This window comes from Triticum aestivum, chromosome 5B (assembly GCF_018294505.1).
Source record: "Triticum aestivum cultivar Chinese Spring chromosome 5B, IWGSC CS RefSeq v2.1, whole genome shotgun sequence".
Classification (NCBI taxonomy): domain Eukaryota; kingdom Viridiplantae; phylum Streptophyta; class Magnoliopsida; order Poales; family Poaceae; genus Triticum; species Triticum aestivum.
In genome coordinates, this window is record NC_057807.1 from 213,602,364 (window position 1) to 213,674,452 (window position 72,089).

Here is a 72,089-nt window from a genome sequence, read left to right on the forward strand (position 1 = left end):
TTCTCGGACCCCCTCCTGTTTCGCCATAAATGAGTCGCTAAAGCCGTGTTCGTGCCATGCCCAGCCACTGTCCTCCATTAGAGCTTGGCGTGACCTCGCCCGTGATGCTCTAGAGCTCTCCCCCGCGGCTATTTAAGCTCCCATGAGGTCCTCTGCACGTCACTCATCCCTCCCCCACCTCTCTAGTCCACTGGAGTCGCCTCATCTCGCCGTTGTTCGCCGTCATCCTCCATGGCTGCCTCTTCCTCGGCTGGGGTCCGGCCACCATAGTGCTCCTCTCCTCCTCCTACCACGTCCACCGACTTCCCCTCGTTCCACTCAGCCGGCCCAACCACTCGCACCTCGCCGAAGATCCCTTTTTCGCCGAGCTCCACCACTTCCCGCGCCTCCCTGTACTCCTCCTGATGCTGCCCGTCGCCTCCACCCTGCTCCTCTGCAGCGTCGCCTTCTCCTCTGGATGGATCCGCCGTGCCGCCTCGGTCCGACTGATGGCCTCGGCTCGGCCAGAGCTCGTCGGAGCCGGCCGGCCCCTTCCCTGCAGCGTGCCACTGGCCTACCTCGCTTCTCCTTCGTTCCCCTCATGGGGGAACAGGAGGAAGAAGACGAGCGTTGGCTCGCCCCCCTGCATGTCGCGTGGGTCCCCCGTGTAAGTGAGTCAAAACCCGGGTCCAAGTACGTTAAGTGGAGACGTAATCGCTAGATTACGTTTTCCTGTTCTGAAAGCGTATTTGAAAGTGCAACTATCCCTAGGTGGTTTTGGTAATTCATAACAACATATAGCTCATTGAGCTAATGCTATTCCAAGACTATTATTTTAGGAAAGCTCAATGAATGGCATGGCATGGATGATGAAAGTGGATCCCTCAAAATACTAAGGACAAGGGATTGGCTCAAGCTCAAAAGCACAAGACTCTTCATTTTATATTTTAGTGATCCAAGATCACATTGAGTCTATAGGAAAAGCCAATACTATCAAGGAGGGATGAGGTGTTGCTTAATGAGCCTCTTGCTTCATGTGCTTAGTGATATGCTCCATATACCATCAACTACTTTCTCACATCCACATATGACCTAAACCCAAAGTCAAAATCGGTCCCACCAATTCTTTCTATCCGGCGCCACCGAGTTCAAATGTCATAGCCACTGCCACAAACCCTAAGCAAATCGGTCTTACTGATAGGGATCTCGGTCCCACCGAGATGGGATTGTAATCTCTCTATTTCCCTTCGTAACGTTTCGGTCTAACCGAAGTGAGCGATCGGTCCCACCTAGATTGCAATGTAAACTCCCTGTTTCCTTTTTGTAACATTTCGGTCTCACCGAAATGAGCGAATAGGTCCCACCGAGTTTACCTGACCAACTCTCTGGAAAGCTTATTACCAAAATCTGTCTCACCGAGTTTGTGTAATCGGTCTTACCGAGATTACGTTATGTCCTAACCCTAATCATATCGGTCCTACCGAGTTGCATGTCGGTCCCACCGAAAATCCTAACGGTCACTAGGTTTACTAAATCGGTCTGACCGGGTCTGTTGAATCGGTCCCACCGAGTTTGGCAAATTGTGTGTAACGGTTAGATTTTGTGTGGAGGCTATATATACCCATCCACCTCCTCTACATTCGTGGAGAGAGCCATCAGAACAAACCTACACTTCCAACTTACCATTTCAGAGAGAGAACCACCTACTCATGTGTTGAGACCAAGATATTCCATTCCTACCATATGAATCTTGATCTCTAGCCTTCCCCAAGTTGCTTTCCACTCAAATCTTCTTTCCACCAGATCCAAAACCTATGAGAGAGAGTTGAGTGTTGGGGAGACTATCATTTGAAGCACAAGAGCAAGAAGTACATCATCAACGCACCATTTGTTACTTCCTGGAGAGTGGTGTCTCCTAGATTGGCTAGGTGTCACTTGGGAGCCTCCGACAAGATTGTGGAGTTGAACCAAGGAGTTTGTAAGGGCAGGGAGATCGCCTACTTCGTGAAGATCTACCGCTAGTGAGGCAAGTCCTTCGTGGGCGACGGCCATGGTGGGATAGACAAGGTTGCTTCTTCGTGGACCCTTCGTGGGTGGAGCCCTCCGTGGACTCGCGCAACCGTTACCCTTCGTGGGTTGAAGTCTCCATCAATGTGGATGCACGATAGCACCACCTATCGGAACCACGCCAAAAACATCTGTGTCTCCAATTGCATTTGAATCCTCCAAACCCTTCTCTTTACTTTCTTGCAAGTGGCATGCTTTAATTTCCGCTGCTCATATACTCTTTGCATGCTTGCTTGAATTGTGTGATGATTGCTTGACTTGTCCTAAGATAGCTAAAATCTGCCAAACTCTAAAATTGGGAAAAGGTTAAGTGTTTAATTGGTCAAGTAGTCTATTCACCCCCCCCTCTAGACATACTTTAAGGTCCTACAAGTGGTATCAGAGCCTTGGTCTCCATTTGCTTTGATTTCCATAGCTTTTGGTGGTCATAGCCTTGGTTTCACAACCTAGGAGAGTATGGCGTCTAGCGAGGGAAATTATCACCGTAGAGGTCCTTACTTTGATGGTACTAATTTTGCTAGTTCGAAGCATAAGATGAAAATGCATATTCTTGGACATAACCCCGCCGTTTGGGCTATTGTGTGTATTGGCTTGCAAGGTGAATTCTTTGATGGGAGAGAACCAAACCGTGAAGCTAGCACGGATGAGTTGAAGATGTTGCAATACAACGCTCAAGCTTGTGATATCCTCTTCAACGGATTGTGCCCCGAAGAATTCAACAAAATCAGCCGTCTTGAGAAATGCAAAGGAAATTTGGGATACTTTGATTGATATGAATTAAGGTACCGACTCCGTCAAGGAATCCAAGTTGGATGTGCTCCAAAGTCAGCTTGACAAGTTCAAAATGAAGGATGGTGAAGGTGTCACTGAAATGTACTCTAGGCTTGCACTTATCACAAATGAGATTGCCGGCTTAGGGAGTGAAGAGATGACCGACAGATTCATCATCAAGAAGATCCTAAGAGCATCGGATGGAAAGTATGATACCGTGTGCACATTGATCCAAATGATGCCAAACTACAAAGATCTCAAGCCAATGAAAGTCATTGGAAGAATTGTTGCTCATGAGATGTCACTCAAGGATAAGGAGGAACTTCACAACAAGTTAGGTGGTGCTTACAAAGCCTCATGTGAAGCCCCCACATCATCAAGTGAGAAACAAACCTTCAATGAAGAATTGAGCTTAATGGTGAAGAACTTCAACAAATTCTACAAGAGTAGAAGCAAACAAAGAAGCTCTAAGTCAAGGTCCTACAATGACAAAAGATCTTCTAGTCGAGAGCGAAATTGCTACAATTGTGGGAGACCCAAACACTATTCCAATGAGTGTATGGCACCCTACAAAAGAAGAGAAGATTCTCCAAAAAGAAGAAGCAAAAGAGAAGAATCACCACCAAGAGAGAGGAGGAGTAGAGATGATCGTTATGAACGAAGACCCTCACGGAGAAGCAAGGATTCGGAAAGGAAGGACAAGTCATCAAGGAGCTACACAAAACGAAGACATCAAGCTCATGTTGGTGAATGGGTATCCGGCTCCGACTTCGACAATCACTCCGAAAGAAGCTATCACTCCGACTCCGAATATACTCAAGATGAAGGTGTTGCCGGTCTAGCACTTGTGTCAACCAACTCCTACGACATATTTGACTCACCAAATGAAGGAATTGGAAGATGCTTCATGGCCAAAGGTCCAAAGGTAACACATCCCGAGTATGTTGATTTCAATAGTGATGAAGATGACTTGCTCGTTGATGATGATTTACTTGTTGACAACTCTAGTGATGAATACTATGATGAAACGTCAATTAATCATGCTAATCAAGATAAAACGAATGACAATGATAAGGAGAAGATTGAGCTTCTAACTAAAGAACTAAACACTCTTAAGTTAGCTCATGAAACTATCTTCGAAGATCATCGAGAACTTTTAAGGGCTCATGAGAAGTTACGCTTTGAAAAGCTCAATCTTGAGCAAGAGCATGAGTTCTTAAAAGCAATCAATGATGATCTCCGTAAGAAAAGTTCTTCTTACATTGCCAAGCGTTTACTCTTATCTACTTACATGCCTCAAGTCAAGTCTAGTAACAAGTACAAGAAAGATCCTTCCTCTAGTAGTAACAATAATAATGTCAAATCCAATATTGTTGCTTCTAGTAGTTCTCTTGATTCCACTAATGATTCTCTTAGCCAAGTTACACTTGAGCAAGAAAATAGCTTATTGAAGGGAATTATAGAGAAAGGTGTTTACAAGAGCCTTGCCGGGAGTAAGCAATTCGAGGAAATTGTACGCAAGCAAGGAAGGCACCGGAAGAATCAAGGTGTTGGTTTTGAATGAAAGTTCAATGCCAATGGAGTTGAGTGGGAAGAAGATCAATACCCCAAGACGAAGTTTGTTCCTCAACAAGAGAAGTATGATCCTACTTCCTTCAAGGAACACAAGCACAAGATGATCTTCCACCACAAGACCACAAGAACAAAGGCAAGGACAAGCTTCAAGAGGAGATTGATGCATTTGAAGAAGCACCTAAGGCCTCGGTCAAGTGGGTTCCCAAGACTACATCAAGTTCTACTTCATCAAGTACAACTACAACTCCAAGGATTCCCATCAAGATGATGTGGATCCCGAAGAATAAGAACTAGAGAGTTCTTGAGGGTGACTCCGCCAACATTCTTCACTCATATCATTATGGCAAGGACAAGTGCAATCAACTTCCACATCTTGCACTAGTTCAAGGAGTCACAAACCCTCATGTTGGTAAGGCAAGGGACAAGGTAACCTAATGATTTCATGGACATCATCTTGTGTGTGCATCACTCTATGTCTATGGATATTCTTGTTTGTTCCTTGTGGGACTAACCCATGTAGGTATGTTGAAAGTGCAACTCACTCCAAAGGATTGCTCCAAATGATCTACATCAACATTGAGCATCCACATCTTCAACACCTACATGAAGTCATCATCGACAAAACCCAAGGTTAGTTCATCCCTCTAAAAGGGGATCTCACATCTAGGGGGAGCTTAACTCTAAGAATTGAGTCAAAGCAACTCTAATGGTGTGAACACATCAATGCATTATGTAAAAGTGGTAACCCCACTTGAGCTTAAACGATGAGTATGACCTATGATCAAATGTTCTCATTTGACTCCTAAGTCAATATACTCATATATAGATGACCTAGTCATCGCCAATTGTTTGATAGATGCTAGAATTGGTTGTGCATGCTTTGCCACATATTTCATTTGCCATCTTATTGTGTGAGCATGTTGGTTGCATATTTTACTCATTCGAGGACATCCACTTGTTGCTTTGATTGTTTGGGTTCTTTTTCTTTTTGCCAAGTGGATGGACAAGAATGCCTAAGAACCTTCTCTAGATCTCTATGCTTTTCTCGTCTCAAACTCTATTCATGCTACATCACAAAATTTGATCAAGTCAGATTCGAACCACTCTGTGTGAGGAGCACTCGGAGTCCCCGATTCGTCATAGACTTAAACTTCCAAAACTTCTTTGTGATTCTCGGTCTGACCGATTCCTCCATTTCGGTCCTACTGAGATCACTAAGTCGATCTAGGTTTTCAATCTCGGTGCAACCGATTTGAACTTTTCGGTCACACCGTGTTGCTGTAACTGTATACAGTTATGCATCTCGGTGCTACCGAGTTGTTCCACTTGGTCACACCGACAGGGTCGGGCTATATATACTCACGGGCAAAAATTTGGAAATTTCTCCGAACCTCTTCGCCCGCGCAATAGCTCGCTCTGCCACCAGGGTCTCCGGATCGTCTCCTCGTCGCCAGCCGCCTCCTGTCGCTGGTCTCCGCCGCCGTCAACGGTATTCACCCCCGCCGTTGCCGCCGTAGCGAGTTCATCGCCAAGCTAGGGTATGGACTCGATCATAGTGCCATCCTCGTCCGATTCCTAGCACATTATGTTCATTATGATTCTTGCCACAATTGAAACACTCCTATCCAGTCAATACAATCCTTAGATTAGATGCGATTTGAAAATTTAGGGTAGGGTTCCGCCGAAACCATCTCGGACCCACCGAGTTGAAAAACTCGGTCCCACCATTTTGGCTAACGCCATTGCACTAGTAACTCTCGAGAGACCGAGAATTGCTAATCGGTGTGACCTATTTGAGGACTTTGTGAAACCCTAGCAGTCTCGGTGCCACCGAACTGTGTCTCGGTCCAACCGAGTTCACCAGTTTAAGTTCCAAAAACTGCTTCGGTATCACCGAGTTTGAAAATAGGTTGATCCGAAATGCTTTCTGTGGAAAACTAAAACTGAATTTTGAATCATTCTTTTGCAAAAATCTCTGCATTTTGTGATGCTCATCCATTCTATCTCATCTATAACTATTTACAGGGTCAGCAGTCAGTGATTTGCAGCATGTAAGACCAAAGTGATAGTCAGAACAAGTCAAAAGAGCACAATCACATGAGTGAGGGCACTAGTCCCTCTAGCACTTCAGATGATGGCAGCAGGAGCACCCCAAGCAATCTGCCTAAAGCTGCCACCAGGACAAGGAAGAAGAGAACCTCAGAGTTTGAAGATGAGGATTATATGGCAGAAGAAGATGAGGCTACCTCCAAGAAGGTAGTGCTCAAAAAGGAGTATGCCTCAGCAAAGAACACAAAGCCTGGACTCAATAGGAAGGTTCCTGCCAAGAGGACACCTATGCTGAAGGTCAGAGGATCAACTCAAGTGCCTGAAAAGACAGAACCCAAAGAGGCACCTGCAAGAAGAGTCACAAATTCCAAACCCAAGAAAGTTCCCACTGGAGAAACTATGAAGTTTACCATTGAATCAGAAGATGAAGCTGCTGGTCAAGATAAGAAGAAGAAGAGAACCAGAACCAGTACTGCCCAGGTTCTCTGAAATCCCTCTATGAGGAGAGACTCTGAAGAGGAAGAAGAGGTTGCTGCACCAGCACCCAAGGCACAAAAGCTAATGGGTGATGCTATAAAGTCAGGGGCTGCAACATCAAAGCCCAAGGAAGCACCCAAAGCTGCCCCCAAGCCCAAGACTGCAGCTAAGAGGAATACCAGGAGTATTCCAGCTGCTGAGAAGAACAAGGCCCCAGTGCCTGAAGTTGCTGATGAGGAAGATGATGAAGGGCAGGTCCTGAGAAAGCTAAAGCCCAAGATTCCAGACCACAATGATGCTCATCCTGTGGCTGAGAACATGAAGTTGAGAAAGGATGCATGACTCAGATTGTGGAGGCTGTCAGATCCATATGCTACCAGGGGAAGGACTGCTGTTGACTACAGGTTCCACACTAAGGAACAGCAGGACTTCTATCAGACAGTGATGTTGGACAAGAAACCAATAGTTTGTGATATGAGTTGGGTCGACTGGACCTACATGAAGGAAAATGAGGAACACTATCCTGGAGTGCAAGACAGTTTTGTTGCTTGTGGAGTTGCAGACTTTGCTGGGCAGAAGCTCACAAAGTGGAATGATGAGCTCATTATGCAATTCTACTCCACAGCACACTTCTATCCAGATGGCAGGATAGTTTGGATGTCTGAAGGTACAAGGTACCAGTCAACAATTGAGGAATGGGCCAGTCTGATCAATGCCCCAAGGGAGAGTGAAGATGACTTGGATGTCTATGCCAAGAAGAAGATGGACCACAATACCATGACTCATATGTACTAGGAGATCCCAAACAAAGCTCTTGAGACTTTCAAGTTTGGGTTAGTCCACTTTCTGCTGTCAGGGCTGCCAACCATCAACTGGATACTAAGGCACACTCTGTTGCCCAAGTCAGGTGACCACAACATGATTAGAGGGCATGCTATCAACTTGCTGCATTTGTTTGATGTGCCACAAAAATTCAAGGTCATGAGCCTCATTGTTGAGACCATTTAGAGGACAGCAGCAGACCGGAAGAGGAGTTGTGGGTATGCCTCACAGATTCAGGAGTTGATTAACTCAAAGATGGGCACATGAACTTACTTGCTGGATAAGGAACATGTTGCTATCTATCCATACTTTGAGGATAATCAGGTTGTCATGAATGAGAATGAACCATCATCAATGCAAGTTCAAGAGCAGAAGGAGAAGGCAAAGAGAGAGAAGGCTGCCAAGATGCCAACTCAAGAGGAGGCATCTGAGTACTTTTTGAAGAACAAGCAGGAGCAGCTTGGTTACTTGATAGCATCAACTCTGAGGATTGAGAAGGGGTTGGCCACCCTAACTCAAAACCAGGAGAGCCTGGAAAGAATCACGGAACAAAAATTCTATGATCTAGATGTCAAAGTAACTGAGATTCAGTCAGTTGTGGAGCAGCTCCAGGATGACATGCAGGAGAGGAAGGGCAAGAGAACCACTGATGCATTTGCCAGAGTGCCTAGAGCTCATAGGTCAGCTGCAGTGCCTGTGACAGACTCTAGAGGCACATCATCTGCACCAGCTACAACTCCTACAGCTCCAGTGCAACCAGCTCCAGCACCAACTCCTCTAGCTCCATCCACTTCAACTGAAGCCTTCGTCCAAGGAGCCATCTCTACACCACCACCTGAAGATCAAGCCTGAGAGTCGATCTAGCACTATGCATTTTCTATGAACTTTTTGGTAACTTGTTGCCAAAGGGGGAGAAAAATGTATAGATCATAGGCTTCGAGAGAGAGTGTGTTGCTTTTGTTCTCTCTTGCTTTGGTGGTTAAACTTTTTTTGCTTTTGATTGCTTGAGATACTATGCTGTTGTCTGTGAGACATTGACGATCATGTGTTTGATCATAAGCTACACTTATGCTTGCTAAATGATATTATCTTACCCATCCTTAAATGATCATTCACTTTGCTTGGTGATGAGTGCATGTATTCAATCTTTATTGTTTTGAGCGCTCCACCAAGATGTATGTGGCATGGAAGAGAACCCATGAGCCTAATTCCTTGTGCATTTGCAGTCCAAAGCAAATTTTAAACTATGCACAAATTTAGGGGGAGCGCTTGCTTATAACATACTTCTCAAAGCGACGATGTTTTTCAATCTTATTATCATTTGTCAAAGCTTTGATCTATATGTTGTCATCAATTACCAAAAAGGGGGAGATTGAAAGTGCAACTATCCCTAGGTGGTTTTGGTAATTCATAACAACATATAGCTCATTGAGCTAATGCTATTCCAAGACTATTATTTCAAGAAAGCTCAATGAATGGCATGTCATGGATGATGAAAGTGGATCCCTCAAAATACTAAGGACAAAGGATTGGCTCAAGCTCAAAAGCTCAAGACTCTTCATTTTATATTTTAGTGATCCAAGATCACATTGAGTCTATAGGAAAAGCCAATACTATCAAGGAGGGATGAGGTGTTGCTTAATGAGCCTCTTGCTTCATGTGCTTAGTGATATGCTCCATATACCCTCAACTACTTTCTCACATCCACATATGACCTAAACCCAAAGTCAAAATCGGTCCCACCGATTCTTTCTATCCGGCACCACCGAGTTCAAATGTCATAGCGACTGCCACAAACCCTAAGCAAATCGGTCTTACCGATAGGGATCTCGGTCTCACCGAGATGGGATTGTAATCTCTCTGTTTCCCTTCGTAACGTTTCGGTCTAACCAAAGTGAGCAATCAGTCCCACCGAGATTGCAATCTAAACTCCCTGTTTCCTTTTTGTAACATTTCGGTCTCACCGAAATGAGCGAATCGGTCCCACCGAGTTTACCTGACCAACTCTCTGGAAAGCTTATTACGAAAATCGGCCTCACCGAGTTTGTGTAATCGGTCTTACCGAGATTACGTTATGCCCTAACCCTAATCATATCGGTCCTACCGAGTTGCATGTCGGTCCCACCGAAAATCCTAACGGTCACTAGGTTTACTAAATCGGTCCGACCGAGTCTGTTGAATCGGTCCCACCGAGTTTGGTAAATTGTGTGTAACGGTTAGTTTTGGTGTGGAGGCTATATATACCCCTCCACCTCCTCTTCATTCATGGAGAGAGCCATCAGAATAAACCTACACTTCCAACTTACCATTTCTGAGAGAGAACCACCTACTCATGTGTTGAGACCAAGATATTCCATTCCTACCTTATGAATCTTGATCTCTAGCCTTCCCCAAGTTGCTTTCCACTCAAATCTTCTTTCCACCAGATCCAAAACCTATGAGAGAGAGTTGAGTGTTGGAGAGACTATCATTTGAAGCACAAGAGCAAGGAGTTCATCATCAACGCACCATTTGTTACTTCTTGGAGAGTGGTGTATCCTAGATTGGCTAGGTGTCACTTGGGAGCCTCCGACAAGATTGTGGAGTTGAACCAAGGAGTTTGTAAGGGCAGGGAGATCGCCTACTGCGTGAAGATCTACCGCTAGTGAGGCAAGTCCTTCGTGGGCGACGACCATGGTGGGATAGACAAGGTTGCTTCTTCGTGGACCCTTCGTGGGTGGAGCCCTCCGTGGACTCGCGCAACCGTTACCCTTCGTGGGTTGAAGTCTCCATCAACGTGGATGTACGATAGCACCACCTATCGGAACCATGCCAAAAACATTCGTGTCTCCAATTGCGTTTGAATCCTCCAAACCCTTCCCTTTACTTTCTTGCAAGTTGCATGCTTTAATTTCCGCTGCTCATATACTCTTTGCATGCTTGCTTGAATTGTGTGATGATTGCTTGACTTGTCCTAAGATAGCTAAAATCTACCAAACTCTAAAATTTGGAAAAGGTTAAGTTTTTAATTGGTCAAGTAGTCTAACCACCCCCCCCCCTCTAGACATACTTCAAGGTCCTACAATATTTTAAGTCTACTTTGGTTCAGAATATGCTTTCTCTTTCAGAAAACATATTTCTCCTTATGCGCCTTCAATTTTTCCTCCCAGGGACTTGTTGGTGATGATAATTTTCATAGATTGGTCCCTGGTGTTCAACACCTCACAACTTTTCAACCGTTGCTCCGATTGAGGTGAAACCAATGCTCACATCTTTGAATCATCGAGCTCTTTCTGTTGTTTCCATTTTCACTCGGTGCTCCCAAATTGAAAATGACCATTTTGCCCTTTCCCGTAAACAGCCCCCTTCGAAAGAGAACCATCCTGCGTTTCTTTCCGCAGCTTCACCGCACTTCTCCCTGGTGCCTTCTTCACCCCCAGGCAAGCCACAATACCCTCTTGCATGATAGTCATCCAGTAGCCATGGTTTTCAACTTGAATATTTTATATATGTTTGCTTGCATAAAACATGTTTATTGTTGTTCCGATGATGCTTATTGGTTTGTGTTTACTTTCTTGATATGTTGTTATGCACCTGGTTATCATGTACTAGTTGCTAGTATTCCTTTCATATGCTTATGCTTGCTAATAGTACATGTTGATGTCGGTGATGGTCTTCGGTGCATGACTGACGTCTGTTCTGAGTGCCGTTGTTATGCATGTTCCATTGCATCCAGATGGTTAAATGCTTGCTTGGTAGCATTGTTGATATGTTCTTGCCTGATATTTATTGTTGATGCTAGTGGTAATGCTATGTTTCTGAGTAATGTACTTGTGATGTTCATGCTAGTCAGTATGCCATGCTCAGTCGAATATATGCTTTGTTGTTGTTGATATGTTAAGAAATAATGTTGCACCGCCATGCTTATGTTGATATCCTGCTCATGCATTGTAGTTGCATCTTTTTATTTTCATATGACTCAGCTTATTGCATTCAAGTTTAACCAAACTTAATTGAACTTGAACAACTGTAGGCTGAGTCATGGTGCCACCATATCGAGCTGACAAGTGCAACCACATTTGCCGGAATGGGACGGTCCTAACTGGGTTTATTGTCATGCCTCTCGCTGGTGCCTCCAACTAGGGAAGGTTATGGGCGCGCGCTACCCTGATCAGGTAGGCGAACATAAGCCTTGTGGGCTTGTTGTTTTTGCATGGATCCATGTCCCTCTTTGGGACCGTTTATTTGCCAGGACGGTGGCCGTTTTGCCTTTGGTAGGCTCGGCCACCCAGGACTAAACCCAATAAGGGGTGTTGGTCGGAGTGGTTGGGAGAGTGTCATGGCAGTAGATCAGTTTTGTTGGAACACCGTTGGTACACCCGAATGGGAGTGCGAGGCCATGGGTTCTGTGGCATGGGTAAAGTGCGCTACCTCTGCAGAGTGATTCTCTGTGTTAAATCTATCGATAGCCGTGCCCGCGAATAAGGGCCCAGTTCGTAGTTGGTCACACTATGGGTCAACAGTAATAATAATAATGATGTGCTTAATAACAACCTCGGTTCAATGATGAGATAAGTTGGATATGTGATCCATGATTGATCACCGTTTGGGTACGAGGTAACCCGTTGAACCAAGCGTGGTTCTGTTTGTGATCCGTGAATGATCACCGTGGTATCGAGGATACCGAGCTGTTGGATATTCGTGATGTTGTGCGAGAATTGTGGGTAAAGATCAAGCTCCTTGTGGTCATGTAATGATTACTACGGTATTGTTTATACTAAGCTTGATTTGATCCTGAGATGATCGTGTGATATCCGATGTTGGTAAGTGATGCATGTGATGGTTACGAGGTAACCTGAGAAGAGTAAGTTGGTGCATGATAGTGTCATCATGTTGCAAGCTAGTGTCGTCAGATTAATAAGTTCATGCCATGCTCATATTGTTCTAGCTGTACCGTGTTCATGTTGTTCATGCCATGTTGTTATGATGATCTCATGTTAGTTCCTGCTTAACCTATAACTGCCATGTTGGTGTTTGTCTTGAATGCTTCTGGTTATTGTGAGCTTGCAAGTACATTCAATGTACTGACCTGGCGTGTCATGCCAGTTTGCAGGTCATGCCGGATTTGATTGCTTGTTTGTCGTGGATGCCATGTTTGCGAGCTAGGATAAGCGTTCCAGCTAGAGTCCCTGCGGAGTGGAGTTCACCACTGTCCTCGTTGTTCCGCTTCTAGAAGTCATCCCGCTGCTTCGAGTTGTTCTGCTGCTTGCATAGAACAACTGTGGCAGACATAGTATCGCCGTGCCGATGTAACCCTTGTACCCAAATAGATTGTAATAAAGAGCAGATTTGTTCTATGCTAAGAAGTTATGTATTCCAGAAGACTTCATCTCGATCTCTGGGTTGGAATATAGGGCATTCTGGTTTCTCTGAGCCGGGGTGCCACACCCACGCTACGCGTCGCTATATTGAGGAACTACCATCCCCCTTAATGACGTGCCCACTCTTATTCTACCATGACTGAAGCACCTCGAGCTCATCGCCATCTCCCTCCCAAACGGCGACATGGAGCGCCTGCTCCGTGGGTGTACTGCACTCGAGTACCTTCATCTTCAGGCGATCAATGAGTTGAGTAGCTTCCACATCACCTCCATGACTCTCCAGATTATTTATGTGTGTTGCTGGTGCGGCAAGAAGACATCACAAGATGTGTACCACCATATGGTCATTGAGAACACACCTTCACTTAAGAGATTACTTGTAGTTGATCAAGAAGGTCCAACAAGAATCAATGTCATTTCTATGCCGAAATTGACAGTGGTGGGCTACTCGTCTGATAAATACTTCGAACTTGTTATTCGATCCACACCCGTTCAGGTACAACAGCCGCCTTCTGCCTCTCCTTCTAGAAATTAACATTATTTCCAATTTTGAAGATGTATGTTCGTCTGTCATCCAGAAAATGATTCTGACGAGCTTGACCCCAAAATTGCGCACATTGAAGGTCTTGGCACTAGAATCTATCGGCCCCAACCTGGAGCAGGTTGTCCATTTCCTGAGATGCTTTCCGTGCCTAGAGAAGTTATATATCGAGGTGATGTTCCTTTCCTGTCAAATGTTAACCATAAGTGAGTTCAATTTGTGACACCTTTTTCCAAGTTTACAATGACAATGTACTACGATTTCTGAAGGATTTTTTGGAGGATTTCAGTACATACATCCCCCCATATTGGTTGCTTGACCCATATGGTTACAATCCATAAGCAGTTCTCCTTTGGATTCATCTGTACTAGTTCTCTTAGGGAACTTTTCATCCACTCCAACCTCTTGTGAAGAAGGCTATATTTCTAGATTGTAATCAAATGCCCATATTAATCATGCCAGGTCGAAGATGGATGTTAGTGCATTTTACAAATCCTGCAAACCAAATAGGCCTGTAGTAGTGTTCAAAACTGCATGTAGGCACTAACACGTTTTCTTCTTGTGCAAATAAGATTAGGCCCGGTGGTGGATAATGTGATATATATAACAATCACATCGAATGCCTAGATCTGCATCTCTCAGAAATTACTTTGAACTCCTACTGAGGGACCTTACCAGAGATTATATTCACGAGGTTCTTTGTTGTCAGAGCAAGGGTGCTGAAGGTAATGAGGTTTTCCCTACATTTATTTCACAAAAATGAATGGTTTGTTGATCAGCGCTGGCGGCTGCGACAGAATGGAATAGGCTCCAAAAATGCTGAATTTCGTTTTGGAACTTCAGATGATAGAGTAATCGGATGTCATCGTGTCAACCCGATACATGACTTCTCAGTGGCTGATCCCTTTGCAAAAATTATGCGGTTTCGAAACCAGACTTACAAGTGGTAATATTAGTTTGAAACTCTGTGATATCCATGTTCAGTAGATCAGCATGAGCGTTTGCAGCTGATGAGCTGAATTTCATTTCTAATATCAGTTTGAACCTTGTAATCATCGAATTTGAGCCATATAACTCCGGAATTTGAACCTTGTAATATTTCGAGCTTTTGTGGTACAATCGTTGAAATGGCATCATATGAGACTCATATATTGGTAGCACTATTTTGACCTTAACATGCAATGGACTTAGATTTTATTAACCATTCACGTATTAGTTTACCTTGTCGATCTCATAGCACACGATCTGTATGGCTAACTCGACTATGATCTTCGACATTATTGCACACAGTTGGTTTCTTCAACCGTGTGCCCTGTAGCGTTCAGAATTAATTATCGCACTCGAGTGTCCATCATCACCCTTTTGTGTTACTTTGACCTCATCACCCAAGGGTAAACTTATGACCGAAGTCATTCCACACACTTTGTTTTTACAAAGCTTTTTGCCAATAAACGCCCATGATTTGTCCCTCTTCTAGCCAACGCGTGGCCAAACTAACCAGGCGGGAAGCTTGCACGGTAAACTATGCGGTAGCAAGGAAACATGCTGACGGACGATATATTTGGCGCCTCTTCGAGCCCAGGCATGGAACAAAACGCGTGTGGTGCGGTGTTGTCAAGCATGCACTAGAATCCTCCCCCATGAACGCGATGACAAGACATGACGATTACAGGCCGGCCGGACCCCATTTATTATAGCGACCATTTAACCATTGTGTCTCTTCAACCTCTCAATCGCGCCCCACCATTGCAAGAAGCACACCCACCATGCCAAATTCTTGTTTCTCCTAGTGTCTCTTCAACATTTCCATCTAGCCGGAAGCAGAGCAATGGCAAGTGTCGTCGCAACAAGAAGTAGATGATTAGATCCTTGTTTCTCCTAGTTTAGTATGCATGTAATTCCTTACTTTGGTGTATGGAAATGTTATGTGTGTAGTCACTTGTGTAATTGTATTCTTAATTTGGTTTTGCAATGCTGTCTTTTTAAGTATATATGTTGATGCTCTATAGACAGAGCAAATCACATCGCACATGGACTAAACAATGGAACCCGTCGGTGATGATTTCATCAATCACTAACAATTGTATACCAGCAATCATTTTCTCACAACACACACGTCTTGTTAACATGAGTCATCTGTGTTGTTATTGGTCTTCCCACACATTTCCGATTACAGACATGTTTGTCGCGTATCACACACATCTTGTTAAGTTGAACTGTTTCTGTTCTCTTGGCTCAACGCAAACAGTTCATCTAAGTGAACTGTATGTCGTATGTCGCACACACCTTCATCTGGCTGCCCGTTTTTGTTGTTCTACCTCATCACAAATAGTTTATCCGAGTGAACAATATGTCGTATATCGCATACTGCTTCATCTGGCTACCCGTTTCTTTTGTTCTGCCTCTTCGCAAACAGTTCATTGAACTGAACCGTATGCCCCTGATTGCACACGCAACTAAAATCTGAACCGTGTTTGATGTATCCTTCATTGCAAATGTTTTGCGTCTTTTTTATGGTTATTTTACATCACCGTTTGTGATTAATGCATCGCACATAGTTTCGTCAAAGGGTCTCTGATCATAGTGTCGCGTTAGCAGCATCCTTCAGTAGTGGTACGTGACATAGTATCTAATACTAATCAATTGATGTTATTCGTGATCCGATATAGGGACTACATAAAGCTCACAAGTTGATAAGAACTAAAGACGTGATCAAGGATGTTGATGTGATCGCTACTCAAGATTGATGGAGTCTGTCTTCAAGATTTATCTTAGGATCACATAATAGTTATTATGTTCCGGAGTTGTATAAGACATTATGTTTTGGATTATGCAATGGATATTCTTATTAAAGTTTTTAACAATAGTTGTCGAAGTGGTTATAAGAATATATGTTGGATTTACCACAAAGTTATGATGGTTCATTCATAAAATCTTGATTTAAATGTATTACAACATTTATGCTAAATGTCTTAAGAAGACTGGTAAGTTCCACATGAATATATCTCTGCTTGGATACATCAAGAATAATCTTCATATAGATGAAGTAATCAATTATTTTGATCGATAAAATATACATAATGATGTATAAAAGTGATAAATAAAATAGTATGGTGGATAATTATGCTTCGTTAAAATAAGTATTTTTTTTTACTCGGACTGAATTATTTGAATAAGTTTGAAGGAATTTCAGAATAAATATTATTTGAAGAGTTCAAATAATTTAGTGGAGATTAAGGATCATTATGAAAGTTGATAATATGATTCTTCATTTGAAGAATAGATCTAAAGTCATAAGTTTAGCAAAACATTTGAATTATTCTATCTGCTTCTTATATTCAGGGTATAACTAAATCAACAAGATTTACACTAAACAGAAAAACCACATATAGATCTGGTTAAAAGGAAAATCATCTGAGATTTTAAATTCTTTAACTAGATAATAGTTGGATTGTAGAACATTATATAACATGATTCCTCTCATTGAAATGATCAAAAGACAAAAATATTTGTCACAAATGAAAGAAAAGGTTTTCTTGTGAAAAATAAGTGGGAGGATGTTATAGCTTTAAGAGATTAATGAATCCTTAACGGTGGTAAATTGAATCAATAAATCGGAATTTGTTTTAATAGATTGTATGTAAGACATCTCGTTAATTACTACATTGGTTGTAGGAAATTCTAAAAGCTAATAACATGATCAAGAAAATCGTTGAATTTATGAAATGCCACGGCAAAATATTCATCCTGTAAGAAGATGAAGTTACACACTAGAAGGAAATGATAGCGACGCCTAGTTAAAAAGGGGAATGTCCCTTGGCCATGCACACGGGAATGAGAATTTATATACAATCAAGTTTAGAACTTAATTGTTAATTTTCATACATAACTAAAAAGTTTAGAACTTGATAGTCACTTCAAGTAGTATATATGAAGATAAAGGAGGATTTTAAACAAGTTTCCTAATTTGGGAAAGATGTATGACTGCTACAAACAGAAAGGTTTTAAATCCTCAAGATAACCAGATAAATGTGCAAAACTTCAAAACAATTTTTTTAAATTTAAACTAGCAATGAAATTTTGGAATTGTCCAAAAGTATTTTGTGTAAAATTCAGTGGGAGCTATATAATATTTCCAAATATTTTATGAAAGTCATATCATGAAATGGAAATAATGTAAAAGCTTCTGGGTACTAACAAAATAGCTTTGTAAAATTCAGTGGGAGCTGTATAATGTTTCTGATCATATATGTATATGATGTATTATGAGATGAAAACAATATAAAGTTCTTTAGCACTTAATAAAATAGTTTTGAAACAAATTTCCATCCGTGTATTAGGCAAAATTTTGGGCGTGGAAGAATCTATGGAGATAGATCAAAATGTCTGATTAAGCTAATATAAAGTTTATATATATCTTGACAATTTTTTTAAAAGGGTTTAAAATATATATAGAGAAAAATGGTTTTCTCAAAATGTCATATAACTTGATGCTTATGAATGATAAGATTGGAAGATGATATCATCTCGATAAGTTATGATATATATAATAGCCAAAAGAATATTTACTAAAAGTTAGTAAATAAAACATCAAGGAACTCAAAAGGATAAAATGTTTATTTTGAGTAATTGTGGTTAAAATTCATTATGGGAATATATGAATATCAAACTTTACAATTGATAAGATTGTGTCGGATTCAGGGCTCTCTAGACCCAAGAAGGTTCGAACTTTGGGGCGTGTGCGAAGATCTCCACCTCTCAAGCCTCAAGCTCGTCGCCCTACAGCCTAGCCCTGTCGGATTCACGTGAGGGGGGAAGAAGAGATGGGCACAGCATTTTACCCAGGTTCGGCCACCTGGCGATGTAAAACCTTACTTCTGCTTTGTGGTGGATTGGCCTCATGAGGAGGTTTGAGGATGAACTAGTGCAGTGGGTGAGCTGCGTCGTGACGGCTCGGGGGGTGAGAATGAGTCGACCCCTTCTACGGTGGTGGCTAACCTATATTTCTAGTGGCCTCGGTCCTCTTCCCCAAAACATAGGCGGGAAGGGATTCCACAATGGATAATTTGAAAGGGGACAAGAGGTACACCCTATCCTGACAAAAGGTGGACTTCGCCTACAAAGCTTCTAGTCGTGACACTGCGGTAGGCTCGGCGATGACATCCGTCCTGCCGAGCTCATGGTCTTGGTCTCGTTGCACCGAAATGGAAACCTTTGGGGGATTCCATGGGGACCCGCATATGTCCTTGCTCCCTTAGCACTGAAAGGGAAACTGTCTCCTCTGCGCTTACTAGCACCCACCTGGCCTTGTCGTCATGGCTCACATCATCGTAGCCTCGTGAGGCTGGGTACCTGCATAGAAATCTCCGCTCCTTGGGAGGCCGGTCCCTCTGAAGGTCTTGGTGTCATCCGCCTCGCGATGCAAGGACCCTCACGCACTGTCGTCCTTTTTTTACTTCTTCAATGCCATGCTTACGCACTACCAAATCAACGCGTTGCACGTAGATCTTGGGTCCATTGTCCTTCTCTCCACCTTCGCGTTCTTGCGTGAGGCCTTTATGGGCATCACCCCATACATGGTCCTGCTCCGCCAGCTCTTGTCCCTCCAGATGGTCGCCGGTGGGCAGCACTTGGGGTGCGTGTCGCTTCAAGTGCTGGCGGTGACTACGGGTGCCTGCATCAACCCCACACTCCACCCTGACGCGGCAGGATTTAGGAAGCAGTGGGTGTACGTTAACGCCACCACGTACAACCCCTTGCTCCTAATTCCGGTGGCCCCCACAGAGCCGAGCTCCGGTTGGGAGCACGCGTAGCTTATCGACCCGCAGCTCGCAGGGTCATGGCCAGGTTGGCTGTCTTGAGGGAGGCAGGCGTGACAATGGCGATGGTGGTGAGGGAGTTCGTCCGGTGGTTGATAAATCACAAGTGTAGGGGATCGCAACAGCTTCCGAGGGTAAAGTATTCAACCCAAATTTATTGATTCGACACAAGGGGAGCCAAATAATATTCTTGAGTATTAGCAATTGAGTTGTCAATTCAACCACACCTGGATAACTTAGTATCTGCAGCAAAGTGTTTAGTAGCAAAAGTGGTATGATAATAGAGGTAACGGTAGCAAAAGTAAAGATAATTGTTTTTGGGTTTTTGTAGTAGTTGTAACAGTAGCAACGGAAAAGTAAATAAGCGAAGAACAATAGGTGAAAAGCTTGTAGGCAATGGATCAGTGATGGATAATTATGCCGGATGCGATTCCTCATGTAATAGCTATAACATAGGGTGACACAGAACTAGCTCCAGTTCATCAATGTAATGTAGGCATGTATTCCGTAAATAGTCACACGTCCTTATGGAAAAGAACTTGCATGACATCTTTTGTCCTACCCTCCCGTGGAAGCGGGGTCCTAGCGAAACTAAGGGATATTAATGCCTCCTTTTAACAGAGAACCAGAACAAAGCGTTAGCACATAGTGAATACATGAACTCCTCAAAGTACGGTCATCACCGAGAAGTATCCCGATTATTGTCACTTCGGGGTTGTCGGATCATAACACATAATAGGTGACTATAGACTTGCAAGATAGGATCAAGAACACACATATATTCATGAAAACATAATAGGTTCAGATCTGAAATCATGGCACTCGGGCCCTAATGACAAGCATTAAGCATAGCAAAGTCATAGCAACATCAATCTCAGAACATAGTGGATACTAGGGATCAAACCCTAACAAAACAAACTTGATTACATGGTAGATCTCATCCAACCCATCACCGTCCAGCAAGCCCACGATGGAATTACTCACGCACGGCGGTGAGCATCATGAAATTGGTGATGGAGGATGGTTGATGATGACGGCAGCGACGAATCCCCCTCTCCGGAGCCCCGAACGGACTCCAGATCAGCCCTCCCGAGAGAGATTAGGGCTTGGCGGCGGCTCCGTGTCGTAAAACAGGATGAAACTTTCTCTCTGATTTTTTCTCCCCGAACGTGAATATACGGAGTTGGAGTTGAGGTCGGTGGAGATCCAGGGGGCCCACGAGATAGGGGGCGCGCCCTACAGGGGGGGGGGTGCGCCCCCTGTCTCGTGGACAGGCCCTGGGCTCCCTGGTGTATTTCTTTCGCCCAGAAATTCTTATTAATTCCAAAAAGTGCCTCAGTGGATTTTCAAGACATTCCAAGAACTTTTCTTTTCTACACATAAAACAACATCATGGCAGTTCTGCTGAAAACAGCGTCAGTCCGGGTTAGTTTTATTCAAATCATGCAAGTTAGAGTCCAAAACAAGGGCAAAAGTGTTTGGAAAAGTAGATAAGTTGGAGATGTATGAACTCCCTGTAACATCCCAAATTTTCAATTTGGAATGTTATACGTAGATCATCCTTGCATATCATATTTTTGTTTGCATTGTTGGCTCGCTCCTAGAAATTCTACGCAACTCAAGGACCCACGGAGAGAGTTGGGGATTTCGTTATTTTCATATTTGAGTTTTCTCAAATTTTGAAAATAGGATCGTTTGGTTTTATTTATTTTATCTTCAATTATTTCTACTACCCAAGTTTAAGAGAGGGAATAAAATGACTTTCCCAAAATAAAGAAATAATGAAGATTTAATAAAAAATCAAATAAGATTTATTTTGGAGTTTTTCGCTTTTATTTGAATTTTGGAAAAATGCGCGTTTTTCAAAATTGCATTTAGGCCCCAAATAAATGTTCATCTTGTCCGCCTTGATTTTAGAAGCCGGGGAAAATTTATTTCGGGATTTTTGGAGTCTGTTTAGTATTTCTTTTTATTTTTCTTCTGTGTGGAATTATTTAAAAAAACGCGCAACCGACTTACGGGCCGTGCCCGAGCTGGACTCCGCTCGGGGGGGGGGGCACTATAAATAGCGCCGCCTCGGCGCCCCGGCCCAGCCGCCCAACCCCGCCAGCCCACGCCGCCGCCGCCCACCCACACCGCAAACCATAACCCTAGCCGATCCGCCGCAGCCGCCGCCGCCAGCGCCCGCCGCCGCCGCCAGTGCCGCCGCCCGCCGTCGCCGGACCCCGCCGGACTTTGCCGCCGCCTCGATCCGCGTGCCGCCGATTTTTTAAAAAACCGGGCGGTTTTATTACGGTGTTTTTTTTTGGTTTTTTTTAGTTTCGTTTTTATTTAGTTTTCGGTTTTTTTCCGGTTTCGGTTAATTAGCGGACGTTCGTCCGTTAGTTTGTTTTAACGAACGCATTCGTCAGATTCGTTTAGTTAATGAACGTTCGTTCGTTAACCTGTTCGTCGTTTCTCTTTTTCTCGGATTTAATCCGCGATTTTTCTGATCGCGATTCCTGATCCGATTTTCCTTTTAGTATAACTTTTCGCTCGTTTATCGAAATCAGGCGATTCAAGCGCCTGGAGTTTCTTCTCGAAACCCTCTTTCCGAATAATCTACTTAAACAAGTTTTTGCTTCTGTGAAATTTGACTTAGATCCAGATTAGTAAAATGAAGCTATTTCTTTCGCAGTTTGACTTTCGTTGCTTTGTTTGATTTGTTTCTTTTTGCAAACCGGAGTTCTTAAGTTGAACATTCTGGTTAGATCTTTTATTCGAGTTTTACCTGTGCATTAGATGAGTACTTATTGTATGCGTGTTTGTTTGTTTGCGATAGAATACCCGGAGTGCGCCGCCTGTTACTTCGAGTCTCTAGGTTTCGCGGATCATCAACAAGGCAAGTAACACTTGATCATACCTTTCTACTACCCAGTTTTTATGCATTGGATCTATCCTCCAAACAATTGCATGATTAGGATCTAATTAAATTGTGGGATGGGAATGTAGTTGAGGTAGTACCTATTACCTGTTTTGTTATCAAACCCTTGGGAGTTACTTCTACGTTTGCTTATTATGCCATGCTATGCTAGTAGACGTGGATTGGGTGAGTGAATTTCCATGACAGATGTGAGATTGTTAATAAATGGTTTATTTAAGGTGGCAACTTAAACACACATCCGGGTGGATTGAGGCACCTGTTTTTTAGCAGCACTTGCCTGTATTTCTTCGGACCGCCACCCAGGCTCAAAGGGATCATGAGATTATTCAAACTAGAAACTTACGTGTGCAGCCACAAGCCATTATGGGCTCTGGCATGGTTGACTAAGTTGTGCGAACTCTTATGGGTAGACTAGCAGATGTAGGGGAAAGTAGGTGTACCGGTCTACCCACATGTAAGGTGCTAGTGCTTCCGAAAGACTATGTCTCGGTCATCCGTTTCTCAAACATCATGTAGTGCGAGGAATCAAACGGAGGCGATCGAGTCTTGTGGGAAAAATGCGCAAACCTCTGCAGAGCGTATAAACTAATCATGGTTAGCCGTGTCCCCGGTTATGGACGTTTTGAGTATCTAGTACTTGATTATCATGTGAATCTCATCATGTTACTTCTAATTTAATATTGTTGGGTTTAATGAGTACTTTTTAATTGGGATTGAGAATGCTGTCAACCATTCTCAATGTTTAACAACCACCATGATAGTTAAATGATTTATTCCTTTGCAGTAGGGAAAAATTGGCTTTATGCAAAAACTGTAACCATAGAGCTTTACCACCAGCCAAAATATGCATGTAGATTAGCCTATCTCCATTGTTATTCTCTATGTGTTACATTGCCAGCATATTCCATGTGCTGACCCGTTTTCGGGCTGCAACGTTTCATGTTGCAGACTTTTCAGACAACGAGTAAGGTGCTTTTAGGTCGTGGTTCTATACTCAGTGATGCCGTTGGAGTTGATGGACTCGCTTATCTTCCAAGACTTCCGCTGTTACCGTTTTTAGATTGCCTTAAGCCATATTTATTTCAATAAGTTATCTTTTGAGACATTCGATGTAATAAGTGTGTGATTGTTACTCTGTTATAAATCCTCTAAGTACTGTGTGGTGTCATCATTACTGATCCAGGTATGACACTGAGCATAGAGATCAGACTGTTTGAGGTCTGGTCGCTACAAGGTGGTATCAGAGCACACGCTGACAGTAGGACACGGCCACTAAGCTTAAGCCCTAGATCACTACTCCTTCTTCTCATTTCCGACTCCTCATCTTTTCTATTCCTTAGGATGGCAGATGCAAGGATCAAGTTCGCGCAACTAGATGAGAATTCACCTTTTGGATGTCACTTGAAGGAAGCCACTAGATATTTAAACATAGGAGTACCAAGCTTCACTGGGACTTTCAACGCCACTTTACCTGAAGAGGAGCGCTGGAGGATTCAAGTCTAAATTCCAGGAAGGACATTTGCACCAGTCACGGAACCAATAGAATTTACCTTTGATGCACCAACATGGAGCCTAGGAAAGAGCATGGCAGCTCACATCGCCATGGAACAAATTGGAGAAGTTTACTACAACGATCTCAAGAATACCATCTACCAGATTTGTGGTCGCCGAGATGAGCATTGGGAGATGATCACCACCAGGAGGGACAGATCAATCGCAGCTTATATTCAGGAGTTAAACCAACATATCCGACGCCAGGAGAACCAGATGTGCGCAGATATGAAGGAACTACAAAAGGCTATGACCAGGATCAAGGATCTAGAAGCAGAACTCAAGGCTATGCGTAAAGACTATATGGAAGAAATCGTCGCTCTAGTAAGACAGAACGGTGACCTTAAGGAGAAGATTGGAGTATTCATGGGAGGATCAGCACCCAGAGGAGAAGAGGATGAACCTACTTGTCCAGATAATTATATCATCATCGACGACACCGACTCGGATCCCGACGACAGCGATGATGACTATGTTGATGAAGCTGGAGCAAATATCATGGAATCTGCATCGGAGCAGTTTTTCTAGTTGACCACCACAACAGTAGTAGAATTTTCCACCATTTAATTAGTTTTAGTCCAAGCACTTTTGTAACGATAGTTAGACCGTTGTATGCCCTTGTTTGAATTGATAGGAATGATATTGTGTGATTTTGTCTCATGTGCATATGGGTAATGTTATCTCACTAGACCTCATTCTATTCTTAACTCTTCCTTTAAAACCTCAGATGCCTCCGAGACGCGACCCCGAGTTTGTTTTCCCGCCAGAAATCACCCAGTTGATTCAACAGCAGAATACCTTGATTCAAACATTGGTACAGAACCAAGGCAACAACAACAACAACCCACCACCTGTTGGGGAACGTAGTAATTTCAAAATTTTCCTACGCACACGCAAGACCATGGTGATGGCATAGCAACGAGAGGGGAGAGTGTTGTCCACGTACCCTCGTAGACCGTAAGCGGAAGCGTTAGCACAACGCGGTTGATGTAGTCGTACGTCTTCACGATCCGACCGATGCAAGCACCGAACGTACGGGGCCTCCAAGTTCAGCACACGTTCAGCTCGATGACGATCTCCGGCCTCTGATCCAGCAAAGCTCCGGAGATGAGTTCCGTCAGCACGACGGCGTGGTGACGATGATGATGTTCTACCGGCGCAGGGCTTCGCCTAAACTCCGCGACGATATTACCGAGGTGGAATATGGTGGAGGGGGGCACCGCACACGGCTAAGGAACGATCCGTAGATCAACTTGTGTGTTCTGGGGTGCCCCCCTGCCCCCGTATATAAAGGAGCAAGGGGGAGGGGGCGGCCGGCCTAGGAGGGGGCGCGCCATGGGGAGTCCTACTCCCACCGGGAGTAGGACTCCCTCCTTCCTTGTTGGAGTAGGAGAAGGGGAAAGAGGGGGAGAGGAGGAAGGAAAAGGGGGCCGCACCCCTTGTCCAATTCGGACCAGAGGGGGGCTGCGCGCTTCCTTCCTTTCGGCCTCTCTCCTCTAATCCCGTATGGCCCAATAAGGCCCATATACTCCCCGGCGAATTCCCGTAACTCTCCGGTACTCCGAAAAATACCCGAATCACTCGGAACCTTTCCGAACTCCGAATATAGTCGTCCAATATATCGATATTTACGTCTTGACCATTTCGAGACTCCTCGTCATGTCCCCGATCTCATCCGGGACTCCGAACTCCTTCGGTACATCAAAACTCATAAAATCATAATATAATTGTCATCGAAACCTTAAGCGTGCGGACCCTGCGGGTTCGAGAACTATGTAGACATGACCTAGAACTATTCTTGGTCAATAACCAATAGCAGGACCTGGATGCCCAATTGGCTCCTACATATTCTACGAAGATCTTTATCGGTCAAACCGCATAACAACATACGTTGTTCCCTTTGTCATCGGTATGTTACTTGCCCAAGATTCGATCGTCGGTATCCAATACCTAGTTCAATATCGTTACCGGCAAGTCTCTTTACTCGTTACGTAATGCATCATTCCGTAACTAACTCATTAGCTACATTGCTTGCAAGGCTTATAGTGATGTGCATTACCGAGAGGGCCCAGAGATACCTCTCCGACAATCGGAGTGACAAAACCTAATCTCGAAATACGCCAACCCAACATGTACCTTTGGAGACACCTGTAGTACTCCTTTATAATCACCCAGTTACGTTGTGACGTTTGGTAGCACCCAAAGTGTTCCTCCGGTAAACGGGAGTTACATAATCTCATAGTACAGGAACATGTATAAGTTATGAAGAAAGCAATAGCAACATACTAAACGATCAAGTGCTAGGCTAACGGAATGGGTCATGTCAATCACATCATTCTCCTAATGATGTGATCCCGTTAATCAAATGACAACTCTTTTGTCCATGGCTAGGAAACATAACCATCTTTGATAAACGAGCTAGTCAAGTAGAGGCATACTAGTGACACTATGTTTGGCTATGTATTCACACATGTATTATGTTTCCGGTTAACATAATTCTAGCATGAATAATAAACATTTATCATGATATAAGGAAATAAATAATAACTTTATTATTGCCTCTAGGGCATATTTCCTTCAGTCTCCCAGTTGCACTAGAGTCAATAATCTAGTTCACATCGCCATGTGATTTAACACCAATATTCATATCTGTATATGATTAACATCCATAGTTCACATCGTCATGTGACCAACACCCAAAGGGTTTAATAGAGTCAATAATCTAGTTCACATCGCTATGTGATTAACACCCAAAGAGTACTAAGGTGTGATCATGTTTTGCTCGTGAGAGAAGCTTAGTCAACGGGTCTGTCACATTCAGAGCCGTATGTATTTTGCAAATATTCTATGTCCACAATGCTCTGCACGGAGCTACTCTAGCTAATTGCTCCCACTTTCAATATGTATCCAGATTGAGACTTAGAGTCATCTGGATCAGTGTAAAAGTTTGCACCGATGTAACTTTTACAACGAACTCTTTTGTCACCTCCATAATCGAGAAACATCTCCTTAGTCCTTACTAAGGATATTCTTGACCGCTGTCCAATGATTAGATCAAAATTGTATTCCTTTGCCAAACTCAGAGCAAGGTATACAATATGTCTGGTTCATAGCATAGCATACTTTATAGAACCTATGACTGAGGCATAGGGAATGACTTTTCATTCTCTTTCTATTTTCTGCCATGGTCGGGTCTTGAGTCTTACTCAATTTCACACCTTGCAACACAGGCAAGAACTCCTTCTTTGATTGTTCCATTTTGAACTACTTCGAAATCTTGTCAAGGTACGTACTCATTGAAAATCTTATCAAGTGTCTTGATCTATCTCAATAGATCTTGATGCTCAATATGTAAGTAGCTTTACTGAGGTCTTTATTTTAAAGAACTCCTTTCAAACACTCCTTTATGCTTTGCAGAATAATTCTACATTATTTCCGATCAACAATATGTCATTCACATATACTTATCAGAAATGTTGTAGTGCTCCCACTCACTTTCTTGTAAATACAGGCTTCACCGCAAGTCTGTATAAAACAATATGCTTTGATCAACTTATCAAAGTGTATATTCCAACTCCGAGATGCTTGCACCAGTCCATAGATGGATTGTTGGAGCTTGCACATTTTGTTAGCACCTTTAGGATTGACAAAACCTTCTGGTTGCATCATATACAACTCTTCATCAAGAAAACCATTAAGGAATGCAATTTTGACATCCATTTGCCAGATTTCATAAAATGTGGCAATTGCTAACATGATTCGGATAGACTTAAGCATCGCTACAGTTGAGAAAATCTCATTGTAGTCAACACCTTGAACTTGTCGAAAACCTTTCGCAACAAGTCGAGCTTTATAGACAGTTATATTACCATCAGCGTCAGTCTTCTTCTTAAAGATCCATTTATTCTCAATGGCTTGCCGATCATCGGGCAAGTCAACCAAAGTCCATACTTTGTTTTCATACATGGATCCCATCTCAGATTTCATGGCCTCTAGCCATTTTGCGGAATCTGGGCTCATCATCGCTTCCTCATAGTTCGTAGGTTCATCATGGTCAAGTAATATGACTTCCAGAATAGGATTACCGTACCACTCTGGTGCGGATCTTACTCTGGTAGACCTACGAGGTTCAGTAGAAACTTGATCTGAAGTTTCATGATCAATATCATTAGCTTCCTCACTAATTGGTGTAGTTGTCACAGGAACCGGTTCTTGTGATGAACTTCTTTCCAATAAGGGAGTAGATACAGTTATCTCATCAAGTTCTACTTTCCTCCCACTCACTTCTTTCGAGAGAAACTCTTTCTCTAGAAACGATCCATTTTTAGCAACGAATATTTTGCCCGCGGATCTGTGATAGAAGGTTTACCCAACAGTTTCCTTTGGGTATTCTATGAAGACGCACTTCTCCGATTTGGGTTCGAGCTTATCAAGTTGAAAACCTTTTTCATATAAGCATCGCAACTCCAAACTTTAAGAAACAACAACTTGGGTTTCTTGCTAAACCACAGTTCATATGGTGTCGTCTCAACGGATTTAGATGGTGCCCTTTTAACGTGAATGCAACTGTCTCTAATGCATAACCCCAAAACGACAATGGTAAATCAATAAGAGACATCATAGATCGCACCATATCCAATAAAGTGCGGTTACGACGTTCGGACACACCATAACGTTGTGGTGTTCCAGGTGGCGTGAACTGTGAAACTATTCCACATTGTTTTAATTGAAGACCAAACTCGTAACTCAAATATTCGTCTCTGCGATCAGATCGCAAAAACTTTATTTTCTTGTTACGATGATTTTTCCACTTCACTCTGAAATTCTTTGAACCTTTCAACTATTTCAGACTTATGTTTCATCAAGTAGATATACCCATATCTGCTCAAATCATCTTGTGAAAGTCAGAAAATAACGATACTTGCCACGAGCCTCAACACTCATTGGATCGCATACATCGGTATGTATTACTTCCAGTAAGTTAGTAGCTTGTTCCATTGTTCCGGAGAACGGAGTTTTAGTCATCTTGCCCAAAAGGCATGGTTCGCAAGCATCAAATGATTCATAACCAAGTGATTCCGAAAATCCATCTTTATGGAGTTTCTTCATGCGCTTTACACCGATATGACCCAAACGGCAGTGCCACAAATAAGTTGCACTATCATTATTAACTTTGCATCTTTTGGCATCAATATTATGATCATGTGTATCACTACGATCGAGATCCAACAAACAATTTTCATTGGGTGTATAACCATCGAAGGTCTTATTCATGTAAACAGAATAACAATTATTCTTTAACTTCAAATGAATAACCGTATCACAATAAACATGATCAAATCATATTCATGCTCAACGCAAACGCCAAATAACATTTATTTAGGTTTAACACTAATCCCAAAAGTATAGGGAGTGTGCGATGATGATCATATCAATCTTGGAACTACTTCCAACACTCATCGTCACTTCACCCTTCAACTAGTCTCTGTTTATTATGTAACTCCTGTTTCGAGTTACTAATCTTAGCAACCGAACAAGTATCAAATACTCAGGGGCTACTATAAACACTAGTAAGGCACACATCAAACACCTGTATATCAAATATACCCTTGTTCACTTTGCCATCCTTCTTATCCACCAATTATTTAGGGCATTTCCGCTTCCAGTGACCATTTCCTTTGCAGTGTAAGCACTCAGTTTTAGGCTTTGGTCCAGCTTTGGTCTTCTTCACGGGAGTGACAACTTGTTTGCCATTCTACTTGAAGTTTCCCTTTCTTCCCTTTGCCCTTTTCTTGAAACTAGTGGACTTGTCAATCATCAACACTTGATGTTCTTTCTTGATTTCTACCTTCGTCGATTTCAACATCACGAAGAGCTCAGGAATCGTTTTCATCATCCCTTGCATACTATAGTTCATCACGAAGTTCTAGTAACTTAGTGATGGTGACTAGAGAATTCTGTCAATCACTATCTTATCTGGAAGATTAACTCCCACTTGATTCAAGCGATTGAAGTACCCAGACAATCTGAGCACATGCTCACTAGTTGAGCGATTCTCCTCCATCTTTTTAGCTATAGAACTTGTTGGAGACTTCATATCTCTCAACTTGGGTATTTGCTTGAAATATAAACTTCAATTCCTGGAACATCTCATATGGTCCATGACGTTCAAAATGTCTTTGAAGTCCTGATTCTAAGCCATTAAGCATGGTGCACTAAACTATCAAGTAGTCATCATATTGAGCTAACCAAACATTCATAACGTCTGCATCTGCTCCTGCAATAGGTTTGTCACCTAGCGGTGCATCAAGGACATAATTCTTCTGCGCAGCAATGAGGATAAACCTCAGATCACGGATCCAATCCGCATCATTGCTACTAACATTTTTCAACATAGTTTTCTCTAGGAACATATCAAAATAAACATATGAAAGCAACAACGCGAGCTATTGATCTACAACATAATTTGCAAAATACCACCAGGACTAAGTTCATCATAAATTTAAGTTCAATTAATCATATTACTTAAGAACTCCCACTTAGACATACATCTCTCTAGTCATCTAAGTGATCACGTGATCCAAATCAACTAAACCATAACCGATCATCACGTGAGATGGAGTAGTTTTCAATGGTGAACATCACTATGTTGATCATATCTACTATATGATTCACGGTCGACCTTTCGGTCTCCGTGCTCCGCAGCCATATCTGCATATGCTAGGCTCGTCAAGTTTAACCTGAGTATTCCGCGTGTACAAAACTGGCTTGCACCCGTTGTAGATGGACGTAGAGCTTATCACACCCGATCATCACGTGGTGTCTGGGCACGACGAACTTTGGCAACGGTGCATACTCAGGGAGAACACTTCTTGATAATTAGTGAGAGATCATCTTAAAATGCTACCGTCAATCAAAGCAAGAATAAGATGTATAATAGATAAACATCATATGCAATCAAAATATGTGACATGATATGGCCATGATCATCTTGCTCCTTTGATCTCCATCTCCAAAGTACTGTCATGATCTCTATCATCACCGGCACGACACCATGATCTTCATCATCTTGATCTATATCAATGTGTCATCACATGGTTGTCTCGCCAACTATTGCTCTTGTAACTATTGCTATCGCATAGCGATAATGTAAAGCAAATATTTGGCACTTGCATCTTTATGCAACAAAGAGACAACCATAGGGCTTCTGCCAGTTTCCGATAACTTCAACAAAACATGATCATCTTATACAACAACTTATATTTCATCACGTCTTGACCATATCACATCACAACATGCCCTGCAAAAACAAGTTAGACGTCCTCTACTTTGTTGTTGCAAATTTTACGTGGCTGCTACGGGCTCAGCAAGAACCATTCTTACCTACCCGCCTAAAACCACAACGATAGTTCGTCAAGTTGGTGCTGTTTTAACCTTCGCAAGGACCGGGCGTAGCCACACTTGGTTCAACTAAAGTTGGAGAAACTGACACCCGCCAGCCACCTATGTGCAAAGCACGTCGGTAGAACCAGTCTCGCGTAAGCGTACCCGTAATGTCGGTCCAGGCTGCTTCATCCAACAATACCGCCGAATCAAAGTATGACATGCTGGTAAGCAGTATGACTTGTATCGCCCACAACTCACTTTTGTTCTACTCGTGCATATAACATCAACGCATAAAACCTGGCTCGGATGCCAGTGTTGGGGAACGTAGTAATTTCAAAATTTTCCTACGCACACGCAAGATCATGGTGATGGCATAGCAACGAGAGGGGAGAGTGTTGTCCACGTACCCTCGTAGACCGTAAGCGAAAGCGTTAGCACAACGCGGTTGATGTAGTCGTACGTCTTCACGATCCGACCGATCCAAGCACCGAACGTACGGGGCCTCCGAGTTCAGCACACGTTCAGCTCGATGACGATCTCTGGCCTCCGATCCAGCAAAGCTCCGGAGATGAGTTCCGTCAGCACGACGGCGTGGTGACGATGATGATGTTCTACCGGCGCAGGGCTTCGCCTAAACTCCGCGACGATATGACCGAGGTGGAATATGGTGGAGGGGGGCACCGCACATGGCTAAGGAACGATCCGTAGATTAACTTGTGTGTTCTGGGGTGCCCCCCTGCCCCCGTATATAAAGGAGCAAGGGGGAGGGGGCGGCCGGCCTAGGAGGGGGCGCGCCATGGGGAGTCCTACTCCCACCGGGAGTAGGACTCCCTCCTTCCTTGTTGGAGTAGGAGAAGGGGGAAAGAGGGGGAGAGGAGGAAGGAAAAGGGGGCCGCACCCCTTGTCCAATTCGGACCAGACGGGGGCTGCGCGCCTCCTTCCTTTTGGCCTCTCTCCTCTAATCCCGTATGGCCCAATAAGGCCCATATACTCCTCGGCGAATTCCCGTAACTCTCCGGTACTCCAAAAATACCCGAATCACTCAGAACCTTTCCGAACTCCGAACATAGTTGTCCAATATATCGATCTTTACGTCTCGACCATTTCAAGACTCCTCGTCATGTCCCCGATCTCATCCGGGACTCCGAACTCCTTTGGTACATCAAAACTCATAAACTCATAATATAACTGTCATCGAAACCTTAAGCATGCGGACCCTACGGGTTCGAGAACTATGTAGACATGACCTAGAACTATTCTTGGTCAATAACCAATAGCGGGACCTGGATGCCCATATTGGCTCCTACATATTCTACGAAGATCTTTATCGGGCAAACCGCATAACAACATACATTGTTCCCTTTGTCATCGGTATGTTACTTGCCCAAGATTCGATCGTCGGTATCCAATAGCTAGTTCAATCTCGTTACCGGCAAGTCTCTTTACTCGTTACGTAATGCATCATTCCGTAACTAACTCATTAGCTACATTGCTTGCAAGGCTTATAGTGATGTGCATTACCGAGAGGGCCCAGAGATACCTCTCCGACAATTGGAGTGACAAAACCTAATCTCGAAATTTTCCAACCCAACATGTACCTTTGGAGACACCTGTAGTACTCCTTTATAATCACCCAGTTACGTTGTGACATTTGGTATCACCCAAAGTGTTCCTCCGGTAAACAGGAGCTACATAATCTCATAGTTACAGGAACATGTATAAGTTATGAAGAAAGCAATAGCAACATACTAAACGATCAAGTGCTAGGCTAACGGAATGGGTCATGTCAATCACATCATTCTCCTAATGATGTGATCCCGTTAATCAAATGACAACTCTTTTGTCCATGGCTAGGAAAGATAACCATCTTTGATAAACGAGCTAGTCAAGTAGAGGCATACTAGTAACACTATGTTTGTCTATGTATTCACACATGTATTATGTTTCCGGTTAACACAATTCTAGAATGAATAATAAACATTTATCATGATATAAGGAAATAAATAATAACTTTATTATTGCCTCTAGGGCATATTTCCTTCACAACCACCACCACCTGTTGACCATCTGGCACGTTTCTTAAGGTTGAATCTGCTGGTGTTTCCAGTAGCACCGAGCCGATAGTAGCAGATGATTGGCTCCGTAAGATAGGGAGGGAGTTGACCACTGCAGGATGCACAGATGGAGAAAATGTGAAGTTTTCCGCACATCAGCTTGACGGACCCGTAGCAGCATGGTGGGAGAATTTTACAGCCACTTACCCCGTAGATACTGTCACATGGAATCAGTTTCAGCAAGCTTTTCGTACTGCCCATGTTTCAGCAGGAGCTATGGCCATGAAGAAGCGTCAGTTTCGCAACTTACGCCAAGGAGGATGGACAGTTGGCCAGTATGTGGATGACTTTAGTAAGCTAGCACGTTATGCCCCAGATGACGTTGCTACGGATGCAGCTAAGCAGGAGAAGTTTCTAGAAGGACTGAATGATGAGCTGAGCATGCAGTTGATGGTAGCCACTTTCAATAACTACCAGGAGTTACTAGATCGTGCTCTTATGATTGAAGGGAAGCAACAGCAGATTGATAATCGTAAGAGGAAGTATGCACAGGGGAAGTACAATTCTGGAGCTCAGCAGAAGCCACGCTTTACCCCAAAGTCAGGAGGACATTTTCAGCATACTCATGGAGGAGGCATCTCGCACAATCACAATGGCACAAAGAATGGAAACGGGAATGGAGGAAGCAATGGACAAAGCCGCACCAACCCGTCAACACCATCCAAGGTAGACCTGAGCCATATCACTTGTTATAAGTGCCGCAAGACGGGGAATTATGCAAATGATTGCCTTGAAGCCCAAAATGGAAATGGCAATGGAAGCTCAGGAAAGAAGCCGAACCCTTTCAACAGGGGGCAAGTGAACCACATTACCGTGGAGGAGGTTGAAGCTCAGCCAGACGTAGTAATAGGTAAGTTTTTGGTTAAGACATTTACTGCAGTTGTTCTTTTCGATACTGGTGCATCGCATTCATACATATCAAGGGGATTTGTGAATAAGTTTAGCCTGCCCACTAAGACTCTTAAGACACCCATGCTAGTAAGTTCACCGGGAGCTGAGTTTATGGTCAGTCAAGGATGCTTTCAGGTGCCGTTGAGTATAGGAAGGCATGTTTTCCCCACGGATTTGATTATATTGGAATCCAAAGGATTGGATGTAATTCTTGGTATGGATTGGCTGTCGATGTATGCAGGAAACATTGATTGCGCCAGCAAGACAATTTTGCTTACGACACCAGAAGAGATAAGGATCAAGTATGTATCACGCCATGAGCCGAGAAGGGCACATGTAAATTCCTTATCAGGAGTTGTGCAGGAGGAAGTACCAGTGGTAAGGGATTTCCCCGATGTATTTCCAGAAGAGTTGCCAGGCATGCCACCGGATAGAGACATTGAGTTCTTAATTGAGCTACTGCCAGGCACCGGGCCTATATCCAAGAGACCGTATAGGATGCCAGCCCAAGATTTGGAGGAAATTAAGAAGCAGATTAAGGAGTTGTTGGACAAAGGTTTTATTCACCCAAGTTCTTCGCCTTGGGGATCGCTAGTACTTCTAGTGGAGAAGAAGGATGGATCATTAAGAATGGTTGTTGACTATCGCGGATTAAATGAAGTAACAATCAAGAACAAGTACCCACTACCAATGATCAATGATCTGTTTGATCGGTTGCAAGGAGCTAAGGTGTTTTCCAAGATCGATTTGCGATCAGGGTACCATCAGTTGAAGATTCGGAAGCAAGATATACCGAAGACGGCTTTTACCACCAGGTACGGGCTGTACGAGTATACCGTTATGTCATTTGGTCTGACTAACGCCCCAGCTTATTTTATGAACATGATGAACAAGGTGTTTATGGAGTTTTTGGATAAGTTCATCGTGCTGTGCATTGATGATATTTTGGTTTACTCGAAGAATGAAGAGGAACACAAGGAGCACTTGCGTTTAGTACTCGAGAAGCTCAGGGAACATCAGCTATACACCAAGTTCAGCAAGTGTGAGTTTTGGTTGAAGGAAGTTGGATTTCTCGGACATGTTATATCTGGAGAAGGTATCGCAGTAGACCCCACTAAAGTAGTCACTGTGACAAACTGGGAAGCACCAACCACAGTTGGAGAGATCAGGAGTTTCCTTGGACTCGCAGGATACTATCGAAGATTCATTGAAAATTTCTCGAAGATTGCAAAGCCTATGACAGAGTTGTTGAAGAAGGATACTAAGTTCATTTGGACTGAGGAGTGTGAGGCTAGTTTCCAAGAATTGAAGAAACGTTTGGTTACCTCACCAGTGTTGATTCTGCCAGATCAGACTAAGGATTATGAAGTGTATTGCGACGCTTCATGACGAGGACTTGGAGCAGTGCTTATGCAGGAGGGGAGAGTTGTTTCGTATGCTTCACGACAGCTTAAGCCCCATGAGTTGAATTATGCTACTCATGATTTGGAGTTAGCAGCCGTAGTGCATGCACTGAAAACGTGGAGACATTTTCTCATTGGAAATCATTGTGAGGTGTACACGGATCACAAGAGTTTGAAGTACATCTTCATGCAGAAGGAGTTAAATCTCAGGCAGAGGAGATGGTTGGAGCTTATTAAGGATTATGATATGAGATTGCATTATCACCCCGGGAAGGCTAACGTTGTAGCAGACACGTTGAGCCGCAAGAGCCATGTCAATACTCTAATGACGGGAGAAATACCCAAGGAGTTAGCGGAGGACCTTCGAGAGCTAAGTTTGGAAATAGTTTCGAGAGGCTATGTAGCAGCATTGGAGATTCAATCTATGTTGATGGATAAAATCAGAGAAGCTCAAAAGGCAGATACGAAAGTTGCCACTATTAAGGAACGGATGAGCAAGGGAAAGGCTAAAGGATTTCGTGAAGATGAGCACGATACCTTATGGTTTGAGGACCGTGTTTATGTGCCCAATAATCCAGAGATCAGGAAGTTGATTCTGCAAGAGGCACATGATTCACCATACTTGATTCACCCCGGTAATACAAAGATGTATTTGGATTTGAAGGAAACATTCTGGTGGACCGGAATGAAGAAGGATATTGCAGAGTATGTAGCAGTTTGTGATGTATGTCAGAGGGTGAAAGCAAAACATCAGAAGCCTGCGGGATTGTTACAGCCATTGCCTATACCCGAATGGAAGTGGGACAAACTAGGCATGGATTTCATCACGGGATTGCCCAGGACTCGTTCAGGCTATGACTCGATTTGGGTTGTAGTTGATCGTTTGACGAAGGTAGCTCATTTCATCCCAGTAAAGACTACCTACAGCAGTGCCAAATTGGCTAAGATATACATGACGAGGATTGTATGTTTGCATGGAGTTCCGAGGAGTATCGTATCATATAGAGGAACCCAATTCACCTCGAAGTTCTGGAAGCAGTTGCACGAAACATTGGGAACCAGGCTGGAGTTTAGCACAGCTTTTATCACGCCCAATATGCGACCCTATGCAAAAGGAACTCGAAGGTCCCACCAAGGATAGACCCGCATATTGAAACGCTTTTGCAAGGTGGATATCATTACATCAACATTTCATAACAGATGGGGATACATACATAAGGCATACAATGCCACACGAATACAACAATACATCATCCATAAGAGCACCATCCAGCTATGGATGAAACCCAAACAAAAACTCAAACGACATCCACCCTTTTAGCCCAGGCTGCCGACCTGGAACCTATCCCCTGATCGAAGAAGCAGAAGAAGAACTCAACGCAAGCAAGCATCGCTCTCGCGTCATGATCATCGCATAACCTGTACCTGCAACTTTAGTTGTAGTAATCTGTGAGCCACGAGGACTCAGCAATCCCATTACCATGGGTATCAAGACTAGCAAAGCTTAATGGGAAAGGAAGGGGTAAAGTGGTGAGGTTGCAGCAGCGACTAAGCATATATGGTGGCTAACATACGCAAATGAGAGCGAGAAGAGAAGCAAACGGAACGGTCGTGAAGCTAGCAATGATCAAGAGCTGATCCTAAACTCCTACTTATGTCAAACATAACCCAGAAACCGTGTTCACTTCCCGGACTCCGCCGAGAAGAGACCATCACGGCTACACACACGGTTGATGCATTTTAATTCGGATCTAGTGTCAAGTTATCTACAACCGGACATTAACAAATTCCCATCTGCCACATAACTGCGGGCACGGCTCTCAAAAGTTTATACCCTGCAGGGGTGTCCCAACTTAGCCCATGATAAGCTCTCGCGATCAACGAAGGATATACCTTCTCCCAGGAAGACCCGATCAGTCTCGGAATCCCGGTTTACAAGACATTTCGACAATGGTAAAACAAAACCAGCAAGACCGCCTGATGCACCGACATCCTGATAGGAGCTGCACATATCTCGTTCTCAGGGCAACACCGGATAAGCTAAGCGTACAGGTACCGACGTAACCCAAGTTGCCAAGGGATGGTCCCGCATGGTGCTCTAGTTTGGACCAACACTTAGACAAGCATTGGCCCGGGGTGCTATAATAAAGATGACCCTTGGGTTAATTACTCCCAAGGGAAAAGTAGGTGGTGGTGAGGCAAATGGTAAAACCAAGGTTGGGCCTTGCTGGAGGAGTTTTATTCAAAGCGAACTGTCAGGGGGGTCCCATAAATCACCCAACCGCGAAAGGAACGCAAAATCCGGGAACAAAACACCAGTGTGACGGAAACTAGGGCGGCAAGAGTGGAACAAAACACCAGGCATAAGGCCGAGCCTTCCACCCTTTACCAAGTATATAGATGCATTAATTAAATAAGAGATATTGTGATATCCCAACATAATCATGTCCACCAAGGAGCAATCTTCAACTTCACCTGCAACTAACAACACTATAAGAGGGGCTGAGCAAAGCGGTAACATGGCCAAGCAACGGTTTGCTAGGAAGGGTGACAAAGGTTAGAGGTGCATGGCAATTTGGGAGGCTTGAAGAGCAATTGATAGGTAGCGCAGCAAAGCGATAGAACGAAGCAACTAGCATAGCAATGATAGTAGTGAGATCCAAGGTGACGGTCATCTTGCCTAAAATCCCGCTAGGAAGAAGAACGAGTCCATGAAGAAGATGGAGCCACGAAGACGAATCAAGCGTAGTCGAACGAATCCTCACAACTCTAGAACGAAACCGAAGCTAACGAGAGAAGCAAACCGGAAAGAAGCAAACAACATGGTAAACACACAAGCATAATCCTGACATGATGCATAATCAAGTATGATGCATGTCCAGTTTAATGAGGTATAGCATGACAAAGTGCAACAAACAATACTACAAGTTAAGTGGAGCTCAATATGCAACGAGTTGCATATTGACAAAACACCACATTGACATATTTAGTTCAATCTCGTTTAAGCTACCAGACAATATTAAATGTTGTTAAACATGGCAAGAGGTGAAGCATAATAAAACTACCTATCTAGGCAAGTTTAAATGAGGCCGGAACAACGAACAACAATTCCGAAAAATCCCCATATGTCATTTAGCAATATAATGCAAACACAATTTTAACCATTTAAATGTTGTTAACATGATGCGGATGACATATACAAGTCTTAAGCAATTTTATGAAAATGTTGACATGAGCATGTTATGAAGCATTTGGTCATCGTGGTGGAAAGAAAGGGTGCCACGGCAATGAATTCGAAAATGATGCCACGACAACATATCGATGATCCGATAACTCATTGAGATACTGGTGCAAAAGAGCAAGTGTGCGGATGTGCGGAACACGCAAGAGATGGGGAGTGATCCCGGATACCGGGTGTCCCACATGTCGGTGGCATGGAAAAAGAGGGGCATCGCAAGCGACAATTTGATCACGGTGCAAACACGGACATCTCATTCAACACATGCATTCGGCGGTCGTCTCGGCTGTTATACCTTCGAAGCGTGCATTTTTGGGGCGAAACGAGTTCGGTGCAATGAAGAGGAAGTAGACGTTCTCGCAATGGTCGTAGTGGAAGTAGTTGTACACGTTAGTTTCGAATAGGCACTTGACGAATCCAACATCTTCGGGGCGACGGTAGTGGAAGTAGTGGTACACGGCGACGGTAGTGGAAGTAGTGGTTCACGTTTCGTAGATGTTCGGGGTCGTGGATAGTTGTACAGAGTCGTTGTTGGACTTAACGGCTCCGAGGTCTCCGGACGTAGCGGTACATGGCATCTCATCGTATTGTTGTACCGGTAGAAAACACCCGACGTGGGTACCCGAACTTGGCGCGTCCGGGTCGGGTACTTGGCGAGTGCACACATAGAGGTACTTGGCGAACTTGAGGTGGTCTTGACTTGCAGGGACAACATACGAGACTTGGGCGACGCTGGGCATCGGGATCAGGAGCGTGCTTGCTCGGGCATGGAGCTGTTCGCAGTCAACGCGTGAGGCACGCGTGCGGGCAGAGCAGCAAGTTCAGGTGGTGGTCGCGGTCAGGCGAGCGATGGGGCACGGCAGCGATGCGGCAAGGAGCTCCAGCTCCTGTCTATGACGGGCAGAGGAGCTCTGGCAGGGACCAAGGCGGTGACAGGGGAGGACCCTGGTGATCGACGGGGAAGCGAGAGGCCATGGCGGCGGAAGGAGCGGTTCATGGGGGCACACGCATGCGAGAGCGGCGGCGGGGCTGAGCGGCTTGGGGTGCTCTAAGGAAGAGGCCCCGACGGAGGAGAAGGATGGCGGGGACAAGGGAGTCGCCGCAGAGGTGGAGCTCGGGGTTCCTCGAGGCCATGGGGTTGGCCGGCAGCAGAAGGAGGCGCGGCGAGGCGCATGGGGTCAAGACGAGGGCGCAGCGCGAAGGAGGGTTGCTGCGGAGGCGGGCGCTCGCCGGGGCGGCGGCGGTGAGTGGCTTGCGGAGTCAGATGAGGAGCGAGGGGATCGGGAGAGATGAGAGGTGGCGGTGCTGGAGATTGGGCGCAGGGAGCTCCTCTCCCTGGCTCGATGTGTGCGAGTGGCGGCGGTCAGGAGGGAGATGGGGATCGAGAGGAGAGATGAGGGTCGGGCTAGCTAGGGTTATCGAGCTGGTGGGGGCGGCTGGGCCTCCAGGGGCAAATGGGCCGGCCTGGTTTGTGGGCTGATGGGCAACCAGAGAAAAGAAGTGAAAAAAAGGAGAGTTGTTTGGACCAGGAAAAAAAGAAAAGGTTTGAATTTATTTGAAGGATCAAATAAATTCGAGTCAAGCTCAAGCTTGGAATGTGGCTACTTGACATAATTTCAAAGTGCCACCGCTTGATTTGGAATAAAAGGAGAAGGGCCAAGGATTAGAATAGTTGGAAAGGAGAGAGAATAAAATGCAATTTTGTTTTTTTGGCGATTCCACATCAATGGAATATTTTATAATAGCTCCCTAAATATTAGGAGGGTATGTTATAAAGAGAAATCACCATGTGAATTCCCTCGATTTAAATAGATCAAAAGATCTATGCAATTTATTTAGTTGAGGTTTTAAAAATTAAATGGCATGCTGGCATGATGACATGATGGAATGCAAAATAAATAGAGCAAGCACAAATAAAAACACACGGAGGTCACAAAAATATGGAAGTCTTCTGGATCGTCGGTCTTGGGGCGTCACAACTTTCCACCCACAGACAGATGGACAGACCAAGAGAGTCAATCAGATTTTGGAGGATATGCTCCGAGCTTGTGTTTTGGATTATGGATCAAGTTGGGATGACAACTTTCCATACGCGGAGTTTTCTTACAACAATAGTTATCAATCCAGCTTGAAGATGGCCCCTTTCGAAGCCTTGTACGGAAGGAGGTGCAGAACCCCGTTGTTGTCGGATGAGATTGGAGACCGCCAGTTGTTTGGACCAGATTTGATTAAGGAGTCTGAACAGAAAGTAAAGTTGATTCGCGATAGGCTCAAGGTAGCTCAGTCAAGGCAGAAGAGCTATGCAGATTCAAAACGCAAGGAGACAGAATACGAAGTCGGACACAGAGTTTATCTTCGAGTATCTCCACTTCGAGGAGTTAAGCGTTTTGGAGTTAAAGGAAAGTTAGCGCCACGTTTTGTGGGGCCATACAAGGTTTTGGAACGCATGGGAGAAGTAGCATACAAGTTGAAATTACCTAAGGGATTGTCAGGAGTTCACGATGTGTTCCATGTTTCACAGTTCAAGAAGTGTCACGCAGAGATGGCTGATATACCACTGAGAGATACGGTGCCATTGGAAACGATTCAGTTGAAAGAAGATTTGACCTATGAAGAGAAACCTGTTAAGATGTTGGATTATGCCAGCAGAGTTACCCGCAGTAAGGTTATCAAGTTTTGGAAAGTTCAGTGGAGCCACCACACCGAGGAGGAAGCCACCTGGGAGCGAGAGGAAGATCTGCTCAAGGACCACCCTCACCTATTTGCTAGCCAACCCGAATCTCGAGGGCGAGATTCATCTTAAGGGGGGTAGGTTTGTAACATCCCAAATTTTTAATTTGGAATGTTATACATAGATCATCCTTGCATATCATATTTTTGTTTGCATTGTTGGCTCGATCCTAGAAATTCTACGCAACTCAAGGACCCACGGAGAGAGTTGGGGATTTCGTTATTTTCATATTTGAGTTTTCTCAAATTTTGAAAATAGGATCGTTTGGTTTTATTTATATTATCTTCAATTATTTCTACTACCCAAGTTTCATAGAGGGAATAAAATGACTTTCCCAAAATAAAGAAATAATGAAGATTTAATAAAAAAAATCAAATAAGATTTATTTTGGAGTTTTTCGCTTTTATTTGAATTTAGGAAAAATGCGCGTTTTTCAAAATTGCATTTAGGCCTCAAATAAATGTTCATCTTGTCCGTCTTGATTTTATAAGCCGGGGAAAATTTATTTCGGGATTTTTGGAGTCCGTTTAGTATTTCTTTTTATTTTTCTTCTGCACAGAATTATTTAAAAAAACCGCGCAACCGACTTACGGGCCGTGCCCGAGCGGGACTCCGCTCGGGGGGGCACTATAAATAGCGCCGCCCCGGCGCCCCGGCCCAGCCGCCCGACCCCACCAGCCCACGCCGCCGCCGCCGGCCCACATCGCAAACCCTAACCCTAGCCGATCCGCCGACGCCGCCGCCCGCCGTCGCCGGACCCCGCCGGAGCCCCACCGGACTTCGCCACTGCCGCCGCCGAGGTTCGCCGCCGCCTCGATCCGCGTGCCGCTGGTTTTTTAATTTTAAAAACCAGGCGGTTTTATTACGGTTTTTTTAGTTTCGGTTTTTTTAGTTTCGTTTTTATTTAGTTTTCGTTTTTTTTCAGATTAGGTTAATTAGCGGACGTTCGTCCGTTAGTTCGTTTTAACGAACGCGTTCGTCGGATTCGTTTAGTTAATGAACGTTCGTTCGTTAACCTGTTCGTCGTTTTTCTTTTTCTCGGATTTAATCCGTGATTTTTCTGATCGCGATTCCTGATCCGATTTTCGTTTTAGTATAACTTTTCGCTCGTTTATTGGAATCAGGCGATTCAAGCGCCTGGAGTTTCTTCTCGAAACCCTCTTTCCGAATAATCTACTTAAACAAGTTTTTGCTTCTGTAAAATTTGATTTAGATCCAGATTAGTAAAACGAAGCTATTTCTTTCGCAGTTTGACTTTCGTTGCTTTGTTTGATTTGTTTCTTTTTGCAAACCGGAGTTCTTAAGTTGAACATTCTGGTTAGATCTTTTATTCGAGTTTTACCTGTGCATTAGATGAGTACTTATTGTATGCTTGTTTGTTTGTCTGCGATAGAATACCCAGAGTGCGCCGCCTGTTACTTCGAGTCTCTAGGTTTCACGGATCATCAGCAAGGCAAGTAACACTTGATCATACCTTTCTACTACCCAATTTTTACGCATTAGATCTATCCTCCAAACAATTGCATGATTAGGATCTAATTAAATTGTGGGATGGGAATGTAGTTGAGGTAGTACCTATTACCTGTTTTGTTATCAAACCCTTGGGAGTTACTTCTACGTTTGCTTATTATGCCATGCTATGCTAGTAGACGTGGATTGGGTGAGTGAATTTCCATGACAGATGTGAGATTGTTAATAAATGGTTTATTTAAGGTGGCAACTTAAACACACATCTGGGTGGATTGAGGCACCTGTTTTCTAGCAGCACTTGCCTGTATTTCTTCGGACCGCCACCCAGGCTCAAAGGGATCATGAGATTATTCAAACTAGAAACTTACGTGTGCAGCCACAAGCCATTATGGGCTCTGGCATGGTTGACTAAGTTGTGCGAACTCTTATGGGTAGACTAGTAGATGTAGGGGAAAGTAGGTGTACCGGTCTACCCACATGTAAGGTGCTAGTGCTTCCGAAAGACTATGTCTCGGTCATCCGTTTCTCAAACATCATGTAGTGCGAGGAATCAAACGGAGGCGATCGAGTCTTGTGGGAAAAATGCGCAAACCTCTGCAGAGCGTATAAACTAATCATGGTTAGCCGTGTCCCCGGTTATGGACGTTTTGAGTATCTAGTACTTGATTATCATGTGAATCTCATCATGTTACTTCTAATTTAATATTGTTGGGTTTAATGAGTACTTTTTAATTGGGATTGAGAATGCTGTCAACCATTCTCAATGTTTAACAACCACCATGATAGTTAAATGAATTTATTCCTTTGCAGTAGGGAAAAATTGGCTTTATGCAAAAACTGTAACCATAGAGCTTTACCACCAGCCAAAATATGCATGTAGATTAGCCTATCTCCATTGTTATTCTCTATGTGTTACATTGCCAGCATATTCCATGTGCTGACCCGTTTTCGGGCTGCAACGTTTCATGTTGCAGACTTTTCAGACGACGAGTAAGGTTCTTTTAGGTCGTGGTTCTATACTCAGTGATGCTGTTGGAGTTGATGGACTCGCTTATCTTCCAAGACTTCCGCTGTTACTGTTTTTAGATGGCCTTAAGCCATATTTATTTCAATAAGTTCTCTTTTGAGACATTCGATGTAATAAGTGTGTGATTGCTACTTTGTTATAAACCCTCCATGTACTGTGTGGTGTCAGCATTACTGATCCAGGGATGACACTGAGCACAGAGATCAGACTGTTTGAGGTCTGGTCGCTACACTCCCCCAAGCTTAAACCTTTGCTTGTCCTGAAGCAATTCAGTTGATAAACTGAAAGTGATAAAGAAAAACTTTTACAAACTCTGTTTGCTCTTGTTGTTGTAAACATGAAAAGCTAGCATTCAAGTTTCAGCAAATATTATGAACTAACCATACTAACAATAACACCCAGGTCTCACAATTACTCATATCAATAGCATAATCAGCTAGCGAGCCATAATAATAAAACTCGGATGACAACACTTTCTCAAAATAATCATAACATGATATAACAAAATGGTATCTCGCTAGCCCTTTCTGAGACCGCAAAACATAAATGCAGAGCACCTTTAAAGATCAAGGGCTGACTAAACATTGTAATTCATGGTAAAAGAGATCCAATCAAGTCATACCCAATATAAACCAATAGTAATGAATGCAAATGACAGTGTGCTCTCCAGCGGGTGCTTTTTAATAAGAAGGGTGATGACTCAACATAAAAGTAAATAGATAGGCCCTTCGCAGAGGGAAGCAGGGATTTGTAGAGGTGCCAGAGCTCGATTTTAAAATAGATATTGAATAACATTTTGAGTGGCATACTTTCACTTTCAACGCAACAACTATGAGATGGTTGTATCTTCCATACTACATGCATTATAGGCAGTTCCCAAACAGAATGGTAAAGGTTTATACTCCCCCAACCACCAACAAGCATCAACCCATGGCTTGCTCGAAACAACGAGTGCCTCCAACATACAACAGCTCTGGGGGAGTTTTGTTTAATTATTTTGATTTGCTTTGATCTTTTTGGATCATGGGACTGGGCATCCCGGTTACCAGCCCTTTCTCGTGAATGAGGAGCGGAGTCCACTCCTGGTGAGAATAACCCACCTAGCATGGAAGATATAGGCAGCCCTAGTTGTAACATGAGCTGCTCGAGCATACAAAACAGAATTTCATTTGAAGCTTTGGAGTTCAGCACATACAAATTTACTTGGAACGGCAGGTAAATACCGCATATAGGAAGGTATAGTGGACTCATATGGAACAACTTTGGGGTTTATGGAGTTTGGATGCACAAGCAGTATTCCCGCTTAGTACAGGTGAAGGCTAGCAAAAGACTGGGAAGCGACCAACTGAGAGAGCGACAACAGTCATAAACATGCATTAAAATTAACTCACACCGAATACAAGCATGAGTAGGATATAATATACCATGAACATAAATATCATGAAGGCTATGTTGATTTGATTCAACTACATGCGTGAACATGTGCCAAGTCGAGTCACTCAATTCATTCAAAGGAGGATACCATCCCATCATACCACATCATAATCATTCTAATAACATGTTGGCACGCAAGGTAAACCATTATAACTCATAGCTAATCTAGCATGGCACAAGCAACTATAATCTCTAAATGTCATTGCAAATATGTTTACTTCATAATAGCTGACTCACAAACGATGAACTCATCATATTTACAAAAACAAGAGAGGTCGAGTTCATACCAGCTTTTCTCATCCCAATAAGTCCATCATATATCGTCATTATTGCCTTTCACTTGCACGACCGAACGATGTGTATAATAATAAGAGTGCAGGTGCATTGAACTAAGCTGGAATCTGCAAGCATTCAACTCAAGAGAGAAGACAGGGTAATATGGGCTCTCAGTTAAATAAACAATCATGCATATGAGAGCCACTAAACATTTTCAATATAGTCTTCTCGACCCCCAAAAGAAAGAAAAGAAAAGAAAACTATTTACACGGGAAAGCTCCCAACAAGTAAGAAGAAGAACAAGAAATCTTTTTGGGTTTTCATTTTAATTTCTACTACAAGCATGGAAATTAAACTAACTATTTTTTTTGGTTTTTCTTAAAGTTTATCAAACACACAAGAAGAAAACTAGAAAAAGAAATTTAAACTAGCATGGATAATACAATGAAAGAGTATGAGCACCGACGACTAGCGTATGAACATGAATGTAAAGTCGGTGAGAAATACGTAATCCCCCAAGCTTAGGCTTTTGGCCTAAGTTGGTCTAATACCAAGGACCGCCTGGCTGATATCCATAAGTGAAACCGGGGTTGTACTGAGATGTAGAGGCGACCGCCTCCCGAGCAGCAGCCTGTTGGCGAGCTGCCTCCATTCCCCTCTCATATTCAGTTGCTTCTTCCCTGGTGACAACATATCTTCCTTTTGCCTGATAATCAAAAGGTAGGGAGCAGGAAGAGTAACAGGGACGACGTTGCGTCTGTCATAGATTAGTCGATAATGGAGGAATTGTTCATTCCTCTCAAGAAAATGATGATCGAACATAGCTTCTTTATCCAAATAAACAGGAGGTAAAATCATATCCCCCTATCGTGGGGCTATATTAAGAAAATTAGCCACACGGGTTGCATAAATTCCTCCAAATAAATCCCCCCTTCTACTATTATTCTGCATCCTACGTGCAACTATTGCCCCCAAGTTATAACCTTTATAACCTGACACAACACTCTGAGGACACAAAGATTAGGGACACACATGTGACATGCTTCATCCTTGCCGTTAATGCATCTACCAATAAAGAGAGCAAAATAATGTATAGCAGGAAAATGAATGCTCCCTATGGTAGCTTGTGCTATGTCCCTAGATTCTCCCATAGTAATACTAGCAAGAAAATCTCTAAATTCAGATTTGCGAGGATCATTAATATTACCCCACTGTGGGAGTTTGCAAGCAGTTGTGAAATCCTCTAAATCCATGGTATGAGATGTATCATAAATATCAAACATGACATTAGGAGAATTACGCGCACAGATATATTGGAACCTCCGCACAAAGGAATCAGTCAATTGATAGTATTGAGTACACTTATCTTGTAAGAAGTCCTCCAGCTTGGCACTACACACATACGTGTCAAATTCCTCCTTGAAGCCTGCTTCGACAATAAAATTATCGGATGGCCACTCACAAGCCCGTACATTTGCGTCCCTCGGCAATTCGACATCTTGCTCACGTATAGCAATCCTTGGCCCTTTCTTTGCCGAGGAACCACCTTGGTACATCCTTCTAAGCATAATTCTTTTTCTGAAAATTTCTGAAATTTTAGTAACTTCAGAATAAAAGTGAATAAAACTAAACAAGATTGATAGCAACTACTCCTACAAGTGCCTAGAGCCTATATCATGCATTGGAATTGCTTGGGACCTCAAAAATTTAACATGCAAGCTCAAGAACATGGTCACTTATGCAGCAAGAATTTGCAATGAATAAAGCACTAGAACAAAAACTAATTGGACCAATGGAGGAGTCACATACCAAGTGTCGTGGAATTGTCACGTCAGATGTCCTAGTGAAAGGACTTAGTCGTGGAGCCATCGCAACTAGGAAGCTTGAAGGGGTTAATTAGGACAAGAGACACGAGAGGGTTATACTAGTTCGGCCCCTTACGGTGAAGGTAAGGCCTACGTCTAGTTGGGTTGGTATTGCTTGATGTTTCGATGACCAGGGAGCGAGATACGCTATGCCCGGTTCTCGATGAGTTGTCTTCATGCTTGGTCTTGGGCTTCTTTCTGATGAGTCTTCTTTGCGTAACCCGGCCCCTCCTGGGCAGCTTACACAAATAGTTATATCCCCAACATTAGGCCCTAGATTGATGTGAACCGGTTCATGTCAATCTTAAAATACCTTAAGAAAAAAGCCTTCTATCTTCTGTCTGTGTAGAGGTTATAACCCGTCATGACGTCATCTTCTGGATCCGTGATAACCCGTCGTGACATCATCCTCCATTAAATTCATATTTTACTCTGTCATACCTTTAACGGATCTTTGTATTTACTAACCATTCCGAAAATCGAGGCATCGGAGTCGTTGGATAATGATGTTCGGTCTCCTTGTTTCTCGCGCCTTCTTAGTCAGTCTTTCCTTATAAATAGGCATGACCTAGGTCTTTTCCATTCTCCCCCTTCGGTCGTCTTCTTCGTTTCACTGTTTCTCTGCCGCTCGAGCTCCACTGCCGCCGCCATCGCAGATCTCCTCATCCTCGCCAACTCAGGTCGCTGCATCAACCTGATTTGACCAAAAAATCGCGATGAACCTCCGCAGCAACTCTGCATCTGTAAGTTTCCTCCTTCTTGTTCCTCAGATCCGCATTTGGACCTTTGAGTTCCTCGGTGTTCTTTGCTGTTCGTCAGGAACCTCTCATAGATTTCATCACCACCGCCGTTTCTTGATCCTTAAGATGATATAAAACTGATGCGGTAGCTATTTCGCACCCATTTTGAATGCAAGTAGATTCCTCTTCTCTGTACAAAAGCCTTGTTTAGAACTGATGAACTTATCTGTACTAGATTTAGGTCTAGAATATTTTTTCTTTTCAGAGCAATAGTTTGATCCCAAAGAATAACTGCAGCTTGTGAAATCTGTTTGTTCCACACTTAGTCAAAAAACTGCCTCTGTTGAATTTGTTTAACCATGGTAATCTATGTAGCCGGTTTATGACAACACCGATTGCCAGTCTTGCTTGCTTCCGGCGACTTTAAGAAATTTTAAATGCCCCTAATAGCTGTAGCGGCTTAAATATCATTGCATAGTTACCTATATGTCATTAGGCCCCGTCTTAAGCCGCCATTTTATATAGTCTTAAAAATACTTTCCTTATGGATTTAAAGTTGAACTGGAGCTTCTTATTCTGTCATAGGCTTCCACTTACACCATGGCACCTAAGGCCCCCAAGGCTCCTGTGACCTGTAATTGGGTCCAATCCATTGTCATAGAAACCAAATTGTCTGAATTTGTGAAGTCTGGTCACCTGCCCAAGAAGGAGGTCATATTTTATCGCGCCCCTGACCCGTCCGAGGAGAAACCTCAACCCAAAGAAGGGGAGGTGATAGTTTTTATGGATCATATGAACCGGGGATTTGCTCCACCCGGTTGAAAATTCTTCAGGGATGTTTTGCATTTCTTTGACCTCAAACCTTAAGACATTGGACCCAATTCCGTGTCAAATATCTGCAACTTCCAAGTTTTCTGCAAAGTGTGCCTAGGAGAAGAGCCCAATCTACTTTTGTTCAGAGAGCTATTCTATTTAAACTGACAGAACGAACGTGCCAATGGGCCCAGTCTTGAACTTGGTGGCATCTCGATTCAGCAGCGGAGAGACTGCCTTTTTCCTTATGCTGAACTGCCGAGTCATCCCAAGGATTGGAATCAGACGTGGTTCTACTGCCATGACACTTCTCCGGCTGAGGAAAATCCTCTGCCCGGCTTCCACGCCTTGCACCTTGAATCCAACCACCCGCTACCGGATAAACTGACTGTTGTTGAGCGTCTGCCACTCGCTCCCACCATTAGAAAAATCAAAGCTCTTTTGGGAAACGGCTTAGACGGCATCGACCTTATATTGAGAGTGTGCTCAGCGAGTTCAATATTGAGAGTGTGCTCAGCGAGTTCTCTCGGTACACCCGGCATGTCAGAAAGTTTCCATGCGAAGATGTCCCGGTTCTCACGGATGAACTCGATGAGCGCGCTTTCCTATTTAGGATCCAAATTGGCACTGATACTAAACTGCTCAGATGAATCACCTGGATTGAAATCCACAAGCTTGGTTTTAGCAGCCGACTTAAACTTCATCGCCGGGTCATGCTCGGTGGTTGGCTTCTTTAGAGAGGTCATATCCGCCGGGTCAACGTTTTCTTGATAAAACTTCAGTTCCTCTGCTGCACAAACAGACTCAGCATAAGCCGCGTCGCCCTCCTCACATTCCAGGGCTACCTTTCGACTTCCATGCACGGTGATGGTGCCCTTGCGACCCGACATCTTAAGCTGCAAATAAACATAACACGGCCGTGCCATGAACTTGGCATAAGCCGGTCGCCCAAACAGAGCATGATATGGACTCCTAATTTTGACCACCTCAAACGTTAATTTCTCAGCCCTGGAATCATACTCATCTCCAAAGGCCACTTCCAGTTCAATCTTGCCAACTGGGTAAGCCGACTTACCAGGAACCACTCCATGAAAAACAGTGTTGGATGTCTTCAAATTCTTATCAGTTAACCCCATGCGTCGGAAGGTCTCATAATAGAGGATATTAATACTCCTACCCCTATCCATGAGTACTTTAGTGAATTTATATCCACCAACCTGAGGCGCTACCACCAAGGCTAACTGACCCAGATTATCAAGCCGGGGGGGGGGGTGATCTGCCCTGCTCCATACAACGGGCTGTTCTGACCACCTCAAATAACGGGGAACCGCCGGCTCAACAGAATTCACGGCCCTCTTATGAATCTTCTGGTCACGTTTGCACAAGCTAGTGGTGAACACATGATACTGCCCACTATTCAGCTGCTTCGGATGGCTTTGATAACCCGACTGCTGCTGCTGTTGCTCCCTTGACCAGACTGCTGTTGATTATAACTGCCTTGATGTCCGTGAAAGCCGGAACCCGAACCGCCGCCCGGGCCATGAAAGCCGCCTGCTCCTGAGCCGCCGCCCGACCCATGATTGCCATCAAATGTGTTGGAATTCTTAAAAGCCTTCATGATCGTGCAATCTTTCCATAAGTGGGTGGCGGGTCATTCTTGGGTGTCGTGTCTCGGGCAAGGCTCATTGAGTAGCTGCTCAAGAGATGGGCCTGACCTGCTAGACCGAGGGGGTGGTTTGTCCTTACGTCTCTGATTGTTACCCTGTGCATTGGCGTTGGCTACAAACTCCGGGTTACCCTTTGCCTTACGCTTATTGCCTCCTTGATTCATCGGGTTATGCTGACCCTTTCCATTGTCGTTCTTCTTTCCCTTCCCTGTCTTTTCCTCATCAGACACGGGATACTTGGTACTATCAGAGTCGGCATATTTAACTAAAGCCGCCATCAGCTTACCCATATCGTTGCAATCATGCTTAAGGCGCCCCAGTTTCTGTCTCAGCGGCTCAAAGCGGCAGTTCTTCTCCAACATGAGGACTGCACAGCCGGCATCCATCTTATCAGATGAATGTATTATCTCCTTGATCCGGCACACCCAATGAGTTGTGGATTCACCCTCCTCCTGCTTACAATTTGTCAAGTCCATAATCGACATGGATTGCTTGCAAGTGTCTTTGAAGTTCTGGATGAATCGGGCCTTTAACTCTGCCCATGAATTAATGGAATGGGGCGGCAAGCCCTTTAACCAAGACCGGGCCGTTCCATCCAACATCATGGTGAAGTACTTAGCCATTTCCGCGTCGCTGACCTCCAACAACTCCATGGCCATCTCATAACTTTCGATCCACGCTCCGGGCTGTAAGTCGGCCATGTAATTCGGCACCTTTCGTGGTCCCTTGAAGTCCTTGGGTAGGCGTATATTACGCAGAGCCGGCACCAAACAAGGAACACCGCTGGTTCTAGTAGCCACTCCCGTCTCAATGGAAGTCGTTGGATACTCTGGGAAATCTTGATGAGCCGTCTGTTGAGCCGCTAGTTGAGCCGCCGGTTCGTTCTCCTGACGTATTCGGTCTTGTACCGGGTTATAGCCACCGGGCTGGTTACGGCGCTGGGCATTGCTTGACAAAGCTTCTGACTCCATGTGCCTGCTGTAACTTGGACTCCGGTTTTGACGAGGCGGTGCTAACCAAGGCGGAGGAGTTTAATGAATCTTGTCCCAGCTATAAGAATAAGTCTCTTGCTGAGCCAGGGCCGTCTGGACAAGTTCTCTGATCCTCCGGGTCTCCATCGCTGTCGGATCATCACCGTCCACCGGGAGAGCCGCCAAACGCGCTGATGCTGCGATTAAGTTCTCCATGTGGTTGGAAAAGTGACCCGGTGGTATCGGCACGTAACGGGGTGGTGCCATGTTCCCATGAGGAGGTGCCATCTCCCAAGGCTGAGCCGGTCCTCCTGTTCCGGCTGTCATAAACTGATTTGCATCTGGCGGGTTACTTGGGCCGGCTCCGGGTGTGGCAAAAAGATTACGAGGATCATAAACCGGAGGTAAACGGGATTGGGTTTTCTGATGTCTCCTCCTCATCACCTTGTTAGCCGTTGTGCCCGTGCATCCAAAGTCGCCCGTTCTATGGCTAACCTGGTGTCCTCAGCTGCCAAGGCCTCCTTGGCCCGAGCTATTTCCTCGCGCACCCGTGCCACCTCCGCGTCATGCTCATCTTTATTTGCAGGAATAACCGTGGCGGTTAACAGGGCCGTAAGTTTATCCATGAGATCTATCAGCACCTCAGCCGGCGGGCGCACAGGGCCTCCTGCCCCGGCCGCTCCTAACCCGGACGTTATTGTTGTAGCGGTTGTAGAGTTTTGGCCGGGTTGAGTCCCAGCCATGAAGACTCCTGCCCATCTTGGCGGCTCACAGGGGTCCGGAATACTGGGGCCATCGGAACAACCCCCAAGCACACCATCTTGTACTTGATATAGCGAATCTGTTGAACCGGCGGATGAATCATCGTCAGAGAGGACGGCTGTCTCATCACCATCTTCAGATCCTTTAGAAACTTCCTCTCCGTGGATGCAGCCCACGAAGGCACGCTTCATGACGGGTTGAACTCGGGCGGGTCTCACTCACTGAGCCGTCTCGACGAGGTCGGTGCAGTTGTCCGGCTCAGGGCCCGACTCACCGATCCGGCCGATGAAGACGTGGATTCTGCCGAAGGGGACCCGGTACCAGTACTCAATTGAGCCGGCGTCGGGGCCCCATCCTTCATCGTCGATGTAGATCTTGTCGCAACGACTCTCGGTCTTCCGGCCTACTGCTTATCCCTTGAGCCCTTTGAAGTTGCCCTTCAAGAACTCAAATCCACCGTGCGCTGGCCCCATGGTGGGCGCCAACTGTCGTGGAATTGTCACGTCAGATGTCCTAGTGAAAGGACTTAGTCGTGGAGCCATCGCAACTAGGAAGCTTGAAGGGGTTAATTAGGACAAGAGACACGAGAGGGTTATACTAGTTCGGCCCCTTACGGTGAAGGTAAGGCCTACGTGTAGTTGGGTTGGTATTGCTTGATGTTTCGATGACCAGGGAGCGAGATACGCTATGCCCGGTTCTCGATGAGTTGTTTCTTGCCCTAAGCCGCCAGCGGGTCGTCCCCTTATATACACGGGTGGACGCCCTGCGGTCTACAGAGTCCCGGCCGGCTCATAGACAGTGTCCGACTCAATGACTAGTTAATTCTACCTTATGTTACAAGTCATGTCATCATGGCGGTTTACCACTATGGGCCTTAAGACGCCTGTGGGCCTTAGACCCTTTATTGAACCGCCATCTTCATGCTTGGTCTTGGGCTTCTTTCTGATGAGTCTTCTTTGCATAACCCGGCCCCTCCTGGGCGGCTTACACAAATAGTTATATCCCCAACACCAAGCAACAATCTCCCAAAGCAGTTTTGTGAATGGAGCTTTGAGCAAGGAGATCGAAAATCGCAGCAAAACGAGCTAGAACTCGTGCTTGAACTGGATGGGGATTTTTTTTGGGTAGAAGATGAAGTGTGTGGGTGCTGGCATAAGTGGAGGGGGGTCACCAGGGGTCCACGAGACAGGGGGGCGCGCCCTATGGGGGGGGCGCCCTCCACTCTCGTGGCCTGGTGCTTGCCCCTCCTGCAGTAATTTCAGTGCCTAAAATCCTCAAATATTCCAGAAAAATCATACTAAATTTGCAGGGCATTTGGAGCACTTTTATTTTCGGACTATTTTTTAATGCACGGATAATTCAGAAAACAGATAGATAATACTATTTTTGCTTTATTTATTCTAAATAACAGAAAGTAAAAAGTGGGTACAGAAGGTTGTGCCTTCTAGTTTCATCCATCTCATGATCATCAAAATGAATCCACTAACAAGGTTGATAAAGTCTTGTTAACGAACTCATTCCGAATAACACAGAACCGAAGAAATTTCAAATAACACTAAGTTACCTCAACGGGGATATGAAAATCCCCAACAATAAGAATATTATACTTTTTCTTGACAGTAGGGAGATGAAATTCAAAACCTCCAATAATAATAGTTGGAACTTGTCCAATAGAATTGATGCTATGAACTTGAGATTGTTTCCTCGGAAAGTGTACCGTATGCTCATTACCATTAACATGAAAAGTGACATTGCCTTTGTTGCAATCAATAACAGCCCCTGCAGTATTAAGAAAAGGTCTACCAAGGATAATAGACATACTATCGTCCTCAGGAATATCAAGAATAACAAAGTCCGCTAAGATAGTGACATTTGCAACCACAACAGGCTCATCCTCACAAATACCGACAGGTATAGCAGTTGATTTATCAGCCATTTGCAAGGATATTTCAGTAGGTGTCAACTTATTCAATTCAAGTCTACGATATAAAGAGAGAGGCATAACACTAACACCGGCTCCAAGATCACATAAAGCAGTTCTAACATAATTTCTTTTAATGGAACATGGTATAGTTGGTACACCCGGATCTCCAAGTTTTTTTGGTATTCCACCCTTAAAAGTGTAATTAGCAAGCATGGTGGAAATTTCAGCTACCGGTATCTTTCTTTTATTTGTGATGATATCCTTCATATACTTAGCATAAAGATTTACCTTGAGCATATCAGTTAAGCGCATACGTAAGAAAATAGGTCTAATCATTTCAGCAAAGCGCTCAAAATCCTCATCATCCTTTGACTTGGATGGTTTAGGAGGAAAGGGCATGGGTTTCTGAACCCATGGTTCTCTTTCTTTACCGTGCTTCCTAGCAACAAAATCTCTCTTATCATAACGTTGATTCTTTGATTGTGGGTTATCAAGATCAACAGCAGGTTCAATCTCTACATCATTGTTTTTGCTAGGTTGAGCATCAACATGAACATTATCATTAACATTATCACTACGTTCATGTTCATCACCTGATTGTGTTTCAGCATCAGAAATAGAAATATCGTTGGGATTCTCAGGTGTGTCTACAGTAGGTTCACTAGAAGCATGCAAAGTCCTATCGTCTTTCTTTTTCTTCTTTTTAGAAGAACTAGGTGCCTCTAAATTATTTCTCTGAGAATTTTGCTCGATTCTCTTAGGGTGGCCTTCAGGATACAAAGGTTCCTGAGTCATTCTACCAGTTCTAGTAGCCACTCTAATAGCAGAGTCATTTTTATTATTCAATTCATCAAGCAAATCATTTTGAGCTTTAAGTACTTGCTCAGCTTGAGTAGCAACCATAGAAGCATATTTGCTAACGAGGTGAAGTTCATCTTTAACTCTAGCCAGATTATCACTTACACGTCCTATCTCGAAAGCATTATTCTTTAACTCTCTACTAACATAAGCACTAAAACTTTCTTGTCTAGCCATAAAGTCATCAAATTCATCTAAGCATGGGCTATGAAATTTAGTAGAGGGAAATTCAACTTTATCATATCTATAGAGAGAATTTACCTTTACTACCTGTGTCGGGTTATCAAGACAATGTGGTTCTTCAGGCGGTATATTAAGACCATGTATTTCTTCAATAGGAGGTAAATTCTTAACATCTTTAGCTTCAATACCTTTTTCTTTCATTGATTTCTTTGCCTCTTGCATATCTTCAGGACTGAGAAATAAAACACCTCTCTTCTTCGGAGTGGATTTAGGAATAGGCTCAGGAGTTGGCTCAATTGGTTCAGGAATTACTTCAGGAATTGGCTCAGGAAGAGTCCAATTATTTTCATTAGTCAACATATTATTCAATAATATTTCAGCTTCGTTGACTGTTCTTTCCCTAAAAACACAACCAGCACAACTATCCAAGTAGTCCTTAGAAGCATTGGTTAGTCCATTATAAAAGATATCAAGTATTTCATTTTTGTTAAGAGGATGATTAGGCAAAGCATTAAGTAACCGGAGAAGCCTCCCCCAAGCTTGTGGGAGACTCTCTTCTTTGATTTGCACAAAATTATATATTTCCCGCAAGGCAGCTTGTTTCTTATGAGCAGGGAAATATTTAGCAGAGAAATAATAAATCATATCCTGGGGACTACGCACACAACCAGGAGCAAGAGAATTATACCAAGTCTTAGCATCACCCTTTAATGAGAACGGAAATATCTTAAGGATATAAAAATAGTGAGACTTCTCATCATTAGTAAACAGGGTAGCTATATCATTCAACTTGGTAAGATGTGCCACAACAGTTTCAGATTCAAGGCCATAAAAAGGATCATAGTCAACTAAAGTAATAATCTCAGGATCAACAAAGAATTCATAATCCTTATCAGTAACACAAATAGGTGAAGTAGCAAAAGCAGGGTCAGGTTTCATTCTACCATTAAGAGACTGTTGTTCTTAAGATCATATCTATCATTGCAAGCAAAGATTTCCCTAGCGGCTTCTTCATTCATAACATAACCCTTGGGAACAACAGGTAATACATAATCATTGGGAGAACCTTCATCATCACTATCATCATTAATAGGTTCTTCAGTAATTTCATGCCCCCTAACTCTAGCAAGTTGTTCATCAAGAAATTCACCTAATGGCAAAGTAGTATCACGCACAGAAGTAGTTTCATCCTGCATAGCAGAAGTGGCATCATCAATAACATGCGACATATCAGAATTCATAGCAGTAGCAGGTTTAGGTGTCGCAAGCCTACTAATAACGGAAGGAGAATCTAGTGTAGAGCTAGATGGCAGTTCCTTACCTCCCCTCGTAGTTGAGGGCAAAATAGTAGTTCGATCGTCTTTCAAGTTCTTCATAGTGATCAACAGATATAAATCCCAAGTGACTCAGAGAATAGAGCTATGCTCCCCGGCAATGGCGCCAGAAATTAGTCTTGATAACCCACAAGTGTAGGGGATCGCAATAGCTTTCGAGGGTAAAGTATTCAACCCAAATTTATTGATTCGACACAAGGGGAGCCAAAGAAAATTCTTGAGTATTAGCAGTTGAGTTGTCAATTCAACCACACCTGGATAACTTAGTATCTGCAGCAAAGTGTTTAGTAGCAAAAGTGGTATGATAATAAAGGTAACGGTAGCAAAAGTAAAGATAATTGTCTTGGGGTTTTTGTAGTAGTTGTAACAGTAGCAATGAAAAAGTAAATAAGCGAAGAACAATATGTGAAATGCTCGTAGGCAATGGATCAGTGATGGATAATTATGCCGGATGCTATTCCTCATGTAATAGCTATAATATAGGGTGACACAGAACTAGCTCCAGTTCATCAATGTAATGTAGCCATGTATTCCGTAAATAGTCACACATGCTTATGGAAAAGAACTTGCATGACATCTTTTGTCCTGCCCTCCCGTGGAAGCGGGGTCCTAGCAGAAACTAAGGGATATTAAGGCCTCCTTTTAATAGAGAACCGAAACAAAGCATTAGCACATAGTGAATACATGAACTCCTCAAACTACGGTCATCACCGAGAAGTATCCCGATTATTGTCACTTCAGGGTTGTCGGATCATAACACATAATAGGTGACTATAGACTTGCAAGATAGGATCAAGAACACACATATATTCATGAAAACATAATAGGTTCAGATCTGAAATCATGGCACTCGGGCCCTAGTGACAAGCATTAAGCATAGCAAAGTGATAGCAACATCAATCTCAGAACATAGTGGATACTAGGGATCAAACCCTAACAAAACAAACTTGATTACATGGTAAATCTCATCCAACCCATCACCGTCCAGCAAGCCTACGATGGAATTACTCACGCACGGCGGTGAGCATCATGAAATTAGTGATGGAGGATGGTTGATGATGACGACGGCGATGAATCCCCCTCTCCGGAGCCCCGAACGGACTCCAGATCAGCCCTCCCGAGAGAGATTAGGGCTTGGCGGCGGCTCCATGTCGTAAAACGCGATGAAACTTTCTCTCTGATTTTTTTCTCCCCGAACATGAATATATGGATTTGGATTTGAGGTCGGTGGAGGTCTAAGGGGCCCACGAGATAGGGGGGCGCGCCCTACAGGGGGCACGCCCCCCTGTCTTGTGGACAGGCCCTGGGCCCCCTGGTGTATTTCTTTCACCCAGAAATTCTTATTAATTCCAAAAAGTGCCTCTGTGGATTTTCAGGACATTCCGAGAACTTCTCTGTTCTACACATAAAACAACATCATGGCAGTTCTGTTGAGAACAGCGTCAGTCCGGGTTAGTTTCATTCAAATCATGCAAGTTAGAGTCCAAAACAAGGGCAAAAGTGTTTGGAAAAGTAGATACGTTGGAGACGTATCAGTGGCGCATCGCCCCACTCCAGCGCCATTTTCACCCAATGTGGGCCTTCACCGGCCCCAAAGACGCCATGAGGCTCCAGAAGCCTTCACTTCCTCCCAACACTCTGCGTGGGTGCTTCACCTCCGGACTAGCAGGGAGCCCGCCGAGCTCCCATTAGGAGGGTCCCCATTGTACAATTACCCGAATGGGGGAGCTTTCGTTAATAAGATGTCGTGCTTCGACGAATGGGGGCTTCTTCCCAAAGACCACATGGGGCCCCATGAAAACCCCCTACCGGTGACCCCGGGGTTCGGGGGTCCTGAGGTGTGCGCTCCCGTGACAGCTGCAGGGGGGCTTCCTGGGTCGCGCGCTCCTCAAGCCTCAGTCCCCACTCCTCCGAGCGGAAGAGGAGACGCCTCGCCTGGGGACACGGCTTCCACCCCCATAGCAGGAGGCCACGTGCCACGCTCCAGCATACTTCCCTTCGGTCCTCGCGCATCGCGGAGGAGGAAGGAGTCTGATGGCCACTACAGCCCGGCCACGAGGCCCCTGAAGAGGAGGAGGTGGATTGCCGCAGACGAGTAAGCACCCTGCCTTCCTTGATCGTCGTGCATCATGTTTCTTTGACTCTTGTTCCTCAGGTTCCCCTTCGACGAAGGAACGGGCGTGTCTCGGGCGTCATCACCAGAGAGCACCTATCCCGTCGCGACCTCTGCCTCATGAGTCGCGCAATTGCGTGCAAGAAGGCACCCGTACCCGAGTTGAGGCCAACCTTGGGGGCCCTTGGGCTTGCAGTCCCTGCGTCCTTCTTCAGGGTGGCCTCCGGATCGCGGAGGCAGTGCCAAGGGCTCCCCCGCTGATTCTTGCCGGTAGCTGGGTGGCTCGCGTGACGATGCCATCTTCAAGTAGCAGGGTGAGTCTGCGTCGGGCCCCGTCTCGGGCCGGAGGAGCGGGTGAGGGAGTTCCAGCCCCCGGGCCCGTGTTGGAGATAGGCGAGTCTTTGCGTGCCTCCCCAAGCAATTGGGGTGCGGAGTAAAGCCCTGGCCAGGTGTTGGAGCTCGCACGCAAGCGCATCACCGTCCGACACGGCATTCTTTAGGAGGCGGCGAGCGCGCTAGGCCGCCTTGGGGTCGAGCTTGGCGATGTCGACACGCGCCTTGAGACAGAGCACCTATGCCTGGCATGCAAATGGCGCTAGCTAGAAGTCGCCATCAACTTTAGTCGTCTGCAGTGCGAGGATACTCACATGGAGGTGGAGGAGTCCCTCGCCGCGGTGAGGGAGGCTCGGGATCATGCCCTAGAGGAGGCTCGAGCTGCAGATCGTTGGTGCGAGGCGGCTGAGGGGCGCGAGAAGGAGCTTCAAGATTCAAACGTCGTCTTCGAGCGACAAGTCCAGGCGCACAAAGCCACAATCGCCGCCTCCGTGGGCAGGCCGCCCACGGGCGAAACGAGGCTTCGTACGCTCGAGGACACGTTGGCGCTAGAGGCGCCGGAGAAAAGCCTGGAGCGTGAGCGGCTAGAGGTGATGGAGCGCCATGTGTCCACCGCTGAGGACGCCCTTGCCTCCCGGGAGGCGACGATCCATTCAAGAGAAGGTGGCGGGAGTCCACAGGGCTCTCACCGAGAATACCACCGAAAGCTGGAGCTCTAGCAGGCCTACTTCTGCAAGCAGCACGGCAAGCGGAAGGGCGAAACCGATGACCTCAAGGAGAAGCTAGCCACGGTGGAGCGGCGTGAGAGAGCCGCGGTGGACGCTTAGGCCGCGGCCGAGGCTGAGCTATCCTTCCTCTACAAGCAGGTGGAACACATTTCCTCCCTCGTGGAGAAAGCTTCAGACAAGGCGAGCCGAGCCCAGGTGCTGCAGCGCGAGCGCTTCAGATGTTCCAGGCCCTTGGACATAGGGCCAACCGGGCCTTGAGCGGCATTTGCGACGAGAACTACCCCAACCCGCTTGTTGCTGATGATGCCGGTTACCTCAGCTTCTTCACCAAGGTCATGGAACGCCTCGAAGGTGGATCCGAGAAGGCATGCCAGCTCATCAAGGAGAAGAGCCGCAACCTTCTTGCGCGTATGTTCTCGCACTCTTCAGCCACCTTCTCCGCTCCAATCCTGACTTCGACTTCAAGGCCACGATAGCCCTCTTGTCCAGAGCGACCCAACGCTCCCTGGCGGACTGGGTGGAGGATCACGTCAATGACCTGATCATGGAGCTTGCCCCCGTCGATGACATAGGTCCGCCTGTGATCGAGGAACGCGGGGTTGACGATGATGACGACGGTAGTGGCAACAGTGATGGTGTGTCTCCTAGGTTATTTGCTCTTGTTTTCCTATTAAGACTTTGAATGTGACCCCGCAGGGATGCGGAAGCATTTTTGGAAGAAACTTCGCTGTGATGTACTCCCTCCGTTTTATTTACTTTGCATATTAGGTTTGACTGAAGTCAAACTTCATAAAGTTTGACCAAGTTTATAGAAAAAAATAGAAACATTTACCATAACAAATCTATATGATATGAAAGTACATTCAACAATGAATCTAACGGGATTGATTTGTTATTGTATATGTTAATATTTTTGTTTATAAACTTTGTCAAAGTTTACAAAGCTTGACCCTGACCAAAGCTAATACGCGGGCTAAATAACAACGGAGGGAGTATTAAGTAACATTGCACTCCCTTATGTCACCTTCCATTCGCTTTTCGTGCGCCCGCAACCTCTGTGCAGGGGTAGGTCATTATTGTTACGCCGGGTCGCTGCGCCCAGCCAAGGTCAGGAGTCGGACGCCTACCGAAGACCTCAGGCCATGCGTACCCGCAGGCTTGCTCGAGAGCATCGTGATGTAAGTGCATCTAGTGCCCCTTAGTTATTTTGGTGTATTGAAGACTTATAGGTTAAGGGACTAATATGTTTGTGAGTGTACACATGCTCTATAAGTCGATGAGGTGTTTGACATTTACGATGAAAGTCGACCACTAAAAATGTATGTCTTCAGCTGAAGACTTTGGTTCTCCTGAAGATTTTGAAAGTGAATAAATTGGTGTGACCTTGAAGACTTGGATATTCATGCGAGGGTTATGGAGCGTGAAGACTCTTGTTTTTGTAGTTTCATTTTCTCCTTCTTGAGTCATAGGAAACATCGTCGAGGTAATACTAAGGAAACTGATTTCCAAGTGATACTCATCTCAAAATCCTACACCTACCCAATCCTTTCGAGTGAAGCCATTGGAAATCTCATATCTGTTCAGTCAATTTCTTCGGTGACAGAGATGAAGAACTTCTGGTCTCTGAGGAATTTGTTCTGATTGAGGAGTTAGGAACTCGCCAGTGCGGATTGCCTACACAGCAAGGAACATAATAGCCCTGAGGAATTCAAACCTCAAATATCCAACCGTTGTTGTGCTATGCGCTAGTTGTCCCAAAATATCTACCCACCTAACGGTCATATCATTGAAGGGCATTTATGTCTTATCATGTCGGGTTGCTCCCTAGGCTATAAATAGCCGCCCCCCTACAACCACTAGCTGATTGGCTGCTCCACACGAAACTGACACTTGTCATTGAGAGCATCTCATCCTCCGAGGACTTTGAGCGAAAATCATCAAGTGAGGAAAACCCAAAACCACAACCCAAACACCTACAAACCCATTGTGATTGAGCATCACTGAAGAGATTGTTCATGTGTGGAACCGACACTTGTTACCTTTGAGGATTGTGTATCCTCCAGACGGTTAGCCGTCATGGTCTGAGCATCCAAGAGGAATTGTGGATTGCCGAGTGACCAAGCCTGTGAAGGTTTGTAAGTCACCAGAAGACTTACCACGAGTGTTGGGCGAGGTCTGTGTGACTTTAGCTCAAGGAGAATACGATGAGGACTGTGTGTCCGGGACTGTGTGTCCTCAAGTTTAAATACTCAGCCGCTCCAGCTAGACGTACAACTATCACAGCAGTTGGAACTGGTCTACCAAATCATTATCTTCACCAAGCCAACTAGTTATATTTCCTCAACTCTTTCGTTTCCTCATTCATGTGTTGATGAACCTGATCATTACTGTTTGAAGACTGTGACTGAAGACTTTCTCTATTTCCTTAATCCAATTTCTTCAGTCACATAGTCTTTAGCCTACTTATCTTGTTTTTACGCTATCTATACTCTGTGCTTGTTTTCATTTCATCATGATGACTATGTTGTTGCTCTGTTATGCTTATATCTGAGCACTTATTCCGCTGCTAGTGTGTTGTTTCTCCTCAGTGATGAATTTGTAAAAATCGCCTATTCACCCCCCTCTAGTCGATATAACGCACTTTCAATTGGTATTAGAGCAAGGTACTCCCTTGTTCTGTGTGATTTTGGTTTAACCACCTCGAGTTTTAGTTATGTCGACTGCAGGAATGAAAAAAGTGACATGCCCCATCTTTGACGGTCATGAGTATCCCAAGTGGAAGGCCATGATGAATAAGTGACTCACGGCGATGAACAACAAACTATGGACCATCACTTAGGTTGGTCTTATCGATCTATGCAAGATGGCGGAAGCTGATGATATTCGCAAGTACACTCTACTTAACCTCACTGTGAAGGACATCATCTGCTCCTGCTTGTCCCAAAATCAGTTCAGGAACATCATGCATATCAACCATGCAAAGCTTATCTGGGACCAACTCTCCTAGGTCTATGAAGGTCATCGAACTCGTCATGATCCTTTTTGAGGATTTCAAGGAATCACTCAAGGAGATGACTTTTGCTCCAGAATCATCATCCTCTGCACCATGCCTTATGACAAAAGGTGCCAAGGTAACTGAATGCTACCTTTCTGAATCTAGTGATGATGAATTTGGACCCGGCTATACTAAACTTGCTTCCCTTGCCACTAAACAACAAAGAGCTCTTGAAAAAGTTCAAAATCTGCTAGGCAAAAGCGATGACATGTTGGGTGAGGAATTGAATCGAACTAAGACTTTGATTGATAATCTTTAGAGACTTCAGTCTAAGTTTGACAACCTTCAAAGTCATCATAACACTCTCTTATCTGATCATGAGAAGCTTTCTTATTAATTTCTTCAGAGAAAGCAAGATCTTGAGAAGTTAAAAGTGAGTTATGAAGATCTTGAGAAGGAAAACAATTCATTGCTTGCTCAACGGATCAGTTCCGCTCAGGAAGAATTTATTCCACCATGTCTGAAATGCATTGAGCGTGAATCTGCTAATTCTTCACCTGAATGTTCAAATTCTTCTATTGCTGCGAATTCTTCAACTGTCTCTATGGTCACAAATTCCTCATCTGAGGATACCACAAGTATCACTAACGATAATGCATGGTTGAAGGAATTATATGTGACAGGCATATACAAAAGCCTCAAAGGGCATCGGACTCTTTGTGATGTGCTCAAAAAGCAGATCTTGAACAAGAACCCAAGGAAAGAGGGTATTGTCTTTGAGAGGAAACTCAATGCTGATGGGACCTACTGGAAACATGAGCAATACCTCAAAACCTTATGGATTGCTGCGAAAGGACCTTCTTTAAATCCATGTACTTTATCTGGCTTTAATTGTGAATCTTCATATTCCTCTGATGAGTCATTTGACTCCAACTACAAATTGTTCAAGAATTAGAATGGTGAAGTATTTGCTTGATATGTTGGAACTAACTGCAGGACCGGCCCCCGTTTGAAGAAAATCTGGGTTCCCAAAAGGTGCCTTGAAAATCTTCAAGTGAATGTCATCATGACACCACCTGTGAAGAATAGGAACCCCAAATCAAATTCTTCATATGGAACAAAATTTTCATATGGATCAAAGTCCTCTTATGGACTGAATTCTTCATCTAGATCAAATTCCTCACGTGGATCCAAATCCTCATATGAACACCATTGTGCTAACACTTCTATTTCGCAGGGAAAATCTAAAGGCTATGAATATGTGCATTATTCTTCAAAATCATTATGTTCATAAGTCCTCAAAGAATTTCTCTGCTTATTCATATGCTTATCCTAACCCCTCTTCTGTGAAACAAAGTGCACTGGCTTCACTGCCATCTTTTTCTTATGGAGCTCGCAGAATGATGAACTCTTTGCCACCCCTCCAGGTGTGGGTGGTGAATAAAAAGAACTATCCTCTTATGCAGGGTCAGGTCTACAGACGAACTCAATCGTCTGAAGAATTTGCTGGAGACATGAATGTGCTTGAATGGACGCAAGCTAATCATGAAGAAATGAATTAGTCATTTCTCATGTCCTCGTAATTGCTATATCTATTACTATTGATGAAATTGATATCATATTCTTCACTGATGAGGTATATGAGTTCGTAAGTTGCACTAATTCATCTGCGGGATGAAAAACCCAAAGCTACCGAGTGGGTCCTCGACAGTGGATGTATAAATCACATGACCAGTGACAAGAATTTATTGATGGACACAGCTTTATCTCCATATCATCTGAAGCATATCACCTACACTGACAAAGGTAAAAGCAAGGTATTGGGTCTAGGTAGGGTTGCAATCTCAAAGGATAGATACATGGACAAAGTCATGCTTGTCGAGTCCTTAGGATTCAACCTCATGTCTGTCTCAATGCTTTGTGATCTTGATATGGTTGTTGTCTTTGGAAAATATCGTTGCATTGTGCTAATGGAATCTGACAATTCCAAAGTCTTCGAAGGCATTAGGAGAGGAGACTTGTACATTGTTTATTTCTCCGCAGGACCACAACCTGCCACATGTCTACTTGCAAAAGCTTCAGAAGGCTGGTTATGGCATCGATGACTTGGTCATGCTGGGATGAGGAACTTGCACACACTCTGATGAGGACATCAATACAATTGTTACACCCACAGCCCCTGCTGCTATACATACTGGACCAATTACTAGAGCTCGTGCACGCCAACTAAATTACCAGGTACTTCCGTTTCTTGGTAATGATTCTAATGTTCATGAGAATATGATGCTTCCTAAATTGGATACATTTGTTTTGCTTACAAATGAAGGGCCTAGCTTGGAGAAGGATGAACATTGGAGCAAGAACAAGCATGGAGATGATGGCATGTGCAAGGGGAACAAGAATGGAGTTACAAGTGATGATTTCAGGACTTTGAAGCCACCATAATGGGTGCATGAAGCCTTGGACGAAATATACAAGATGCCACTTCATAAATTTCGTCCCGAGGCTATTTTAGGTGCTGCGTCACCTTATTATTGGGCCAGGCCCATGTAATTTTGAAATACATAAGTATAGGCTATTTTTAGAGTCCGTATGTGTGGGGAAACAAGAGATAGGGTTGATTTCGGACCCCTCCACCAAGGGCCACGAAATTCCCCCCTCTTCCTCCATATATACAGCCCTTAGGGCATCGTTTAGACTTTGGGTTTTGTTTAGATTAAAAGTTCGCCATAGCTGCAACTTCGCGTACTTCGTTTGTGTTCAACGACCAGACAAAGGCGTCACAGAACCCCACCTTGATCAATAAAGCTTTCATCTTATATTCGCAATATCTAGATTGCAATCTCAGTTTCTTGCTTGTTCTTCGTATGCTCGCAGGAAACAGACCCTCGTGGTCAGGTTGATCGTGCTCCGGCGTGGTCAATAACCTCTTGGAGTTGGTTTAGCGATTGCTAAGGCGCGACGTCCTCGCACGTTTGTAGTCGGATCGTCAAAGTCGACTGCCACCAAAGCGATATCCATCATCTCATCGAAAGACGGGACACCTTTGCCTCTATCAAGTTGTAACGCCCTCGATGCGGCTATATCTCCCACGTGTCGAAGCACGACTTAGAGGCATAACCGCATTGAAAGCAATGTCGCAAGTGAGGTAATCTTCACACAACCCATGTAATACATATGGGAAAGAGATACATAGTTGGCCTACAATCGCCACTTCACACAATTACATGAATAAGCATTACATCATCCAGATACAATCAAGGTCCGACTACGGAACCAAAATAAAAGAAGAACCCCAAATGCGACAAAGGTCCCTGATCGACCCCAACTGGGCTCCACTACTGATCAACTAGAACGAAGCAACACAAAGGGCAAGATCTTCATCGAGCTCCTCCTTGAGCTTGGTTGCGTCATCTGCACGGTAACATAGGCACCTGCAAACTGGTTTTGGAAGTATCTGTGAGCCACGGGGACTCAGCAATCTCGCACCCGCGAGATCAAGACTATTTAAGCTTATAGGAAGGATGGAGTAATGAGGTGGAGCTGCAGCAGGCGACTAGCATATATGGTGGATAACATACGCAAATGAGAGCGAGAAGAGAAGGCAAAGCACGGTCAATAAAAGTATGATCAAGAAGTGATCCTATAACAACCTACGTCAAGCATAACTCCAACACCGTGTTCACTTCCCGGACTCCGCCGGAAAGAGACCATCACGGTTACACATGCGGTTGATGTATTTTAATTAAGGTCAACTTCGGGTTTTCTACAACCGGACGTTAACAAATTCCCATCTGCCCATAACCGCGGGCACGACTTTCGAAAGATAATACCCTGCAGGGGTGTCCCAACTTAGCCCATGACAAGCTCTCACGGTCAACGAAGGAATAGACCTCCACCCGAGACGTTCCGATCAGACTCGGTATCCCGGTACAACAAGACACTTCGACAGGGTAAAACTAAACCAGCAACACCGCCCGAATGTGCCGACAAATCCCGATAGGAGCTGCACATATCTCTTTCTCAGGGCACACTCAGATAGGTCAAGCTACGAGTAAAACCAACCCTCAAGTTTCCCCGAGGTGGCCCCGCAGGCTGCCCAGTTCGGACCAACACTCAGAGGAGCACTGGCCCCGGGGGGGGGGGGGCGGTTAAATAAGATGACCCTTGAGTCTGCAGAACCCAAGGGAAAGAAAAGGCTAGGTGGCAAATGGTAAAACCAAGGTTGGGCATTGCTGGAAGAGCTTTACTTAAGGCGAACTGTCAAGGGGTTCCCATTATAGCCCAACCGCGTAAGGGACGCAAAATCCGGGAACATAACACCGATATGACGGAAACTAGGGCGGCAAGAGTGGAACAAAACACCAGGCATAAGGCCGAGCCTTCCACCCTTTACCAAGTATATAGATGCATTAATTAAATAAGATATATTGTGATATCCCAACAAGTAAACATGTTCCAACAAGGAACAACATCTCCATGTTCCAACAAGGAACAAACTTCAATCTTCACCTGCAACTAACAACGCTATAAGAGGGGCTGAGCGAAGCAGTAACATAGCCAAACAACGGTTTGCTAGGACAAGGTGGGTTAGAGGCTTGACATGGCAATTTGGGAGGCTGACAAGCAAATGGTAGGCATCGTAGCATTGGCATGGCAAAAGAGCGAGCAAACTAGCATAGCAAAGATAGTAGTGATTTCGAGGGTATGATCATCTTGCCTGAGATCCCGCAAGGAAGAAGAACGAGTCCAAGAAGAAGACAAACGGTCGTAGACGAACGAATCCTCACAACTCCGGAACGAAACCGAAGCTAACGAGAGAAGCAAACCGGAAAGAAACAAACAACATAGTAAACACACAAGCATAAACAAGTCATGATGCACAAACAAGTATGATGCATGTCCGGTTTAATGAGGCATGGCATGGCAAAGTGCACAAACAATCCTACAAATTAAATGGAGCTCAATATGCAACTGCATATTGACGAAACACCACGATAAGTTATTTAGTTTGATCCCGTTTATGTACCCAACAATATTAAATGTTGTTAAACATGGCAAGAGGTGAAGCAAATAAAAACTACCTATCTAGTCAAGGTTAAATGAGGCCGGAAGCAACAAACAACAATTCCGGAGAATCCCCATATGCATTTAGCAATTTAATGCAACAACAAGTTTAAACATTTTAAATGTTGTTATCATGATGCAGATGACATATACAAGTTTTATGCAATTTTATGAAAATGTTGACATGAGCATGTTATGAAGCATTTGGTCACCATGGCGGAACAAAAAGGGTGCCACGGCGGCGAAACAAAAATGGTGCCACGGCAACATTCCGGTCCCGGTAACTCATGGAGATACCGGTGCAAAAGGAGGCGTGCGGATGTGTGGAACATGCTAGAGATGGTGGGGTGATCCCGGTTACCGGGTTCCCACGGGACGGTGGCACGGCAAAAGAGGGGCATCGCAAGGACGATTTGATCACGGTGCAAAACTCGAGCACCTCATTCAACACATGCATTCGGTCCACGGACGGCGTCTCGGGGTTATACCTTCGAAGCGTGCGTTTTCGAAGCGAATCGGTTCGGAGGGGAAGTAGTCGTTCACGGCGACGGTAGAGGTACTCGCGATCTTGGCAACGGTAGTCGTACATGTTCGGAGAGGAACTTGTCGCATCCACGGTATTCGGGCGTAGTGTAAGTAGTTGTACTCGTGTCGTAGTAGAAGTAGACGTTCTCGCAACTGAAGTTGTACACATCGGTGGTAGTCGAACTTGACGGTCTTGGCGACGGTAGTTGTACAACGTTTTTCGTAGAGGAACTTGGCGTTCCAAAACAGAGCAACACCAAAAGGCCTAGGGTCTTGGCGATGTAGATGAACACGAGGTCCTGCCCGGGGCTGGTCTTGGCCTTGGCGTTCCTGGTCGATGAGGGCGAGCGGAGGCGCATCCTCCTCCCTGCTCGAACAAGGCAGAGGCGGGGCATGGGGCTGCTCCTGCAAAGGGGCGACGGGAGCCGGACGGTGGCGCTCGGGGATGGCTGAGGCGGAACCAGATGGCGAGGCGGCAAGCTTGGCGCGGGCGCCGGGGCCGCCGGAGTTGGCCGAGCTCGGGGACGAGCTCCTGGCTGGCAAGGGGAGCGAGGAGCGCGGGACGGCAACCAGCAGTGGCTCCTGTGGCCGGCGGGCGGAGGTCCAGGAGAGGTGGAGAAGTGGTGGCGCGGGCGAGGTCGGCGCTGCGGCGCAGCTCGACGGCGACAAGGCAGCAGAGGGACGCGGGCAGGAGGTGAAGAAGATGGCGCAGCAGCGGGACGATGGGGATGGACGGAGGAGATGGGCTCGCCGGCCAGAACGACGGCACAGCGGCAGAGGAAGAAGGGGCGCGAGGGAGGAGATCGAGGGGAGATGGGGATCAAGCGAGGAGCTCTCGCTCCTCTCTGGCGGCGCGAGCAGGGGAAGGAGATGGGGACGAGGGAGAGATGTTTAGCGGATCGGGCAGAGAGTTAGGGTTAGGAGGGACTGGGCCGGAATGGATGGGCCGGCCTGCGGGCTGGATGACCTTAGGTGGGCGCGGGAGGTTGGCTGGGCTCTCTGCTCTCTCTTTAGCAGAAAAAAATAAAGAGAAATTCAAAAGAATTAAAAGAAAGGCCAAGAACAAGAATAAAATGGTGGGACATATTTGTAAGGCTTTACGGAATATTTCCAACCCAACAAAAATGGTTCCAACAAAATAGGAGAAGTTAAATCTAAAATTATTTAACTTGCACCGAAGGAGTTTGAATGGAGTCTAGACTTTAGGAGTAGTAAAAAATGTTGAGATATTTGGTGGAGCTCCGGAAGATGATGAAAGAATAAATGGCAAAGTTGGAGATCAAGAATTAAGACAACAGAAGCATTGGGATTTTGCAAGTGTGTTATGGTGAATTCCAAAAATGGAATATTTATAATAGCTCCATAAATATTGGAGGATATGTTATAAAGAGAAGTCACCATGTGAATTTCCCTCGATTTAAATGGATCGAAGATCCATACGATTTATTTAGTTGAGATGCAAAAGATTTATGAGATGATGGCATGATGACATGATGCAATGCACATGATGCAAGGATGAATGCACGAACAAAACAAAATCACACAACGAAACTCGGAGTAGCTGGAAGTCTTCTGGAGCGTCGGTCTCGGGGCGTTACAACACTCCACCACTACAAGAGGATCTCGTCCCGAGATCTAGGATGGCACCGGAGAGAAATGGAAGAGGAAGAGAAGAGGTAAAACTAAGTTGCTTCTTTGACCAATGAGTGAAACCAAAGAACCTTGAGAGGTTGAACAAATTGAAAGAAAGAATACAAAGGAGATGAACGAGATTGCAAACAATCCGTTAGAAAGAGGAACAAGGAACATTACGAGAACTTGAAGGTTGCAAAGACATGAATGAAGAGTTTAATGGACAAGATAGAATTCGAAACCACTCCGGTTAAAACAAGATGAGAGGGGAAGAATTCGGGCAGTACTCCGCTTGAACATGGAAGGAATAGAACATGAACTTGAGAAGATGGGATGTTACTTGATGAAATCAACAACACACTGCCTCCGGAACTATTGAAAGAATGGCACAATGGGTAAGAAGGATTTCAGACAGCTCTCCAGTTGAGGAAGGAGGGAAAACTTGATAAGATTAGAGAACTCGAATGAAAACACGACACTCCGGTTAAATGGATAAGCAAGAAAAGAACACGATCCTCACGAATCGAGATGGTGAGTGAAAAGAGCAACGTCACAATGCCTCCGGAAGAAAGAATAGAAGATATATCATTGGAATAACAGAATGGAGAAGAAAATGCCAACTTCTGCCACAAATGAGCTTGGAAAGCACTCTTCCAAGAAGGTTACAACGGGGTTGTTGGGAAAAACCAACAACGAAACGAATAAGCTTGTAGTGGGCTTATGGAAAACATCTCAAAATTATGAGGTGACAACCGGCCACTAACGGAAACGATTGCTAGCTTGAGATCAACGAAGAGATGAAAACTTCTTCCACCAAGATGATAAAGAGATAACTTGGATCATTGGCAAGCACCACAAATAGCAACATTCCAATGGAAGGCTTTTAGGTGAAATATGACACAAGATAACTCCAACAACGAGGTTGATGGATTTAAAAATAACTCATTCTTAACAACATGTGAATCATGGAACATGAACTCAAATTATCAAGAATGACATAATACCACCTCCGAAATATGGTAGAAAGAATTGCACTCCGGATTACCATATGAAGAAAGCTTGAGCTCCTTAGGAAAGAATCTCGATGAAAACTTTGAGAAGGGAATTAAATCCTTGATGAACCATCATGTAGAACCTCCATGAAGAACTCCGGTAAACAAAAGGAATGAAAAGAAAGAGAAATTGAAAACACAAGGTGAATCCTTGCAATGATTTAGATGGATCTCCGTGATAATTAGAGCTTGGAACTCCGGGAAAAAGAGAAGATGAAACAAATGAAACCGAGAATTTTAAGGGCCTCCGGAATAAAGAATTAATCACTTGGATGAACAAGAATAAGAATTATGTTATGCTTATCCTTCACCAATTAAATTGATGACAATCAACGGATTTGGCATACTACTTATTCTCGTAGAAAGGATTAAAAGAGATATAGCGTAAACTTGAGAAGGTCTTCAACGAACCACCGGTAGGATTGGAACAACAAATGAATTGATATGATGAACAAGGAAGAGAGATCTTGAAAGAACCACCGTAAGAATTGAAAATGATCGAAGTAGGGGTGCATCACCGGTAAGAATTAGCAAATGAACGAAGGTGCTTGAGACAAACTAGATACATGAGAACAAAGAGATCAAGAACTGATTAGAGGATATTCGATAGATGCATCGGCAAG